At 37.1% G+C, this 71,072-nt stretch overlaps 5 protein-coding genes across 13 annotated transcripts; 4 read left to right on the top strand and 1 right to left on the bottom strand.

Moving 5' to 3' along the window:
- The first annotated feature begins 18,066 nt into the window (after positions 1-18,066).
- LOC110685987 (tRNA(adenine(34)) deaminase, chloroplastic-like) lies at positions 18,067-25,231 on the top strand. The gene is made up of 4 exons (XM_021862557.1): positions 18,067-22,301; positions 22,397-22,484; positions 23,974-24,101; positions 24,743-25,231. Exons 1-4 carry the CDS (start codon positions 18,436-18,438, stop codon positions 25,056-25,058), a joined length of 4,398 nt encoding a protein of 1,465 aa, XP_021718249.1. The 5' UTR covers positions 18,067-18,435; the 3' UTR covers positions 25,059-25,231.
- Positions 25,232-27,030: 1,799 nt separating this feature from the next.
- On the top strand, positions 27,031-33,628 carry LOC110685986 (hippocampus abundant transcript-like protein 1). The gene is made up of 14 exons (XM_021862556.1): positions 27,031-27,642; positions 29,989-30,100; positions 30,234-30,346; positions 30,432-30,554; positions 30,659-30,837; positions 30,961-31,036; positions 31,571-31,657; positions 31,839-31,919; positions 32,012-32,044; positions 32,229-32,282; positions 32,374-32,415; positions 32,838-32,916; positions 33,001-33,071; positions 33,197-33,628. Exons 1-14 carry the CDS (start codon positions 27,418-27,420, stop codon positions 33,296-33,298), a joined length of 1,377 nt encoding a protein of 458 aa, XP_021718248.1. The 5' UTR covers positions 27,031-27,417; the 3' UTR covers positions 33,299-33,628.
- Positions 33,629-34,776: 1,148 nt separating this feature from the next.
- LOC110685985 (organelle RRM domain-containing protein 1, chloroplastic-like) lies at positions 34,777-39,979 on the top strand. Its single transcript, XM_021862555.1, has 9 exons — positions 34,777-35,314; positions 35,457-35,554; positions 35,677-35,914; positions 35,998-36,095; positions 36,184-36,249; positions 37,058-37,132; positions 39,247-39,315; positions 39,427-39,533; positions 39,638-39,979. Exons 1-9 carry the CDS (start codon positions 34,872-34,874, stop codon positions 39,764-39,766), a joined length of 1,323 nt encoding a protein of 440 aa, XP_021718247.1. The 5' UTR covers positions 34,777-34,871; the 3' UTR covers positions 39,767-39,979.
- Positions 39,980-40,056: 77 nt separating this feature from the next.
- On the bottom strand, positions 40,057-54,810 carry LOC110685983 (F-box/FBD/LRR-repeat protein At1g13570-like). 9 transcript variants are annotated; one of them, XM_021862552.1, is made up of 8 exons: positions 53,275-54,807; positions 53,065-53,189; positions 48,724-48,882; positions 48,394-48,626; positions 45,396-45,520; positions 41,491-42,328; positions 41,184-41,342; positions 40,057-41,091 (listed from the first exon to the last, which is right to left on the bottom strand). In XM_021862552.1, the coding sequence occupies exons 6-8, from the start codon at positions 42,178-42,180 to the stop codon at positions 40,798-40,800; spliced, it is 1,143 nt and encodes a 380-aa protein (XP_021718244.1). In that variant the 5' UTR covers positions 42,181-42,328; positions 45,396-45,520; positions 48,394-48,626; positions 48,724-48,882; positions 53,065-53,189; positions 53,275-54,807; the 3' UTR covers positions 40,057-40,797. The 9 variants fall into 9 exon arrangements, with proteins under 9 accessions (XP_021718244.1, XP_021718238.1, XP_021718239.1 ...); XM_021862546.1 differs by lacking the exons at positions 41,491-42,328; positions 45,396-45,520; positions 48,394-48,626; positions 48,724-48,882 and adding exons at positions 49,064-49,944; positions 50,682-50,924 and having other exon boundaries at positions 53,275-53,710; positions 53,864-54,810; XM_021862547.1 differs by lacking the exons at positions 41,491-42,328; positions 45,396-45,520; positions 48,394-48,626; positions 48,724-48,882 and adding exons at positions 49,064-49,944; positions 50,682-50,924 and having other exon boundaries at positions 53,275-54,010; positions 54,648-54,810.
- Positions 54,811-62,286: 7,476 nt separating this feature from the next.
- Positions 62,287-66,422, top strand: LOC110685982 (riboflavin synthase-like). Its single transcript, XM_021862544.1, has 2 exons — positions 62,287-62,921; positions 65,775-66,422. Exons 1-2 carry the CDS (start codon positions 62,412-62,414, stop codon positions 66,090-66,092), a joined length of 828 nt encoding a protein of 275 aa, XP_021718236.1. The 5' UTR covers positions 62,287-62,411; the 3' UTR covers positions 66,093-66,422.
- Positions 66,423-71,072: the final 4,650 nt, after the last annotated feature.

The raw sequence follows: 71,072 nt of genomic DNA, 5'->3' as shown, positions 1-71,072 counted from the left end.
GCTTGATCCTCCCTTTTAATGAGGATTAATTAAGTATTTATAGTCTTGAGAAGCGTGCCACTCTCTAGGTTTAGGGTAAACCTAGGGCTGACCGGGCCTCTAGACAGGATTGGGCCTTGTTGGCCGGTTTTCCCATTTGGCATGGGTGGACACGTGGCGTGCCTCGATTGGTCCGTAGAGGACGTATCTGTGATTGACACGTGGCAGGCTCCTGTTGGCCTACGTGAAGGACACGTGGCGGAACCTGGTTGGTCCACTTGTCAAACGGTGATTGGTGGATAAAAATCCCCTAATCATTTGCCCCTCACAGGTGGCACGTGACTGGTCACGGGTCGCCTGTGACAGGTGTTGCACGGTGACAGGCGACGGCCTGCTACAGGTGTCACCTTGCAAATGGCCGAGAGATTTCCCGCCCAAATTTTGAATTTGGAAGCGACCCTTCGCCTTCTCACTTTGCCTATATAAGGAAGTGCTGACTTCGGTCATTTTCACATTTGAGAACTTTGCGAGAACATTCGGACCCCTGAACTTGCTCTGACATTTCGGACCTTTTCTGCCTACCGCCTGTTCTGACAAGCCGACTGCACCGGATTTCCAGAACTTCATCAACCGTCACTCGTTCAGGTAACTCAGTTCTCTTACTCTTAATTTTCTTTTTAATTTTTGAAATGGCACCACGGAAGCACACGACACGACCTAAGTTAGTGATCAGCCGGTCACCGGGGACGGCTGAATCTAGGACTAGGAGTGCCGCCTGCCCTTTTCTGGACCCATCTTTGCCCTTTATACAAAGTCCGACTGTATCTGTGTCTATGCAGAACGTGATGGCCAGAACAAAAAAGACTGCTATGATCTCAAACTCGGACGGCTCCTCCCAAAGGATGCTCATTAGTGAAACATCTGACCAGGCGCCAGATGTAGAAGTGAAACGAGGCGACTGCCAAGCCGACAGTTCTGAGAGAGGGGTCAAGGTGGTCCCTTCCCATTTGACCGTTGATATGTCTAATTTTCCTCCTTCTCCTTCTAAGGGAGAGGAGGCGGGCCCCTCTGGGAGAGGGGAGGAGTCGTCCTCTTCGGACTCGTCAGAGGACGAGTCCGAGTCCAGCTCTTCTGGCCACAGTTCTCCAGGCTCAGAAGAAAGAAACAGCCGCCTACAAGAGGCGAGGCTTTCTCATGCAGTTGAGAAGGGGGACAATTGGGCGGAGCCGTCCGCCTCTTACAGAGAGGAAAACGCCCCCTACTACTGCATGGAACCCCGGGGCCGGATCGCAACCATGCAAGACAAAGTGGAGAGCTTTATTGCTAACCACAGAATGGGCCCGGAATTTTTACTGTTCGTACCGGATCCAGAAGACACTGTCGTCTGGCCGGCTGGTACCAGCTATGATGACGGCTGCTTTGGCTGCTATGTGGCGGCCATCAAAGCTGGACTGCGCTTCCCATTACATCCGGCTGTTCAGCGGATTTTAGATGGGTATGATTTGGGGTTATGGCAGTTAGCCCCCAACTCTTGGGTAAACGTACTCGGCTATGTGGCCGGGTGCGAAATGTACGGGGTGGAGCCAAGCTTTGAGGCTTTCGCCCACATGAACTATCTCAGCCGGACCCCTAAGTCAGGAGGTACCGGCTGGTATCAATTAACAAGCCATAGGGGTTACCTCATGACGAGAGATAAGGCGAACAAATGGAAGGATTAGCGGAACACCTTCCTTATCATCGAGGGTTCAGACACGGAGCTGAACCAACGCTTTAACAAGTGGAATAGGGATCCGCCTCTTCTCGCAGGCGGCCGCAGCATGCCGCCTGTTCCCCCAAAGGCTAAAAAAGAGATCCTAGACAAAGGACTCTTCAAAGTAGAGACTAGGGTGAACTCTACTTCAGGGGTACGAGAGCAAGTACCCCTAAACTGCGTCCCGAGCTTCAAGTGGCTCTATGACGAGTACTTTTTGGCCGCCTGTGGCCTCAGCAGTCGGTGCTCTAGAGGTAGCCGGCCTGTCAAATACTCTGTTTTTTCACGCTTTGTTTACTTGGGATTTTACTAACTTTGCTGTTCATTTTTTGCAGCTGACGCCATGAGTAAAATAACAGCATCCAAGACTGCGGCGGCCATGTTGCGGGCCTCTCTCATGCAACAGTCTTGTGCCGACTCCCCCAACAAGGGGGCACCCTTGGTAGGCTTCGAAAACTCTTCTTCTTTTAGGAGTTGTCTTATGCATATACTAACTCTTTTTATTTTCAGTCGGGCACTCCAAGAGCTTCTTCCTCGCAACAGCCGGACCCCAAGGCCCGGAGGACGACTGTTGCAAGCTCTCCTGGGTCTTCCAGGAAAACAGTGGCGGCTGAGAAGCAGCCGGCCACTTCTTCTAAAACCCCGGCGGGGCCGCCTAGAAGTATGGACAATCACCTGTAAAAAACTTTCACACTTGCTTCCTTCTTGACTAGGTCTAACTTGCTTTTTTACGCTTGATGCAGCCGGCCCTCAGGGGCTTGACTTGGTTGAGGTAGCCAAGTCCATGATCAAAGTAGTTCCTCCATCTGAAAGGGAGGCGGTCAGGGGTGCCGGCACCCTTGACCTTGATGGGATTGCAGGGGTCCTTGCTGAGGTATACTTTTTTGAGTATTTGAATTCCAGGACGCCTGTTATCTTTTTTGTTTGGAAACTGACGCCTGTTTTCTTTTTGTACTTAGGCCCTGCTCTGAGTTAACAGCCTTCGCAAGCCGATTGATCGGAAAAACAAAGAGGTAAAGGCCGCAAAAGCTATGGCCGCCTCCAACTGTGATAAGGCAATGTTTCAAATTGCCCAAAATGAAGTACTGACCATTGATATTCTTTATTATCAGGCGCAGGCTACCGCCGCTGTTCGGGCTCGGTTAGAGGCGGCCCAGAAGAAGAATGACGAGCTGGAGGCGACCGTCACAAATCTTAAGGCCGAGCTGAAACCTCTTCGCCAAAAAATGCACTCTTACGAAGCCATGGAGAAATCTTTGGCCAACGTAAAAGAACGCCTGGTGAGCCAAGAGAAGAGTCTTACCCAAGAGCTCTCGGAAAAGGCCGAGCAAGAGAAGAAAGAGCTCGTCCGGGAGATGGTGGAAGACTCCGCTCAAATCCAGCGCATGACCTGGGGCCGCCTGTTCCCCAATGCCGACTTTGCCTCATGGGAAAGAACGTACCGCCAGTGTTCGGAAACATATAATCAAGAGATCCTGGCGGCTGCTGAAGAAGAGGCGTTGGGAGATACGTTGGAGGAGGAGGAAGAGCCGGTTGTGGCGCTTGTGCCACTTGGGGGTAAGGCATCAAAAGAGGGTGCAGCTGAAGCCGAGTCCAGCAAGAAGAGTGCTGACCAGGCGGCAGCTGCTAATACTGAACTGCCCCCTTCTTAAGCTTAAAGTATTTTTTCCACGGCCTGCGTGCCGTTTGCTTTGTATTTACCCGGCCAGGGGGCTGGGGCTTTGAATATTTTGCTGGTCTTTAATGACCGGCTTATTTTTAATCAAATTTTTGTTTTGATTCAAATTTGTCTAAGTATTCCATATCTAATATCCCATTGTTCACTAGACCGACTGGTCACGGGTCGCCTGTGACAGGTACAAATAGTAAGTACGCCGCCTATGCCTCGGACGACTGGTTGTCTGTTTCCAGGATAGACGATCAGTCGGCCATTTATTCAATCGGTATTCGAACTATTTATTCAATCGGTCTGACCAAGTAAATAGTATTACCTAGTCGCCAAGGAATTAAGTAGGATAACAAGCGGCGGGTACCGGTTGTTTCCCTTTATTGCCAATGTTGGCTTTTAACTCGTAATTTGTTAACCTAGCAAGAGTAGTGGTTGAGAGTCCCTGTTTGTTAAAAACAGGCGGACGACTCATACCTTTTAGGCTCCATACTAAGTTTGAGTGACTATTAAGTTAACATAGGAGTTACTTAGTCTTCGTCACACTCTAGATTGAATAGTAGAGGTACCAGGCGGCGGAGGCCGGCTGATCCTCTTGATTTGCCAATGTTTGTTGGCTATTAACTCAATAGGTTACCTAGTAGGAATAGGGGTTTGAGTGCCCTTGTTTGTTTAAAACAGGCGGACGACTCATACCTTTTAGGCTCCATACTAAGTTTGAGAGAGTGACTATGAGTTAACTTTGGAGTTACTCAGTCGCCGTCACTCCTGTTTGAGAAGTAGAGGTACCAGGCGGCGTAGGCCGGCTAGACCCCTTGATTCGCCAATGTTTGTTGGCTATTAACTCAATAGGTACCCCCTGCATTTATCCCAAGTAATACAGGCGGTCATCTGACTCAGATGTCAACTGCTACCACTGGTTTGGTTAGTGATAGAGTTATCCTTGTCTCAAAAACGGCTACGTGGTTGCCCTTGGGGACAATCGTATAGGTGCCGTGTAATTAGTTTATAGAACAATGTTCCACCCAAAAGGGAGCTGCTCTCTGCGACGAATTTCATCCGGAGGGATGTCGTCGGACGCCTGCTATGATGTTGGGACAGGTCGTATTAGTTTTGTAGATTTGATCAGGTGGCTTGGCGCCTGGTCTGATCATTCGGCCGGTGGCCTTGGTAAGTTCTTGGTGAACGTAGGTGCTAAGTAAAAGAAGGGTAGCCGCCTGTTAGGCACAGGGTCGGCCAGGCCCTAATCTTTTTAGCTAAGTATTGTGAGTAAAATACTCAATGGAGAGTAGCCGACTGTAAAGGAACAGACGGCATGCCCCTCTGAAGATAGAGTGAAAAACTCAATGGAGAGTAGCCGACTGTAAAGGTACAGACGGCATGCCCCTCTGAAGATAGAGTGAAAAAACTCAATGGAGAGTAGCCGACTGTAAAGGTACAGACGGCATGCCCCTCGTAATACAAAATTGAATAGTAAGTGCAAACTTTATTAAGTAGCTCTTTACTTTACATCATTCAGAAGAAATATTTTTTAAGGTTATCTACATTCCAAGTTCGAGGCAACGGTTGTCCGTCTGGTGTTTCCAGACGGTAGGTACCGTCCCTGACTTCCTCATAGATTCGGTAGGGTCCTTCCCAGTTGGGAGTTAGTTTTCCAGACTCATTAGCCCTACCAACTGCTTCCATTTTTCTAAGTACAAAGTCCCCTACTTTGAGTGGACGCCTGTGTACTTTTTTGTTGTATGATCTAGTCATTCTCAGGCGATAGATCTCATGGCGCAAAACAGCATTGCCCCTCTTTTCAGGAAGTGAGTCTAATGCCAGGCGCATGGCTTCCCAGTTTGCCTCTTCGTCATATAGCATTACTCGAAGAGTCGGCTCGTAGTGTTCTATTGGAAGAACAGCTTCCGCACCATAAGTTAGGAGGAATGGAGTTTCTCCAGTCGCCCCTTTTTCAGTCGTCCTAATGGCCCAGAGAACATGTGGTAGTTCATCCGCCCATAGGCCGCCTGCTCGTTCAATCTTTTTCTTGAGACCGTCTGAGATGATTTTATTAAAGGCTTCTACCTGGCCGTTTGCTTGTGGACGGCCGACAGATGCAAAGTAGTGTGCAATTCCTTGGTCTCCCAACCAGCTTTTGAGAACAGGCGTCTTAAATTGGGGACCATTATCAAAAACCATAGACATGGGAACCCCGAACCGAGTGATGACGTTTTTCCAAATGAATGAAATTACATCTTTCGTCTTGATTCCCTTTACAGCCTCCGCCTCTACCCATTTAGTGAAGTAGTCAACGGCAACAAGTATATACCTTCTGCCGCCTATAGCAGGCGTATATGGACCCAGAATGTCCATGCCCCACTTAGCAAACGGTAGTGGGCTGTGAATGGTAGTGAGGTCAGTAGCCGGACGGTGAATTAATTTGCCAAACCTTTGGCACTTGTTACATTTTTTCACCATCTCCATTGCATCTGCCTCCAAGGTAGGCCAAAAGTAGCCCTGCCGCCTTGCCCTTTGAGCAAGCATCCTACCACCTATATGAGAAGCACAGTAACCAGAGTGAAGATCATCTAGTATCTCTCGTCCCTTTTCAGGAGTAACACACTTTAAGAAGGGTTGAAGGTACCCCCTCTTGTGAAGTTCTCCCTTAATCATTTCAAAACAGGTGGCTCGTTTTTTCAGTGCTGCCGCCTGTTGAGGATCATCCGGCAGTGTACCGTTTGTCAGATATGCCCTGATTGAATCCATCCAGGTTGAGCTTCTGTCTAGGATTCCAATAGGGTTTTCCTCGATGCTTCTCTTCTCCATTACTTCCCAAAAAACAGTTCGAGGAGTATCGGAGGAGGCGGATGATGCTAATTTTGACAGTGCATCCGCCTGGTTGTTTTCTGATCTCGGCACTTGGATCAGATGGAAATCCTCAAGGGAGCCGACTGCTTGTCGGACCGCCTGTAAATACTTGATCATGGCCGGATGGGTTGCTTCGTATTCGCCATTGTACTGACTCACTATCAATTGTGAATCAGAACAGGCGTCTATTTTTCTTGCCCCTGCCGCCTTGCACATGCGGATCCCGGCTAGTAAAGCTTCATATTCTGCCTCATTGTTTGAAGCCTGAAAACTGAAGCGTAGAGCATACTCGAACCTGTCGCCCTCTGGAGATTGACATACGACGCCTGCTCCACAACCATTTGAAGTAGAGCTTCCGTCCACATATACCTTCCATACTTGGTCTGGAACCTGAGAGTCAGGAGGACGAGTCATCTCTACAATAAAGTCAGCAAAGGCTTGCCCCTTCACTGCTTTTCTAGGCTCGAAAGTAACTTCGAGGCTCTGTATTTCTATGGCCCATTTGATCATTCGTCCTGACGACTCCATGATGGTAAGAGGCCGCTTGATAGGTTGGTCTGTATACACGACGACTGCATGTGCCAAAAAGTAGGGCTTCAATTTTTTAACAGCCATGAAGAGTGCAAGACCAAATTTCTCCACTAGGGGATACCTCAACTCGGCATTTTTCAGTACGTGGCTGACAAAGTAAACCGGGTGCTGACAACCGTCCCTTTCAGCAAGGAGAACAGCGCTTAACGCATGATCAGAGACGGCAAGGTACATGTAGAGATCCTCTTTGGGCAAAGGGCTGACCAGCCTCGGCAAGGAATGCAAGTGAACTTTTAATTTCTGGAAGGCGGCCTCAGCATCCGGCCCCCATTCAAACCTTGCCTTTTTCTTAATTGCCTGGAAAAAGTATAGGCATTTGTCGCCTGATCGGCTTAGGAATCTCCCCAAGGCCGCCAGACAACCTGTTAACTTCTGAACCTCTCGGATGGTACGAGGCGACTGCATGTCAATGACCGCCTGCACCTTCTCAGGGTTCGCCTCTATTCCTCTCTGATTGATAAGGAATCCGAGAAATTTCCCAGACTCAACTCCAAATACACATTTCTTGGGATTGAGCATGACATGGTGCCGCCTGAGTGTGGCGAAAGTTTCTCGGAGGTCCGTCAGATGATCTTTCTGAAGTTTAGTCTTGACAATCATATCATCAATGTATGCCTCGACGTTTCTCCCAATCTGATCAAAGAACACAGTGTTTATCATTCGTTGGAAGGTAGCCGTGGCATTCTTAAGACCAAACGGCATGACCGTGTAACAGTATAACCCCTGATCAGTGACGAAGGCCGTCTTCTCCTGATCTTTCTTCCATAAGGGAATTTGATGGAAACCAGAATAGGCGTCCATAAAACTCATCAAGGCATGACCCGCTGTTGAGTCGACCAGGTTATCAATTTTAGGCAGAGGGTAACTGTCTTTGGGGCACGCCTTGTTTAAGTCTGTGTAGTCTACACACATTCGCCAGGTGCCATTCGGCTTTTTAACAAGCACCACATTTGCAACCCAGTCTGGGAAGTAACATTGCCGAATGAACCCTGCATCAAGTAATTTTTTAACTTCGGCGGCTGCCGCCTGACTTCTTTCTTCGCCATGGTTCCGCTTCTTTTGCCGTACCGGCTTCTTTTTCGGATCCACAGCGAGTTTATGTACTGCCAGATCAGGACTAATGCCTGGCATTTCATGGACTTCAAATGCAAAGATGTCCTTGTATTCTTTCAATAGGTTGTGAAAGTCGTCACCAAGGTTTCTCAGAGCAGTCGTCCCAATTTTGACTGTTCGGTCAGGACGTGAGTCGTCTAAGATCAGGTCCGCATGCTCACCAGCCGGCTGAGGGCGGAACTCATCCGGCCGCTCCTCTGCCAATGATTGCTATTTTCTTGCTTTTCTTGCGGACTCTGTCTGGGACGCCTTTCTCTTTTTGTCGCCTGTTTCTTGAACAGGCGCACTCTCCTTGACATTGTCAAGGTCTGTTTTTTCTCCACTTGACCCAGTGGCCATAACAGTGGGCTTGACATCCGAGAGATAGCACTCTCGGGCCATCCTCTGATCTCCCCTTAGGGAGCCGACTGTTCCATTATCCCTCTCAAACTTAAGCAGCATAAGAGACGGGATTATAACAGCCTTGGAATTATTCAGGGTTGGTCGACCCAGAATCATGTTGTAGGCCGAGAGTTCCTCTACTACTAGGAACCGGACTACCATGTGTCGTCCTTCCCCTTTTTCGCCCAGACGAATGGGTAAATCTACTCGTCCCAGTGGGTGGACGACTCCTCCTCCAAACCCTATTAAAGGGTGGGAGGCCGGATGTATGCAGTCCGTCTGATATTTCAGTTTTGACAGACATTTGCTGCTGATGAGATCTGAGGAGCTCCCGGTATCTATGAGGATTCGGCCAACTCTCTGGTTGGCCACTTTACATTCAATAACGAGAGGGTCGTCATGCGGCCCCCTTACCCCTCCTAGATCCTCTTCAGTGATGACAATCTCAGGAAATGTATATTTGGACGGCCGTTCTTGGTGAACGGAATTTACATCTAACCGCCTTATATTATCTTTGTTGCCCCTAATAGTGGGGCCGCCTCCTGAGAAGCCGCCTGCAATGGTGTAGACGACTGCATCATCTGTATCGGAGCTGTCGGCCTGTTGATTCTTTTTGGCCGACTGCTTTTTTGAGGAAGTGTTCCCCGTAGATTTCTTGACATAAGTGTCAAGATCACCTTGCTCAGCCAGGCGGTCTAGGTACCGCATGAGACTGATGCAATCATTGGTGTGATGACCAACGTCATCATGATAAGCACAGATTTTATCTTGGTTCCGGTTGTTTGCAGAACCCTTCATGGGGACCGGCTTCTCAATTGAGATCCGTCCCTTTATTTCTTTTAGGATAAACTGGTTATCCTTGTTAAACACATACTTTGGGGAGTATGGTTTGAATTCTTTTTTCTTTTTCTGGGCCGGCTGTTTAGAGGAATCAGCCGCCCAGACCTCTTTTCTTTTCTCATCTTTGTTAGACGACTGTTTCTGTCGTCCTTCTCTTTTGTCGAACCTTTTCCCATCCGACTGTTTTATTGTACACAGATCAGTCGCCTGTATATAGGCTTCTGCTTCAATCAAGGCCTCTTGAAGAGTCGCCACCCTTTTTCGAACTAAATCAAATTTGAAGGTAGACCCGTCTTTGAGACCTCTAAAAAAGTCAGTATAAGCTACCTCATCCGGTAACCCTTGAATCTGTATTCTCATCAGGTTGAACCGCCTGATGTAAGAATGAAGCCCCTCCTTTTCGCCCTGCTGAATTGTTCCCAAATCAAGGGTCGTTTTCTTTGCAGGGATGTTCATGGCGAAGTTGGAGGCAAATAAGTAAGCAAGCGTCCTGAAGCTGTTTACACAACCAGTCGGCAGGTTGCCGAACCATTGCTGTGCGATTCCCTTGAGAGTCGCTGGGAAACACTTGCACCAAGTGGGATCATCCAACCCTTGAAGGTACATCAGGTTGGTGAATGCCATCAGATGGTCTTCTGGGTTAGTAGTGCCGTCATAGGCGCCTACTAGTACATTTTTTACTTTGGCCGGCTGAGCGGCTTCAGTAATTTCCTTGGAGAAGGCCGACGGCTGTTCACCAAGTCTAAGCAACCGTAGCTGCCAGTCCATAGGTTGGACGTTTTTTGCTGCAGGTCCACCAAATGGAGGTGGCTGCATAAAATACTGTTGTTGCGGCACAAATGGTAAGTTTGGTACCGCCTGGGCACTATGAAAGCCGGACTGACGGGAGGTGCCGCCTGACTGACTCTCATGGTACGACTGAGTATGCCTCATCGAGGCATTTCGCAAACTGTCTTGAAAATTTGAAGTAGAAGCCGACTCTGACAATCGGTCACTCTTCTTCTGCTCTAGCAGTAGCCGAGCATCTGTGAACGTTTGCTTTGACCCGTCCGCCTGAATATGACGAACCGGTTTCCTATTTCCTGTAGGATAACGGAATTTTGTGAAATCAAGGGCAGGTGGCTCCCGCTTCCTAGATTTAGGATGAGGAGTCGCCTCTCGCCCTTGAACTGGCTTCCTCTTCTGTGAAGTGGAAGGCTTCTTGGCCGACTGCTCCTTGACTGAAGCAGGCGGCTTCTTGTTGATCAACTCTTGGATCTCTCCCTTGAAGTCCCTCATGAAGGTCATGAGTTCGTTCCTTGTGATGGGAGCAGACCCATCAGTCGGCTGTTGCCGAGCAGGCGGTGCGCCTGCTGGCTCGCTTCCTGTTTGAAGATGCTCCCGTTCCCTCCTTTCGGTATGACGGGTACGTCGGGCCCTTAGGGTCCCGTCTGGAGCTGTATGAGTTTCAACTTCAAATTCACTTTCAGTGTCATGGTCCGACTGAACTTGAGGGTCGTTTAGGGGACGCCTCTCTTCAGGAGTCGGTACAGACTTGGATGCCATCTCTGAAGTACTCTCCCCACAGACGGCGCCAAATGTTTCGGGGTTTTCTGATGTCCTGCGGGAGAGTTACAATTCCGAGACTGGAACCGGACGCCTGTACCTGCAAAATAACGGAGACTCCTGAGAGCTCCGCCTCCAACGATCAAGTTAGTACCTGATTAAGGAGTAATTAATACGGAAATTAAAGTAATCAGATCTCTCTAGGTGAGAGTGTTTAATGTAGGTAATCTGCTTTGCTAGCGAGATTAGCCGGTTATTAGTGTTCCGTAATGTTTCTGTTCTTCTCTGTTCTTCAGGTGAGATTAATTGCTTGATGTTTGCTCGATTGCTTGATCCTCCCTTTTAATGAGGATTAATTAAGTATTTATAGTCTTGAGAAGCGTGCCACTCTCTAGGTTTAGGGTAAACCTAGGGCTGACCGGGCCTCTAGACAGGATTGGGCCTTGTTGGTCGGTTTTCCCATTTGGCATGGGTGGACACGTGGCGTGCCTCGATTGGTCCGTAGAGGACGTATCTGTGATTGACACGTGGCAGGCTCCTGTTGGCCTACGTGAAGGACACGTGGCGGAACCTGGTTGGTCCACTTGTCAAACGGTGATTGGTGGATAAAAATCCCCTAATCAGTAGTACTCGTACTATTTTACATCATTTTATGTTTAGTCAGCATAGCTCTTGTCTACCCGAATTATGTCTTACTCCTTTTGTCCTTTTTTTTTTTGCACCATACAACTCATTATTCTCTCACATAAAGTGGGCTGATGAACTCATGGTGCAAAAAAAAAGGAGACATAGGGAGTATTTCAAAAACACCAATTGTAGACTCTAAACTACTCGTATAAAACTCTCATCTCTTACCTAAGAGTTACAATAGCACTTAAAATTTCTCTTTCCTTAAGAACCACCTAAGAAACCTCCAATATTAATGCTCTTAAAAGTCTCAATCTCCTTTCACAAAATTAATAATTATTAACTTTTTTTTTTTTTTTTAAATAACCCAATTGTTAACTTTTATTATTACTAATAGGATAATTTGTAAGTTACCACCCAAAAATGTACCTGTTTTACAAATAACCTCCCGTTTAATTTTTATTTTTATTTTACACTAGTAGAAAATAGGTAATGGGAAGCCACTAATTGGAAGCAGTTATTGGAATCCGCTTCCAATTCCATACAAAAACCTGGGAAATAAAAAAAAAAACACAAGAGGAGAATTGGAAGCGGTTTGGGTTGAACCTCTTCTAAAAATTAATTAGAAGCGGTTCAAACCGCTTCCTTTTATTAAAAAAAAAAAATCGGCTTTTAAACTTTCTTCTTTCCCTCGTCATTTAGTTCATTCCCTCCTTCATCAATTCGTTCCTGCTGCTTTCATTCCCTCCTTCAATTCGCTTCCTCTTTCACTTTCACACACCGTCACACAACAGCCCACAACTACCATTGTCGTGCTTCTAATACCCACCACAACAACAACCTTCAATTTGTTCATTGAGTGCTTGCCCCATTGTCGTGCTTCACGGTTTTGTGTTGTTAGGAATAGGGATTGTTGCTCCTGCTCCGACCACCACAACCACCATAGGGTGCTGCTGCAGCATCGTCGCCGCCTCCACCACAGTCGCCTTACGTTGTGCTGATGTGTCCCTCTGCGTGCTGCCCTTGCTGCCTCCTTTGTTGCGACCCTCTACGTGCTGCCTCTCTCACCTTCACACGCACCACCAGGCCACCACACCTCTCCCTCTCACCCCACATTCCTTCTTTTAGGGTGAGTTCATGCTTAATTTTACTTCATTATCTATATATTGTTAACAATTTCCCAAATTTTAGGGTTTCAAGTTTAGTTAATCAAATTTTATGTTAATTATTTTATTAATTATTTGTATACAAAATGTTAATTGTTACCTTAATTGTATAATGTTATAAGTTATTTGAATTTGAGTAGCTAAAAAGTGATGAATTAATGAATGGATTGTAAGTAAGCTTAGTTTGCTTGTAGGTAGTCCAATTAGCATTATATGAATGAATGAACTTGTGTTTTGTTAAATGTCAAACAAATGCAAATTATTGAATGCTTGCATCATCATTTGCCTAGATACCCGTTCGAGTCTTTCTCATTAGGAGGAAGTCTTGAATAGTCCCCGGTTGGGACTGTTCTTGGGCATGTAATCTCACTTAGGTAGTGAATGTATGTCTCTTTTTCGATTTTAAGGAATATCTCGGCTTAGCATTTTGTCACCATGTTCTCTGGGTGCATATGTAGGTAAGTAATTATCTACGTTGTGTACTTGGAGAACTGGGGCGAAATGGTGCCGGATTTTCCTTAAAATTGGAAAGTTGGCATACATTCACTAGTGAGATTAGACGTTCAAGGATGGGTTAGGTTGGAGTGATAAGGACCTTTTGGGAGCATTCATTTTGTACACTATATGCATGAACGATATAAATACATACTATGTACTTTGATTATATGTTGCATTTATACATTATTTATAATGTGTTGGTATGTATAAAGGCAATTTAAAACGTTGATGGATCGCGGTTGGATGTATGATAGACGTGATACGTTGGAATTCTTTAATGGGGTCCAAGAGTTTTGCGAGAGTGCTTCACAATATCAGATCAGAACGGGTGTGAATGACCTTTATTGTCCTTGTGTCAATTGTAATAATGTGACAATGGTCGACAGTGTTGATACAATAAGGGATCATGTGGTATGTCATGGGTTTAGGCCTCAATATCATGTGTGGGTTTGGCACGGTGAAAAGGGATCGTATAGGGAGAATGTTGTTGGGAATGATATGCACGATAACAGTGCCGAGATTCGTGCGGAAGATGAATATGGTATTGATGATGGTGGAGATGGGGATGATGATGGTGGAGAGGGGGATGAGATTGAGGACGGTGGTGGTGATCACTTGGATGAGATGATGCATAATGTTGAAGGTGAATTTGGTGACCGCTGTGATGTATTTGAGTCATTATCAGAGGCTGCCAAATAGCCTTTGTATCCTGGGTCCATAAAATACACCAAACTCTCAGCCGTCCTAACACTTTTTAACATTAAGTCAAAGTATAACCGGTGATTTTCAGTGAATTTCGGTGATATTAGTGCGTTTCGGTGTTGTGATACTCATGATAATGTTTGGTTTTTTGTTTTTTTTTTTGTCTCTAAAGTTTTGCAAGGTTCAAAAGGAAGGCCCGTTAACAAGGAAATCAATGAAGTTCGCGACTTGTGGGCTTTTTTTGTCACATTTGATGGCATCTAGAATCTCCGTATTAGCGGTTATATTGGTTTGTTAGCTTTACTTTTAATTATTAATTACATATTATTATCAACATTATTTTATTTAAGTATGTAATAGTATGTAATTAGAAATGATGGTGTAATTAAATATTGTTGTTCATTAAATATATTAATGGTGTTACATTATATATATATAATTATTTCGTGTTACATATATTATTGTATTATTTTGTAACTAATATTAATATTATTATTCATTAATAATATTAATTTTATTATTAATTAATAATAATAAATTTTTATCGATTAATAAAATTATTTTAATATTAATATTGAAATTATTGTGAAAGGTCACTAATGTCTAATATATAATATTATTATATTAATATTATTAGTAATTAATTAATAAAAAAAAACCCTACAATTGGAAGCGGTTTGGCGCCAAAACCGCTTCCAATTGTAGGTTTTGAAAAAAAAAAAAATAGGAATGGAAGCGGTTTGGTGCCAAACCGCTTCCAATTCTCCCCTAATTGGAAGCGGTTTGAACCGCTTCCAATTCTCACTGACAATGGCAAGCCCCCCAAACCGAAGCGGTTCAAAACCGCTTCCTAATAGGGGGTTTGAACCGCTTCTAAATTAGTTTATTCTACTAGTGTTACCACCCCTTAAATTAAATAACCGTTCAGATTACCACCCATTTTAAAATTCCGGTGAAGTTTCCTACATTAGGCCCCACTTTTCTTTTTTTATTTTTTTTTATTTCCTTCCTTTTTTTTTCTTTTATTCTCTCGATTTCCTTCTCACTCACCCCGATTTTTTCTCTCTCCATCTTCCTACCTTCTTCATTGAATCAAACAATACCCAGAAAACATTGAATCAAGAATTAAACATCTAATTCTTCATACCAAATTCATTAAAAAAATCTGGGTCAAAGGTAAAAAGATCTGAATCTAACAAAAAAGCACAAATCTGGGCATTTCGCCAACTTCAAAGCAACAACAACAAAAACACCAAATTAATCCAAATCAAATCAAGCAACAAATTAATCCCAACTTAGGGTTCTTAAAATCACCACGATTCAACATCCCCCCATCAAAAACAATAAAAAAAACAACCAAAAATCAATCAAACACCAACCAAAATCAAAATCAGACCTAAAAAACAAAAAGAGATTTGACCTTGCGATAAGTAGTACCATCTTCTTCAACAATCCAACCAGCTTCTCTACAAAGAGCTTTCAAAACCGGGGCATCGTTGCTTCCGTGCTCAAGAACCGTGGCATTATGCCTCATTAGGGACCCAGAAAGGGCCTCCACAACCTTCAGGTAAGTCCCACAAGGCGCCCCATCATATATGGGGCAATATCCGAAACCCGAACCCTCGCCAGAATAACATCCGGATGGAAGGAAGAAATGGGAATGGCATGGCCAGCGCGGTGGGAGGACGGAGGAGGGGGTGGAGGCAACGAGGTACGAGGAGATAGAGTTTGCGGCGGAGGTGGCTGACTATGGTGATGATGATGATGATTTTGTAGGTTGCTGGGTTTTACTACAATAATTCCGTACACAAAAACAAAAAAGAAAAAAAAAAAAACCTGGTGAAAATTACAAATGGGTTCAAAATTGAACCATCGAATAAACAAATTTCTGCAATTTTATGTGATTGTTTTGTAAAATAAGTATGTAATTGATTTGAATTATCTATTTTGAAGCATAAAATTGTTTGATTCAATGAAGAAGGTAGGAAAATGGAGAGAGAACAAATCGGGGTGAGAGAGAGGGAAATCGAGAGATAGAAGATAAAAAAGGAAGTAAATAGAGATAGAAGATAAAAAAGGAAGTAAATAAAAAAAAAAGTAGGGCCCACTGTTGGAAACTTCACCTGAATTTTGAAATGGGTGGTAATTTGAACGGTTATTTAATTTAAGGGGTGGTAAAATAAAAATAAAAATTAAACAAAAGGTTATTTTTAAAACAGGTACATTTTTGGGTGGTAATTTACAAATTATCCTTACTAATATTATTAATTTACCCCCACTTACCTACTCTAACAACAATACTCCTTTCATCCTTTGATATACTTGCTAGAATGCCAGGTTAATCATAAGAGAAATCTAATATATATAAATAAAGTAGGTATTTTTTAAGAGCATTCGGCGCGCCACATAAGCAAAAGTATATTTTCGACCAATTAAAAATTAGAATTCTATTTTATTTTGGAATTAAAAAATTCGTTTGCCACCTAACTAAAAGTGACGAATGAGATTTAAGAATTTTTTCCACGTAGGTAAAAACAACGAATATTGATTTATTAGGATTTAATTTATTTAAAAAACTAAAAATTATCTTTTAAAATAATCATCTTTAGATATAGGATTTATATACCTACCATTATAAGATAAATTTGGATAGTGTTTATGATAATAAATAAAAATTATTCCTTAATTATAATTAAATTAAAATTTGTGATATTTACCAATGTAAATTGACGCATCATGTGACACCAACAAAATTTCGTATCAATACAAAACCAAACAAAACAAATTTTGTGTCAGTTTTATCAGGTCATCAATGGCCGGTAATTCTTAGCCTCATTTTTTAAACCATGTTTAAATGTATATTTGTGATTATTGCTTAAATTGTGTTTATTTGGGATACTTAATGATTACATGTTTAGGTTTTGTTTACTGAATTTTGTTTTTACATGTAGGTTTAATTTAACTAGGGAATTATATTCGAGCAAAAATCTTTGGAATACCAAAGTACGAGTTTCTCGCCAAACGATCCTATTGGATGAGGAGGTATTATATCTTTATAAATCGTTTACATTTATTAAATCTTTTAATGAACCTTTTAGTTTTTATCAATTAATTTTATGATTGAAACAAATTTTTTGTGATTTAGGTAGCTTAATTAAGTCATAAATTTAACTTTATTTTTAATTACAGGGTGATTACGTTCATGCCTCAATTAAAGTCAAATTTGTTCTACAATTTTGTTCAAAATTGATTGAAGGAAAAGTTTACTCAATCAGATACTTTTCAGTCGTTACATATAAGAAGCAATATCGCACGCATTGTTAGCGACAACAAAATAATGATTCAATTTTCCAAAATACTATTGTTTGGGCGATTGGGGACGATGAAAAAATTCCAATGCATAGATTTAATTTTGTATAATTACAATTTTTAGATTAATTTCACAACAATTATTCACTTTCTGTTAAAAATATATTTTAATTTATTTTATAAGACTATAAAGATTAATTTTATAAAATTTTTATTTTTGCTAACATGTTCAATTTATCCACTTTTATTAGATGGAAGAGATATGGGTGTGAACATAGTTGGTGATCCTATCGAAATTTTTTTTAATACAATTTTTTTTACATCGAATTATTACATCTAATAACTATTATTTTTAATGTTCTTATCAAAATATTTATTAGGGAAATAAATTAAATAAAATTAATAAAAAAATATTCTTAACAAAGAATAGCAAAGTAATCAAAACTTTTATGAGTATGATCTAATTACAAAAATTATTTTTTTTATGAGATTTTATGTATATAAACCGTGGGATATTAGGATTTAAATTATCAAAAAAAATAAAAATGATCTTATGAAATTAATGGTTTTATATTAATAAGATGTTTTTTTTCAAAAAAAAAATTTAAAACTTATAACGCCAATAAAAAACTTTACCTTCTTTAAACATTTTATGTCTAAAAAATTGAAAAGACAGATAATTTGTTAAAGATCAAGAAATCACAAGAAATATACAAAATGATATATAGATTTGAGAGTTTAATTTCAAGTGTAAAAGCAAAGATTAATGATTTAGGATTTACATTATTTTTTTTAAAAAAATTATTATCTTTTCATATTAAAGATTTTATCCTAATATGTAATCAATGAAATATCGTATTTACAATATTTTTTTTTCTTTTGAAAGATGTCATATTATTGTCTTATAACTAACAATAACGAATAAAATACTAAACAACAATAAATTAAGTCGCATTATAAAGTACATTAAAAAATTATACTTTTGTAATTGGCAATATCATTTTAATTAAATTATTATTTGTTATTTTTTTTGTCTGAAATTAGTAAATTGTAAAATAAATCAAATAATTATAAAAAAAAAACTAAGAGTATATAGGAAAATATCGTTTCTTGAGATATATGTATGAAAAATCATGCATCACATCATCTAGTATCGAATTATTTAGTGCCGAGTGCCAAGTGCCAAAGTGTTACAAAAACAAAACATTAAATTAATAAATAAAAAAAATAAAATGTAGTGAAATTATCGTCATCATCGTCTCAAACCTTGAGAATCAAATCTCTTCAACACACCCACATGAATTCCATCTCAAATCCTCCATTAAAACTCTTCCTTCCTTTCTCTCTCCTCTCAAAGTAAGAATTCCCATCTCCTTTTATTTCTCCTCTTTCTATTTCAGCTTCAAGAATTGCTTTTTATGATGTATACAACATACAGTAGTAGCTCAATTATATCACTAAGAACTTATTCTGCTTTTAATGATTACTCCTATTGTTCAATTGAAAAATGCCCATCAATTTGTTGTTCTTGTTGTTGTTCATTTCCTGTTAATTCTTGTAAATTAGTTGTACCCACAAACCCTAGCATTTTATATGGGTTAAGGCAGTCCACCTTGATTCAATGCCCTCCTTCTAGGAGATTTATATTGGGTTCTAGTGATCGGTATTGTTGTCGGTCTTCGATTTACGACGTGGGGCGGTGTTGTTGCTTGGAATCTAGGTGTGTTAAGCAGGAGAGAGTGGGTGGACTTGGTAGGAAAAGTTGTAATGAGGAATGTTGTGTTAAAGAGAAGAGGGGTATTGATGTTGATAGGATTAGGGGTAGGATAGGTAGGCCTAAGCGCGATTTTAGAAGTAATGCACTTGGAGATGTTAAGGCTATGCTTAGTTTGTTGAGTGAGGAGGTTGTTGAGGGATGTGGGGTTGTTAGGGAGAAAAAAAGGAGCTCTCCTCGGGAAGTGAAAGCTGTGAGTAAGCCGAATGTTGAGAGGTTTAAGGCTAGAAAGCCGAATGCTGTGCTTGAGAAGTTAAAGGATAGAAAGCCGAATGTTGTAAATGAGAGGTTAAAGGATAGAAAGCAAAATGTGGATTCTGTGTATAGGGAGGGTGATTGGAAGAATTATAGACTGGAGTCGGGGGGTAGGGTTCAGGCTAGGGATGAGGGTAATAAAAGGGATGAAGAAAGGGAGAGTAGCTCTATAGATGAGGATGGAAGGTTGAGGAGAAGAGAATCTAGTTCATCCTATTATTCTCTTTCAGATTCAGGGGACTTTGGGAGTGATGTGGAAGTTGAGATAGAGCAAGATCAGTTTGTTGGAGAGTTGTCGACCAGCCAGAAGAGGGATTCTAGGAAAAGTGGGGGCGTTGTACTTAGTGAAGCTACCGAGCAAGACTGGGAGAGGTATAGAGATGAGAAAGCTCAGGATTTGCGAAGTAGTAAACGTGATGATTTCAAAGTTGGTAGCTCTATCCAGCAAGATTGGAGAAAGAAATCGGAGAAAAAGCTTACTGAAGATTCCGAGGAAAATGATTTTAGAAATTTCAGGCAGTCTAAGCTATCTCAGGCTCAACAAAGCAGTTCTATGATTGCCTCAAGTTCAAAAAAGCAATTAGAAGAACAGTCTACTTCAGGTGTAAAATCTTTTGGGCAGTCAAGCTCCCATATTCAAAACGACAATAGATCTAGTAGACACTCTAAGTCTAGTAGTAACAATGAATATTTGACACAAAAAAATAGAGAAAATGTTGAATCAAGTTCTACTACATGGAGAAGATCTAGCCAGGAAGATGATTTGAAGATGGTTGGTTCAGTTCAAGATACAGGATGTGAGTACTGCAAAACATCTGGTAGAAACACGGAAAATAGAAAGACACAATCAGACTTCCAAGGGCATGCTGAGTTGACAGGGGTGAGTGCTAAAGTGACTACAAGTGCAGAAAGTTTGTCTGAAAATAGACTAAGGGAGCACGATATGAGTTTAAGTTCATACCAAAGTTCAGTTGAGGAAAAGAGTAAGCAACATAACCAAATTCATGTGGTGGCTGGACAAACCAGTGCAGAGAGAAAATCCCAACATTATCGTGATATAATATCTACTGACGCTATACACGCTGAAAGCAGTTTAAGGGCAACACAGCAATCAGAAGCACAAATGCGTAATTTGGTGGAAAAGTCAAAAACTACTACAGAGAGCCAGTCTGAGACTAGACGTAGTAAAGAGGAAAAGAGTTCGATTTCACTCCAAACTTTGCATAAGGAGGAGAATAAGCAGCATGATGATATTTATTTGGGAACTAGTCAAGCGGATGCAAGGAGAAGGCTCCAACATTACACTGGTATCATGGATACTGATGCTAGTTATTCTCAAGGTACCTTTAGGTCACAGCAGCAATCAGAAATTCGAATGAAACATTTGGAGGAAAAGACAGCCTCACTTGTTGCAGCTGGGGAAGTAAAAAGGTTGCGTGAGGAATCAGATGGTAAAGTGAATAAGAATTGTAAATCCAGTATAGTGCCTCATGCTGAGATAGGGGATTCAGGAGTTCATTCTTCCAATTTGGAGGTCAACAGTCAGTCTGGTTCTGATAGGAGAGTATATAATGAGCAAACTTATTTAAAATCAAAGGTGAAATCAGTAGAGGAATTAGTAGAGAAACGCAAGCAGATTGACGAAACAATTGTTCAATCTACAGTTAGATCTGAGGTGCAGGGCCCTGCTACTGAACAATTTTCTGGAGAAGCTACTATAAGCCAACCCTCAGCACCTTTAATTTCTCAGACAGCTGTTCAACAATTTAGCGGGGAAGAAGTTAAAAGTGGACAGCTAGTGATGATATCTCCACCATACCAATCTGTGAGCAGCTCCCAGTTTCAAGAAGCATCAAGCAGCTCCGTGAGAAATGATATGGGAAAGACCAAGGAAGCTGGTTCTGGCAGTTCACTTAAACGCCCTCAATCAAGAACTTCATCATCCTATGGTGAAGTCTATGGTAGCCAGAGCATGTCTGGTGAGGAGTGTACTTATGGGGATGCGCTAGTTTCAGCTGCACTTATGCAGGAAACATCAACTCAGATTGTTGGTGAATTTGCTGAAAAGATGAGACTTGAAGCATCAAGTTCTGACACTAGGACTAAGAAGAAATTAGAAAAACTAGCTTTGAAGCATCAAGATAAAAAGCATATGCTGAAAGGATCAACTGAATTGGATATTGATAAGACAGGCTTACAGAAGCAAGGTTCAGAGCATCCATCTCAGGTTGCTAGTCCTGATCCTAAGAAGAAAAAGGCAAAGAAGCTAGATTCAAAGCGTTCATCGGCAGATTCTGAAACCAAGGGATCCTCAGATCAGATGTGGGATGTGAAGGATCACTTTGTTCATCAAGCCTCAGAAATGGAATTGTTAGAGGGTCCAGCTTCTGGAAGTGTTGCTGTTGTTAGGACAGGAAAGTCTTTGTGGAGCACTGTTGCTAATGTATGTAGACTTCGATGGGGTTCACATTCAGAAAAACAGAGGTCTCCTGGTGAAGGAAAGACCTCACCTAGTGGATCTGCTGGTGGCGAATCATGGTTCTCTGGAAATGAGGCAGATGAAGCAGATGACGATGACATTAAAGCAGAGCAGCTAGGCTTGCTGCAAGAGGCTACTTCTGGTCAATTATTGCTGGCGACCACTAGAAGTCAGAATGAGGAGGATGTAGCAGTGAACGTGGATGACAAATTGAGCAAAGTTGATGCAGGTGCTTCATCCTCTTCTAGTGTAGTACAGAGCAGTTCACTATCAGGAGATGCCTTTGTTAGTGAAAATATCAACTTGAATGTTCCCCGACTTATGTCACTATCCAGCCCTTCTATGGATCTATCGATACCTTCTGTCAGCCAGTTGAGAAGATCAAACACTTCTGAAGATATTGATGAACCTGAGAAAAATGAGGCTCCCATTAGTCCTACAGGGGAAAAAAGGGATTTTGCTGTTGATGTAGGGAAGACTGATGTTATTGCTTCTGAGGGAACTGATGTTATTGCTTCTGAGGTAACTGATGTTATTGCTTCTGAGGTAACTGATGATGAACTAAAAAGAAAGAAGCTTCAACGCAGCAAGGTAGTTTTGCAAAGGTATGATGAATGGGAAGATGCTTATAGACGTGAACGTGAGCAACGGAAAGTTGATGAAATTTTTATGAGGGAAGCGCTTTCAGAAGCAATGAAGGCTGCTGATGCTTGGGAAGTTCCAGTTGGTGCAGTACTGGTGCAAAACGGAAAAATCATTGCTCGTGGGTACAATCTGTAAGTATGCTTTGTAATTCCCAGAATAAGGATTCAAGACTATTTTCTCTGTTTCTGTTTTAAACTTTATTATCTAATTAATGTGCATGTTTCAGGGTAGAGGAATTGAGGGATTCCACTGCCCATGCTGAAATGCTTTGCATAAGGGAGGCCTCGAACATCCTTCGAACATGGCGGCTTTCGGTAAATTTCTTTTTACTGCAGAAATTTCAACTGCACTCTCTTTTTAGTAGACAGATATCTGTGTGAAATGTGCCAAAGAGAGGACCTATGGGCTTCAAGTCCATTTCAATTATTCATCTTCATATTGTTAAAAGTTCTGATTGTGCATAATTTTCTTTTTACCCACAATGGAAATATGAGGTAAGACATTGTGAGAAATGCTGACTTTTGGGTTGGATAGGTTTCTGGTGCATTCACTGTGCAAGTTCCTTCAGTTTGCTGATGTTTGGCTTGGGTAGCTTGTAAAGGTTTGGGATGGAAAATCTGCTCTGGATTCACTATTGTCCAGATGAAAGATCAAAATATATGATACTTAGGAAGTTAGCATATTCCCTTGAAACATATGGCCAGATTCTTTGCATATACTTACATATGTAGTTTAATGTTGTAACATGTCTTAAAACAAGCTGATGAAGTGGTGCAGGGATTTCTTAATCAATTGTTTAGCTTATGCATGTGTTTTCACCCTCCTCATTTTTCCATAATTCCATGTTTCATCTATCATAAGTATCCGATATCTGTATGTATCTTATGTGAATCTTCTGATTGTTTGTGCTTCTGCTTTGTAAGTCTTCTGACTTTTCTCTCTACTCCAACTGCTAGAACTATGTTACCTGAATGTGGACTTCATTAGTGTATGTTTATTTGTAAGGCAATGTCTATGTGCAGTAAAATTTGTAATGCAACGAATAACCACGGAAACATTAGAAATTTAAGTGGAATGTCTTGGACATTCTATGATTAGTATACAATGGGTAAATTATGTAGATACACCATAATGAAACTGCAATTTTTTGAGATTGCTCAAGGCCTGATCGCCGATGGTGTAATTGCTTTTACACAAGGTATCTTTGTGCTTACTTTAAGATTTTATATAATTTTTTGAGGATATAGTATGAATCTTGGGGTTCAGGCCATTCATAGACTCTAAATACATAGTAGGAGAAATTCCTATCTATGATAGTAAATATGATACTATTGCCATTCTTATTGTCATTATCACATGTACCCTCATGTTTTTTCTTTGTAATTTATCCATCCTCATCCTTTCGAACGTTTTTAAGGTGAATAAAATTACCATTAATTATGCTTGTCATGATATTACTGTTCCTTGTAACCAAAGCAACTTTGTTAGCATCTTTATTAATGGGCCAAGGTGGCTGGGACTTTCCAAAGCTATACAATATGGGAGTTGGAAACTGTTTATTTGTAAAAGTATTTCGTTGTGAGGACACCTTGTACTCTTGCCGTGATTTATTTTTCACAGTTAATTTTTTTTTTTCTCCGTAAAATAAAATAATGATGCTTGTCATGTGTATATGATTATCATCCCTATCTATCTTCTCTAATCGATTTCAACAGTGGAAAAATCAAAGTGTAACATTTACAATTGTTGGGACCTCTTTTGACTTTGTATGCCCTGAAATTATCTCCCTTTTTACCTCTTCAGGAAACCACTCTCTATGTAACGCTGGAACCATGTCCCATGTGTGCTGGAGCCATTCTTCAAGCCAGAATCAGTACCCTTGTTTGGGGTGCTCCTAATAAGCTTCTTGGAGCTGATGGCAGCTGGATAAGGTATAGATGAATTTAAACTATACATTCACTTGGATTACTTAATGTGAAACTTAGCTTTGGTGTTTCTTAACATAGCCATGAGGATTGCGAGTATGACTGGCTTATTATTTCGAATTATGTCGGCATAATGCTTCCATCAGCATGTTAGTGACCATTGTAACTTAATACGAAGTATGTGTTATTAGGTGTTAGCTGGCTAGCTGATTGCAAGTATATGACCCTCTTGTATATTTTTAGTTTTGACTTTCAGGTGAGATGCACCTTCCTTCCTCATCCCACCTGTGTTGTCAGTGCCCTTAACTTGTTGTTTCAGTCTCTGATTTAAGCAATCGGAATCTGTTTTCATACAGGCATTTCTTAACAATTTTTTGTACAAAAAAATAAACAGACTTTATCTCATGTTCCTGAGCAGCTGAGCCTCATAAAAAAAAAAAAAGACATTATCTCATGTTTATTTTTTTTTTTTGCCAACTTTTCTATTTTGAGGAGAGATTCTAAAAACTGTAAAATCTTGAAATTTCTCATACTCCGTATCATAGTATCTTGCTTTGTTCTATATGAATTTCTTAAAGCAGACATTACTTGTAAAATTAAATACAGAAACTTGTCCAAAGACTTACGTTTTGTGGGACGCATTGTAGGCTTTTTCCGGATCGCGTTGAAGGGGAACAACACTCAGAAGAGTCAGAGAAGCCAGCTGCTCCTGTACACCCTTTCCACCCAAAGATGGATATTCGAAGAGGGATACTGCAAGAAGAATGCGCTGACATAATGCAGCAATTCTTCCAACTCAAGAGGAGGAAGGCCAAAGCTAAGGCCAAGGAGAAGGATACATCATCATCCGATGAATCAGGCCAACCTTCTTGCTTTCCGAAACCACACCATCGAGCAAAATTGTTGCATAAGATGCATAATGTTTTCCATCCTTCAAAACAGCAGGCTGATCAATCTTCATGAAAGTAAACATGTGATGGTTTGTTTTATTAAAATGTACAGATCAATGATTTAAAATGTGTGAATTAGTTTCTAAATGTTCATAATTCTATTTCTTCAACTTCCACCTGTAAAGTCAAATTCTGGACAGTGATTTCAATTAATGCGCAGCCTCTTCCATGGATTTTTTTTTTATTTTTTTTTTCTTCTTCAGTTTCTGATATCTCTGTTTTCGAGTTTTCCAAAAAATTAAATAAGAAAATAAGGCACACTTTTAGACCAGTTTAACTCACTCCTCTCACATGACGGGTATGTTCTGTTCAAATGTTTGAAAACTAATACTGTAGTTTCTTCTTTTTGGACACTATCCACATAATATGCTCTTTTACCATCTCTGATGATTTAAACATCAGAAATAACATACTCCATGATTAAATGAGATCTTATTAGAAATGTGAATTTTATTAATATCCAAGTTTTGTAATATAGACTTATTGATAATTCAAGATATTAGTGATTGAAATTTAGTATTAACATGCGTGACTAAAAAAAGATCTAATAGGTAATAATCATTAAATTAATTATAATCAATTAGTATAATAAATTTTCATATGTGGCTTGTCACAACGTGTGGCCGGGGTTACTTATTTAGGGATTACGTATTCAGGGGTTACTCGGTCAGGGGTTATTCTATCGGTCAGGAATTACTTGTTAAGTGTTTTGGTGTGGCCAGCCAAATAGAAATTGCGCTAGATAAAAAGTTTCATATGTGGCTGACCACACCGTGTGACTGGAGTTACTTATTTATGGGTTACTTGGTCGGTCAGGGGTTACCTGTTAAGTGCTTTGGTGTGTGTCAGTCGGCTATACAAAAAATGCGTTAAAAAATAAAGTACATTTTTTTAATATGATAATTATTTTTAAAATAAAAAAAAATCCTCATTTGTTATGGTGTAGGAGTTTATAATCTCTCAAAGCGATGGCTAACTAATTAATATATAACTACGGTTGCAAACGATCCGGGTCGAGCTGAGTTTTAGTCTGTTCAAGCTAAGCTTGATAAGAATTATTTGTGTTCGAACTATCCCGAGCTTGAACGAGCTTTTAAAAATCTTGTTCGAACTGGGCTCATTAAGAATTCGGCTTGTTCGAGCTTTGTTCACGAACGTACTCGTTTACAATTTAAGTTTAAGTTTCAAGCTTGAACTGGTTTAAATCGAGCTTGATTAAATAAACGAGCCCTAATTTATCATTAAAAAAATGGTTTCTTACAAATTTTAACACATTTATATAATTTTATATAAGATGTTTATATTCTTTATATAGAAAAAGGTAATGATAGAGTTTTATATGCCTTTACATGATGAATAATTAGTACTTTTTACAAATATGTATGAATAAAAGATATATAAATTGTCCGAGTTCTAAATGGGCGTGAAAAACTTATAAATGGATTTAAACGAGCTGTTCATGAACATTACCGAGTCGAACATGATGTTGTTTGAGCTTTATTCATCTATTTGACGAGCTTAAAATTTTTGTTCAAGCTTGTTTGTTAGCTTAACAAACGAGTTTTGACCAAGCTTGTTCGCGAGTAGTTCACGAACGTATCAACTCATTTACACCCCTAATATAACCTAAAATAGTAGTAAGTTTAGAATGTATGTCAAAATCATGCATCAATCGATCTCAATAATGTTTATTTTACTTTAATATTATGGAGTACCTCTTTTAGTTCCCTTATGATCTTATCTCATGCTCCGAGAGCGCTTGACAGGTTTTTTACACATCTCAAAACATGTACGAGTATAAAATCTTACTTGGTATATACCCTGTACCAATTAATCTAAAACAGAGAGAATATCCCATTAAAAAACCTCGTAATAAAAAAAAAACATAATGAGAAGTGAGGATTATGTAGAATGTGAGGATGGAGAAACATGGATAACAAATTAAGAAGCAAGCAAGGTGGGGCACAAGAAGTATAGTCCTAATCACACGACTAACACGCGCCAGCGTATGTTACACAGTAACACACCCCCTTCCTTCACGCTCCCATTTTTTAATCCCTTTCTACGACTAATATATTGCCACATCTTTTTTTTTCTTTCACTCTATCCCAAATTAATCGCCCACCAAAAATAAAAAATAAAAATAATTCATTCATTCAATCAATTCAATTAATTACATCTCTTTTTGTGTTCCCAGATTATTGTTTTTGTCCTTTTATTTGTACTCCTCACTTCAAAGCTATTTCATCAATCTCACCATCATTATTATTATCTCTACATACCTTCTCTTGTTCTTTTTTGTTTGATACATATAATTATAATCATCATATATAAAATAGGAATTGATATAGGTGAGTTCAAGATTAATTTCGATGTCAAAGACGATGACGACAACAACGACGGCGACGATGACGACGGAGTTTCGGAAGGGAATGAGAGAGATAAGGCCATTGATGAACTTACTATTGCCGTTATGTGTACATTGGATTGCGGAGGAAATGACGGTTTCTGTTTTGGTTGATGTTACTACTCGTGCTCTTTGTCCTCAACAAACTACTTGTTCTGAAGCTATTTATCTTAACGGCGTTCAACAAACTGTAATTTTTCTTCCTTTCCTTTTTTATTATTACTCCCTCCGTCTAAGTTTATAATTTTTGTTTGTGTTCTTTCACCGTATTTAAGAAATGGTAGGAGAAAGTAGACGAACTGACAAAATTCAAGCGCGATTTAGGAATGAATAAAGTTAAAAAAATAAGGGTATAATGATCCTTACATACTATAAAAACAGAAATAAAAATAACAATTTGAGTCTTCAAAAAATGATAACAGGAATTATAACGTGGAATACAGGGAGGATCTTTTTCTCTTTTGGTTTTCTATTAATGAAAAAGTAAAATTGGTTTAACAAACAAACTTTTAGATAAAACCGGTGAATAATAAATGTTGACATTAGGAGTAAAGTTACTTGAAATGATAAAAAGTACGGAGTAGTAATTTAATTTGATCCTTGATTTGTTTAAGAAATTTTAAATTTAAAAGTGTTTTTTTACAACAAATAGAATAATTTGTTTTTTTTTTTTTCTTTTTTCCAGATAAGCTGACGTTAGTGTAGAAAAGTCTAAAACCATCCTCGTGAAAAAAGTATCTTTGATGATTAATTAATACTAGTAAATTATTGTTTAGTGTACATTACTGTATATTTTTTGTACAAGTTGTGCTAACTAATAATTGATATTTTGATGCCATAATATTTAAAATAGAGAGAAAAAACTTTGTAAAGGCAATTGTGAAGGTTCATGAAATATTTTATTTTTTTGGCTTTTAGTCACTAATTTTATTGGTTTAATTCGTTAAGTTGGTCTTTCTAGGGGAATTAATTGGTATATACTGTACTTTATATTTTTTAAAAAATTTAAATTTAAAGAATTTTTTTTTTTGAACAATAAAGAATGTTTATTTTTTATTAAAAAAAAAAAAGTTGCTTGTACGTAAACAAATAAAGGGTAAAAGAAAAGAAAAAGGCGGGCAGTTGGCTGTTAGAGAGGGACACGATACACTTTGAGGATGGACTCTTCTTTGCAAGTTTATTTGATAATTGACAAATTATTGTTTGTCCTTTTCTCTTACAATTTCTCAATTTAAATAGTCTATTCTAGTTTTAAGTACTCGATATTAATGTATGTGACACCAATTAGCTTATTTGGTTATACCTTAGAAAGAAATTTAAGATATGTAAATGATCTTATTTACATCATTGGCTTTTTAAGATATGTAAATGATCTTATTTACATCATTGGCTTTTGTAAAAGAGAAATCCGTTAGATATTGGTTAATTTTGTTTGTAAAGCTTTTTCTTTTCAACCCGTCTTGTGTGACTGGCCCCATCATGTGCCCATTTATAAAAAAAAAAAAAAAACAAAGTAACCCCTACAACACTATCAAGTAACCCCTGTAATACTGATCGAGTAATCTCTATAACACTAAACGAGTAACCCTATAACACTGACGAAGTAATCCCTTTAATATTGATGAAGTAACCCCTATTACACTAACGAAGTAACCCTGTAATCTCTATGCACGCGCTTGAGCTAAAACTTTATCACAATGAAACAATTTAAATTTGTTTTTTATGTAACTTGATTTAAGGTGTTTTTTTTTTTATTTTTTTTTTATTATGGTTGTAACATATTGTCATGGTCTTGTTTGTATTGGTGTAAATATTTCTGGAACTTGTCATTATCATAGGAGATAAAGTCGATTATGACATGTTATCTTGAACCATCATGGTAATTAATGTTATGGGCTCCCCAATGATAGAGAAAATTAATTACATACTCCCTAGGAAATAAAGGAAAAGCAACAGCCAATGGGTAAGAAACAAATTTATGCAATAAAACAACAAAAATAGTCATTGTCTCACCACAAAAATGCAGATATCTTTATACACTAATCAAAATATAAAAAATACAAAATAAAATAAAAAGTTTTTTTTGGTGATTAATATTTCTGTAAATGCAATTCTGTATGATTTAAAAACTTGCATTAAACTACATTTTCAGTAATTTGGAAAAAAATGTTGAAGAACTCTTTCCTCTAGGAATAGACACTGTAACGAAAAAGTTTTGATGCTTAGCTCTCAAATAAATGACATAGATGGTGTGATAATAGATTGGTTTTTCGTTTGATTATGGATTGCACTGAAATCAATAAAATAAAAATTTGTTATATCTGGTTGTTGAATAAAAAAAAAAAGTTTACAAGAATGTTTTTCTATACTAATACTTGATGGCATCTGAATGGATTATGAATTTTGATGTAATACTTTTTGGATGCCTTTCTTGTTAGTGGTGTTCATTGGACACTAGTGTATGTTTTGTTCATTATATGTAGATATAATTTTGCCTTGTTTATAAGTTTCTAATGCAAGTATTTGAAACATGTAGGTTGTTGGAATATTTAAGATGGTGTTACTTCCACTCTTGGGGCAGCTTGCTGATGAGTATGGGCGGAAACCGTTGCTCCTTATTACTCTATCAACCACAATTATTCCCTTCAGTATGTTATAAACACTCTTTCTAGTAAAACTCGAGGAAATTTTTTCTACTCATTAAGTAGGGAACATTAACCATTAACCTTCAGTATGTTATAACCGAATAGTTTTAATATTCATTCTTCTAATTTCTTGCAGCCTTACTTGCCATTAACCAATCCAGAGAATTTGTATATGCTTATTATGTTCTTCGAACAATCTCCTACATTATAAGCCAGGGGAGTATCTTCTGCATTGCTGTAGCCTATGCTGTAAGAACGGTTTTTCAACTCATCATTTGGAAACAATATATACGAAGTATTGTTACTAAAACTATAAAGTTATGTCCTTTCATAGGCAGATGTGATTGAGGATTCCAAAAGAGCTGCGGCATTTAGTTGGATCACAGGTTTATTTTCAGCATCACATGTACTAGGGAATGTGCTGGCTCGATTTCTCCCTGAAAAATACATTTTTGAGGCAGTTTCCTACCTTAAGCTATTCATTTTAGCTTTGTCAGTTGTTATTATAGGATTTTTTAAATTAATATGATATAACTCACCATGTTTTCTTGCTTTTCCCAGGTTTCAATTGCTCTCTTGATCTTTTGCCCTGTTTATATGGTGTTCTTTTTACCGGAAACTGTTAAACAAAGACAAAGACAAAGGCAGGATCCACAGTCATCATTATTATGCAAGTTCCTGACATTCCCAAAGCAGCGATTCAATTCTATGAAATATGCTGCAAGTGTAGTTGTTAGCAGGTTGAGTCATTTTACACCCATTTGCTTGTTTCACAGTTTCTTAATGATTATCAGCACTGATTATATTTTTTTAATTATATCAGTACCATGCTAACTTAATTGATGATATTTCCTTTGCTGCAGTCCAACACTTCGGGGAATTTCTCTAGTCTCTTTCTTTTACGAACTGGGAATGTCTGGCATTAGCAGTGTTTTATTGGTAAGGTTTCTGACAATAATATTGTTTCGCACCTAAATCTGATATCAATTATTAGGAATTACTCAGACTGCTCTACTTTGCCTTGAATTTTTTTTTGGCATGTCTAAGATATTTATTCACTTGGGTTTCATACATGATAATCTATCACATTTGTCAAAACCTTCATAGCTGTTTGTTACAATTGATTTACATAAAACTGAAGCTTTCACAAGTCATATAAAAATGGTCGGTGTATATATAACAAAATGTCATTCTTCTTGACCCTGATGTGACTTTGTTGCTGACATATCAGCAAGGCATTTTTCCTAAATGTAACTTTTTTTTTTTTCCAATTTGGTGTAAATCTGGATGGTTCAAACTAAAGACTCATGGAATTATATAATTCACGTGTCTGTCTCATCATGCTTGACATATTGTGTTACATCTGATTTCAATCTTTCAAACATGAGTAAAAGGCATCTTGTGTATGTGATAAGGAGTTAAGGACTTAGTTAACGGGCTATGAAGTTTGATATATCTATGATTTTCTTGCAGTACTACCTGAAGGCAGCTTTTGGTTTTAATAAAAATCAATTTTCTGAGATATTGATGGTTGTTGGAGCTGGTTCAATTGTTTCTCAGGTATGTCTTGTACAGCAGATTAAGATCAAATATTGGTAATTATGAATTTATGATTATATATAACAGTCACACTGAACAAACACAGATCAACAAACTTATATGAGCTGCTAATGCCAGAAACTAATACGCTGAACAGCTTCTCTACTTTCTTGATTATCTTCTAATTTGTGGTCTGTCTTAGATATTGGTGCTTCCTCTTATCAATCCATTGGTTGGAGAAAGAGTGATATTATGCGCAGCATTACTTGCATCAATAGCTTATGTAAGTGATGAATCAAGTTCTATTTGTCTAACTAATTGTAAAATCTGAATACACTAATTAACTTTTACTCCGTATTGAAATATCTTTTGCAGGCATTGTTCTATGGTTTTGCTTGGGCGGCTTGGGTAAGCACATCTAAAACTTTTTAGGTTCAAATTACTAAAGCCAAGTCAATGAACATGCACTTTTATTCTGTTGCGAGATCATTAGTATACAAGTGATTGACTGATTGTAGCTGGCAACATTAGATTTACCCTGAGGATATTCATAACCTTCTACCTGCGCTAATATTCTTTGGCTGCATTGCAGGTACCATACTTGAGTGCTTCATTCGGAGTTATATATGTGCTTGTGAAACCTTCTGTGAGTACTTGAAACCAATGCCTTTACTAGTCCAACGCTACATACTGTTTACATCTGTCTAATATTATTCCATGGCCTACTAATTTTGCAGACTTATGCTATTATTTCAAAAGGATCAAGTTCTAATAATCAGGTTAGCATATGCTTCTCTTCTCCAAGTTTTCCCACGATTTCCAAATTATGATTTATGTTCATTGGCGAAGGAAGATCCTTTCAAATCGGTCATACTAAAGGCTATGTTTGTTGACCAAATTTCTACCTAGTTCAAAAAAGATGAATTCAGATCAGGTTAGCTTAAAATTATTAGATCAAAACTAAAATCATTGAACCTACAATGTCACAACACAGATAATATCAGTTCAGTTTTAGATCAGATAGAGGTTATTAAAGTTCTCAGGTGCACTGAGAGGCCAGATCACTGTCTTTTCGGGCCAACAAGATAGCATTCATGTCATATACTTCTGATCACACTGATAATCATAATTTTTTTTTTTTCCTTAAGGAAGTCATGGATATATTTCTCTGTTTATTCAAAATGTTAGTTTATGATTGCAGGGTAAAGCTCAAGGTTTTGTTGCTGGTGTTCAATCCATTGCAAGTTTATTATCACCACTTGTTATGAGCCCACTAACCTGTAAGTCATTTATCATATATGTCAAACATATGAGCTTCACTTTAAGTAGAAATGTTTCTGACATCTCCACCATTCTCCTTGCAGCATGGTTCTTGTCTGAAGATGCTCCGTTTAACTGCAAAGGTTTTAGTATAATATGTTCATCACTATCCATGGTACACACCCTCCTTTTCCCTTCTTGCTTATTTTCTCCTCATCGATTTTCTTTCATCAATTCTCCCAACTGGCAACTGTCACCTGAAACTCTGTTATATTGCTTACATGTACTTGTATATTACAGATGGTTGCTCTGGTGATCGCCTTGGGATCAAGATTTGAATCACAGTCTGAGCTTGAGCAAAAGGATGACTTAGAAAACATTGAATCGCCGCTTCTATCTTGAGGCTTCGTAATTCTTAGTTTTAGGAATCCCTATTATGCATATATAATTATTGTACAAGTTTGAGGTTGTTTTTATGAGAGTGTAGAATCTGTAGATATATGCATTGAGTTGCAAAATTGCATGCAATGTCATTTAAGATTTGTATTAGGTCACGTTTTAGTTTAATTTCTAATGTAAGCAAAAATGTAGGTATTAGAGAATTAATTAGCTTAAGTATTCCATGGAAAAAATTAATCGAGGAATAACTTTGGCGAGAATATATTCCATACGATTTTCTTGTACATTCTTTCATTTTTGTTTGTCTCTTTCACAAAGTATCTCATTGTTTCATGAAGTTCTTCCCAAATTCTATTTTAGGCTGTTTCATGAAATTCTTCCTACTTATACTGTTTTAGGCTGTTTCATGAAATTCTTCCTACTTAATACTTTATTCCGTTTTTGTTAAATCAATACTCCGTACTATTCTATATTGTATTAGTGTTACCCTAACTTAGTCCACTTTTTAGATCATCTTTCTTATTACATATTCGCTCCCTTTATAGAGTAATCACATCTACCAACTTGTATTACTTTATTTATTTTTCTTAATATGGATAGTGAATAGCTAGTGTATTCTATTTTAACTTGTTTAATTTCAAATATACTCTAATCTCTACTACTACCTTGTACAATTGTACTATGTACTATATTTTTTTTAAATGGTAAGATACGAGGGAATTCCCTCCTATCACTGGAGGAAGGGATGAGGAATCGAACCCCTGTCACACAGGGAGAAAATGGAGGGACTAACCATCCCTTCACCCCTCATTCCTCTTGTACGATGTAATCTATGGTTTATGAGAATTTGAGGCTGGTGTTGGGCATACTATAACATTATAATATGCTACACAAATGGTATAGTATTTCTAAATACGTTTTTCCAATATGAAATGTCCATATCACCTCTTACATAATTTGTGCGGGATATGATTTTTGGCACCCCTCCACGTGAGAAGAGATTTGAAAATTGTGCTCTCGACGGGTGTCAAAATCAATTTTTAGTATGCCTTAATTCATAGTTCTAAACTAAGTTTGTCCTTTGTTTAAGGATAGGTTCATTGAAATTAGTACGTTTACTCTTAAGATTACAAAATTTAACCTAATTTATTGAAAGAAATAAAGTGAGAAATTTTGTTACATGTAAATAAAATACAAGATCTTAATGAATTTGCATGTAGTGATCCATCAACCATCGTTGTAACATAATGTCACGATTCGGGATTATTGGCACCGGATCGTGTGGCGCGCTCTTGACTTTTGACGGCAAGGGCGCAAGCCTTGTGCGAAAACGAAGCTTGTGAGTACAAAGCAATACAAGCGGGCAACTATATCTCAAGAGCGCTCATGTCTTTTGGCGACAAAGTGTGGGTGGTGGGACTGCCGATAATTCAGAGCTGGCACAAGTGGGTTCGAACTCTAGACTTTAATTTGAATTATTAATTTGAATTATACGAAGTAAAAGAGATAAAGGTTCAAGTATCAATGAAGAACTAAACAGAGTAACAGACTACTGCCCAAATTACTCAAGAGAGCCATGGAACATCTTCATTCATCCCTTACAACCATCAATTTAAGTACCACTTCATTTCCATCTCAAAAACTCCATTATCATCAAAAACCACCATTTTCACCCTCAAAAATCTCATACCCTTTGAATTCTTTCTTCTCTTCAAATTCATTCAAACTCAAAAAAGAAAACTCCTTTCAAGTTTCACTATCATTTACCCAACAAAATTCCGATGATTTGTACAACAATTCTCTGTTACTTCTTCCTAATTTTTCATTTCCCAAGCTACCATTTTCAAGAATTACAACTGCTGCTTCAACTTCAACACCACCACCCTTAAATTCAACTGCCCCAAATTCAAGTGAAAATGTTCACTGGATGGTAATAATGGATAAACCTCCAAATGGGTTTCAATCAAAAGCTGAAATCATCAATTATTATGTCAGTATTTTGGAAAAAGCTCTAGGAAGGTAGGTTTTTGGGTTTTAAATGCATTTCCTAGTTTCGGAATTCATGACAAAATCACGTGCACAATTGGTGTTGTTTTTTGTTTATCTTATTGATGTTTATTTATTTAATGCTTAATGGTTAGGGGTTGGTGAATTTTTTCAGTGAGAAGGATGCACAAAGTTGCATATATGATGCTTCCTGTGATACAAATTTTGGTTTCTGCTGTATTGTAGATGAAGAAATCTCTCGATTTATTGCTGGTGAGCGTTCAATTTTCTTTAATACCCTTTGATTCTGTATGTTATAGTAGTGATTGCTGTAAAGTTTTTGTGTTTAATTGAATTTTACAGCTTCTATTTTAATATTTGCATGTATTGTAAAGGTTTGCCTGGAGTGCTATCTGTTATTCCTGACCCTGATATAAATTCTGTTAAGAAGGATTATAGTGCTCGAAATTTTCGAGATGTTTCTGTGTCGAATTTACACAATCAGACCTCATTGTTGTTCCCCAAGGGTTCGAAAAACTGGCTTGTACGTGTCAAAAAACCGTCTAGTAGAGTCTTATCCAAGGCACAGGCAGTTGATTCTTATGTTAACATATTAACCAGAGTCTTGGGAAAGTAAGTGTTGGCCTGTTGAATTCACATGCTTCTTTGTAAGTTTTTGAAATGGTTAGTTGAGTAACTAATTTGTTCAATGACAGCGAGAAGGATGCGCAAATGTGTCTATATCATGTATCATGGCAGTCTAATTTTGGGTTTTGCTGTAAACTCGATGATGAATCTGCGCAAGAGCTAGCTAGTATGTAAATTTTTGGTCTTTGGCCATTAATTCATCATTTGGCATCGGGTTCTTTACTGTAGACCTTTTTTTTTTTTTTTTGGTGCAGCTGTGCCTGGAGTTATTTCTGTTCGGCCAGATGAGCATTTTGAGTCCGAAAATAAAGACTATGGAGGTTTGTCTACTATCTTTATGTGATTGATTTCCAGCTATGTATTTTTTGGTACAAAATATGATCCAACTTTCGTTTTCTTTATCTACCAATCCAATAGTTTTTTTACTTTTAAGATGTCTCGTCTTTATAGCAATCAGGCAGTTTTTTCATAATTTGTTATGAGCAGTGTATTGGAGAAAATTCACTTTTGTATTGAGCTACTTTCAACATTTTCATTTGTTCTCTAAGCAGATAATATAAAACTTGTTTCATAATGCACTGATAATTCAAATTGTTCCTATTTATTCAAAATTTATAGGGCACTAGACTAGCTAGATGGATGTATTATCAGTGTGGGCATAAATTTGTTTTGCTTGTCAATTGACAGCATGGATTATATGTTCATTGGCACACAGCTCTTTCTGTAGGATCTGCTATGTTAAACTTATGCATGCTTGCGTGAAATTAATCTCAGAGAAAATATTTGCCTACTGTTATCCACTTGCAGTATAATAGGATTCTCTTAAAATTACAACGTAAATAAGTAAAATAACAGTATGTGGTATCTCCTTATCTGTGGTCATAACAGTATGGATACAGTGTTCTCTTCATCCGTGTTCTCATTTTGAATATCCAGTTGATTAAATCACAAACAATTCATCTTTTTTATTAGTGAATGTGTTACTGTCAAAGTAAAAAAATTACATGTGATACATACGAGTATGTGGTGTCTTCATTCTTATATGTGCTCTTCAAAGTTTGGTATATTACTACTTATAAGAATTTAAATATTCCCTCTAGCTTCTGATTGCGAAGACATGGACTGCAGGTGACAGATTGGCATCCAATGCTTCTGATTCTACAAAAGAAGCAGAGATGAGCAAAACCAAGCTTTTCATAACAGGTAGTTATTTTCCTTTCTTATGTGTAAATGCAATATTTATGATCTTTGGTACTGCATACTGATGTTTGCTTAGCTGTTATTCCTTGGAGTTATTGCTTTTCCATTGACTCTTAGATTGACAACGGCGTTACTATTACATACCTCACTATCATATTAAGAAAGGATAATCAGGAACTTAATGCACCTTGAAATATGCTACAAACACCTGCCGATTAAAATAACAGAATCATGTGTGTCAAAATCCAATTTTGGTGGGATTTGGAGAAAGTTTATAGGCTACAGTTATTCATTTACAATTATGTGGAATTTCACTGTCAAATTATTGATTGAAAATACATTACTGACATGTTCTTCTAAGAGAGAGAAATTACAATGAGACATTTGAGTTAGATAAATATGAAGCCAAGCTGTAGTTTTGTCAATTATGAATCCCTTAAGATTTGGGGATATGCAAGTTACATAAGAAAAATAGTGAAATACACTTTTGGTTACAGCTACAGATCCTTAAGAGTGGTATATTCTTCCTTATATGCTGTTGACAGTAAGCTACATCCTCAATTAGGGAAGCAGCCATATAGCAGAATGAAAAAGCTTCAGATAGAAACGTATAATTTTTCATGCATGTGAATGCGATAATTCTTGTTATGCCCAACTCTCAGCTTAATCTAGTCACAGTTTCACCTGGAACTAACACTGTAATAATTTGTACGTAGTATATTTTCACTGGGGCAGCTGTGGGGCTTTCTCCTAATATCTCCAAACCAAACAAGTATAATTTCTCTATCTCACTATCAATGAGAGTAGCTACACTCACCATATGATATATGTTGTGTCAGTCTAACTCCATCACTTTTAGTATAGTTGATCATCTAAAGTTTCATCCCCATCTCCAATACCGCTCAGGCTTGTAAGTCTAGCCTTGAGTATACTCTTTCTTTTTTTTTTTTTTTTTTTTGAGGCAGACTTGAGTTTACGCCACTACTATGTGTTACATAGAGTCATCCACATGGCATTTATTCAACAGGATTTGCCCTTAGTTTAAGAGTTTTTTTTTTTTATTGTAGAGAACTTTTGAGGAGTACCTTGTTAAAAGCTATTCATAATGGATGCGGTATACAATATCTATATCATTTCACTTTAATTTTGCATGATTGACTTAGAGAATCTGAGATCCAGCATCTATCTCTATCTTAAATTGGAAGCTAGAGAAAATTCCCTACTATCTTTGAATACACATAACAAATACTTCTGTTTGGCTGTACTTGAAGTCCTTTGACTTCAAAGTATATCTCCAAATTTCTAATTTATTGGTCAAACCCTCTTCATGTGTTGTATGCACCAAAACTTTCATCTGTAAAAGCATAAACCAAGGTCCAAAAACAGTAGGAAGATTCTGTCAATTTTCAATGTTAGTCTGCTTATAGTTGGTAACTGGCTTGAATCAACATAATTTGCATAGAGATTCCTCTAAAAGACTATTTCGTTACCCAGCTATTAAAAAACAAAACTGTGGTATATGAATATATACCAAGTCTTGGAGGTCAAAATTTATGTAGCTTCATCTCTTATGTAATGAACTTACAGAGTTAAGTTCTATTGTTCAAAATCTTTCTGCTTTTTCTCTTTTTCCCTTTCCGTTTATATATTATCAAGCATTTGGAGCTAGGTTTTATTTTGCAGGTGGAGCATAAAGATGCTCTAATTCGATGATAATTGTTTCCTTTTCCCCTTCTCTCTTTCCCTCTGTCTGGACTCTGGAATCAATATTTACATCATATGCTATGTTATATTTGGATATTAAGAAAAATCTGTCACCTTAACTACATAAAATTATGTCATATGCTTAATTATGCGAGGTTGGACTAATGTGACTACAAAGAGTAGTTTATGAAAAAGTTAATGTGAAGATGGGTTGGCAAACTAAGTTCTAACTACCATTCTGAAAGACACGACTCCTTATTCGTATGCCTGCTTGTCTTAACCAGAAAGTATCTTATATTTGTCTGGTTCAAGAAATGATGTTTATAGCTTCAATTAACTGTCTGCGTTGATATACCTAGCTCAAAGCGCTTGTCATATATCTATCAAATAAGGTTTTGATTTTTCCCTTGCAGGTTTGTCTTTCTACACATCTGAAAAGACACTACGTGCGGCCTTTGAACCCTTTGGTGAACTCATAGAAGGTAGGTTGGTCTTTTATATGATTGGACAACTTAAAATTTCTTTTATTTATCTATAATTTCTATGTTGAGCTGCTGAGCTGACTGCTAAATGCCTGCAAACATTCTGTGCAGTTAAGGTAATCATGGATAAGATCTCGAAGAGGTCAAAAGGGTATGCATTTGTTGAGTATACCACTGAAGTTGCTGCTACAACAGCGCTCCAAGAAATGAATGGCAAAGTACGCTTAAGGGAATCATCATTGATGTGTTAAAATTATATATTCGTCTTTTTAATGTTTGGAGCTTCAAAATTATAGCCTCACTTTTTTCTGATACATTGTAGATTATCAATGGCTGGATGATAGTAGTTGATAGAGCAAAGATGAAGCCACGACGCTCCAGAGCATTGCCATCACAAGACAAAAAAGGGACGCAGAGGATGGCTCATCAAAATTCACAGTCCTACAGCTAAAGATTAAATTTCATTACATGTTCAAGAAAAGCTTATCAATGGCCATTTTTCTAATCGCAACACTTCCTTAAATGCAAATATCATATACGAAACTCTACCTAAAAATTGGTCAAGTCCAAACATTGTTATAAAAGCGATCTTATGCTGGACCAAATAAAAATCTGTAAAATAATTTCATTTTCTCAATAAATAGAAAGCAAAGAATACTCTACATTGCTAGGTGAAATTTAGGGGAATTTTGAGTTGCATTCTGCAATGAATGAACTGAGGGAAGCCAAGCTGCAACAACTGGGAAACTTAAATGACATCCGCATTCACTTAACTCACACACCCGTATGACGATCTCATAGGAGACGGACTAAGAAACTTTAACCATATTTTATGATTTCTATAAAAGAAAATACATTACTCCGTATTACGTAAATCCTTGCTCGATTTATTTCAACGTGCTTTGTTAAAATTATCAACTATTCATAAATTAACTTTATATAAACGAAGAGACCATGGAAAAAGCTCATAGAACAAAAAAAGAATTAGGAATACTCTCCACCCAAGAACTCGGACGCTTGCCAACAGCCCTAAAATTGAAAGAAATGGCTATAGAAATCAAGATATACTGAAATAACTAAAATTGAAAACAAATGGCTATAGAAATCAAGAAATAATGAAATTACAAAAAATAAACACACTTTCTTAAGTCTTGTTTTTACTGAATTTTTTTTTCCAAAAAGAGATAACTGAAAGTAATGAGAACTAAATGAAGTTCACCAAACACTGAAATTATTGGAAAAAAAGAGTTTACCAAATAGCAGCAAAAGCAACAGCTCATAAACATGAGCTGATTTCCTTTCTGATACTGATGCGATGGAGATCTAAAGCACGAGAACAGACATTCCTGAAAGGCTCATTCAATGGTTAAAGACCTGAGGTTGGGGAGTGAGCGCACAACGAAGTTCACAGTACATCCCACACCAGACTCAGAAGGGAATCTCACTGCAATTGAATTAGGCACATGAAAGGAGAATCACCCTTTACATTATATGATGACCACAAGTATACATTACTTCAGCACGAGGACAAACATTCTCAAACCGCTTGAGCATCCTGGAAACCTGGGTCTTTTTCATATCAGGCCATCCGGCAATGCTTAAAGACCTGAGGTTTGGGGAGTGAGCGCAAAGAAATTCAATGAAGTTCACGGTACATCCCATGCCAGTTTCATACGGACATGTCACTGCAATAGAATCGAGTGCAGGAAAGGAGACTAGTCCTTTATTTTCCTTTAAGAATTGCGTGATTAGCCTTAGACCTTTGGCTGCATCAATCTGGAGCATAGAAGATGAAAAATTACATCAGATATACTAATAAAAGAAACTAGTACTGTAATAGGATGGAATTGAAGAGGAAAGTGACTTACGACAAATTGGAACTTTTTGATGTTTGGACAGGATCTTAGCAGAGAAAGACAAACCCTGAACGCTCCAATATTCTCACAGTTTACATCAGAAAGGGACAAAAACGATAGAGTATTGTTCCTCCACGGGAAATTTTCAAATGCACTATCAGCAGCCAAGATCTAAGCAGGGAAAAAAAAAAATCATAATCAGCAGCCAAGAGCTAATAAAGGACCCGTTAAAGTAGACTTAAGAACCAACACATACTATAAAAAGTGAACACCTTTTATACTTCAAAATAATTCAATAAGAGAACGAACATAGAAATACCTCGATAAAAGCTCCACATAAAACCAAATTTTGCAGGACAACCAGTCTAGAAAAGCAATGAATAACACTCCGCCAGTTGTAATTCATAACTCGACGTATAGGATTATCCAATATACAAACAGAATTCAAATGTGCAGGATCTCCAATAAAAATGTCCTCCATTCCTATATCTATTTGTAACTCAAACAGTCTTGGAGAATAAATTTTCAAATGCATTAACTCACTTATTTCCAACACCACCAATTTCTCCAGGAGAGGGCAAGCAAGAATTAAGTGGTGAAGATCATCATCACTAATTGAAACGGTTCTGAGAGAGAGTTCATGAAGAAAGCTAAATCTTCTAAAAGAAGATGGAATCTTTAAGGCACACATTTGCAGGTTCAAACTCTGAAGCTTCTTGAACAAAAAAAGATATGAAGGTACCACAAACATATTATAGTCAAGCTCTTCAAGTGACATTATCTCGACATCTTGTCTAGAAAGATTTAGTATCCACTGATATAAATCAGGATAATGTGCACTACAATGTGTTTTCAAGACAAATGTCTTGATTGCACCATCGTGGTTAAGCAAATATCTGTTGACAATATTTGCAACCTTATCCCATCGAAGATATATAATACTAAACACAGTAGGAAGATAATCAGCATCAAGGACAAATTTGGATAAGGAAAGCCATTTGTAACACATGTTCTGACAGCATCCTTTAGTGACAACTTCCCTAGAATAATGTCTAGGACTTCCCACGGAAGACTACTTATCCTATCCACATTCACCTCAGACATATTCTCTTCCCCTAAACCCAATAGATAACTCGCGTCTTCCATGTTCTTGCTCACTGTATACATTAATTCAGGCAACAAAAATTAGTCAATCTTCTATATTAGTCAGCAATATATAATCAAAACTCTCTTTTTATAATCACAGGAAAATGAATTACTAAACTGAAAAGATGATTCAATACTACAAATTGATTTTTTGTAAAGACTCTAAATGAGAAGGTGAAGCATAGAAAAGGAAATAGTCTGATCACAAAGGCGATTATGATGTTAAGCAATAGTTCCTATTTAGATAAAGAAAGTAAAAGGACAATTTTTAGGAGCCTATTAAATTCATTCCGAGATTTATTTACGTTCAGTAATGATGCAGAACCTTTGGGACCAGATTACTCTAATATGACTTCTGTCAATTTAAAGAGGCAAGTTACCAGGATGACAGAGCTACACAGATTATGCAAACCAACAAGTAATTATAACATAGTAATAAACACAAAAGCCAACATATTTACATGGAAACCAAGAACCAGGAGAAAATCACTACAATGTTGCACTAGGACATTGATGATGAGTAGATGGTGATTACATAGCTCACAGAACTTTTCAATTTCTCAAGAGTGATTATCAATGGTCTATGACTTTCTTCTCTTCTCTCACTTAAACTAGAATCAGAAATAACATCCTATAAAGCCTAGGTCTACAGGACTTTAATCAGGTAATGACTGCTAACCCTAGCTGACAAGGAAGTGAGATCATAAAGACGCAACCTGCAGGGCCCCTCAGAGCAGCCCACATGGGACTCGGCGCACAAGCAGCATGGGGATACATGCCACCATTTAGCACTGAGGTGTCAAGCTCCATACTTTTCTTTGCTTTCTGGCCTTGACGCATGACAGTGCCATGCGACTCATGTTCCCCACAAAATACACCCATGAGCCTTCTTTTGGCCACAAACATTCCCTTTGACCTTCCTAGATCCTAAACCACTGGCTCCATTTTTCCGCGGCCAACAGAAATGGCACATAAATTCTTCTTAACAGCAATCTCGATCTTGTGGAGTATTTTTAATACTTATTAAAGCTAATATCATGTTTAACCCTATTTGAAGAGCTCATACTGGAATTTTAGATTGTATAACAAGAGCATCTGTTGACAGTCAACAGTGATCGTCTATAAAGAGATTAACATGGTGCAAGAAAACCCAACACTTATCCTATCTTTCACAAAATTATAGAATCTAGATGTAAAAAAGATGCAAAATCTAACTTAGAAATCAGAACATGCATATCTGTAATACACATTACATTTGCCTACATATTTGCAAATAAACAGCATAATGCGGTAGATTATTACTAAGAACCTTTCTTTAGAATAAGATCTGAGGTCAAAATAACTTCAAGTGTTCATATCTCATAATCATAACCAGAGAAATAAAAAAAAGATTCAGCAAATTAAATAATCAGAATTCAAGTCACAGGGAAACACTCAAAAAAGGAGAAAGCTTTGAAAATAGGACAATATTAGTCAGATACCAACCTTTGTGTTGATGTAACAAACTGTTAAATTCAGGCCAAATCCCAATTCAAAACTATAACACGCACACTACCACCACCAACAACAACAATAACAACACCACCAAAAAACAACAAAAATAAAGGAAAATATTTTAACTAGTTAAAAACAGGCAATATATATAAAATAAAATAAAATAAAATAAATAAATAAAAATCGATGACTTCTTGAGCATCATTTATACGTCTTATTAGGTGGTAGAAAATAAAATGCATCAACACATACATAAATAAGTAATCATACAAGAGTCCACAGTAAATATGTAAATTCAACAAGAGAAAGAGAATTATATCATGAAAGAGATACCAAGTTACAGTCTTTGTTAATACTATCACCACCAGCGTCAAGTATGCCTATGCCCGAGAGGGATGAATGTTTACAGGTTAATCTTCATTTAGAAGTATGCTAAAGAGAGATGAAAAATTATAGGCTAATTTAATAGTTATGCCAGAGAAGTATGAAAGCTTACAGGCTAATTTGTGTCAAAAAGTGTGCTAGAGAGAGAGAGATGAAAATTTGTAGACTAATCACTAGAGATTACAAGAGAGGTTTTCATGAGACTGTGACCACATAATATTATAATAAAATAACCAGATTTGGGAAATAATCAGAGTAGCATCTTTATAAGAAGGGAAATATAATCCCATTTCCTTTTCAAAAGATTTTCTAGGATAACACATGCCATTAAGCATTCTGCCCAATAATATAATCACCAAAGTAAAATAATTAGATGAAAACGGTATATAATTTTGTTTGTATTTGACACAAATGCTTTATTGGACCACTCACTTTTGAGTCCTAAACTGGAGCCATAGACTGTACTTCATGCTCATATTGGGAGGGAAATGATGAATAAAGAGAGTAAAAAGTACTCCCTCCGTCCCATAACTATGTCACGTTGGACTTTTCTTCACTAGTCATATATTAACTTTGACCATAGTTTATTAATAACATATTTAAAATATAAATTTAAACATTAGCATTTAACATAATATGTTTAAATAGGTATTTTATAAAGTTTCATAATATCAACTTTTTTACATTTTTTTTTACTCATACAATCATTCTTAATTTTGTCATGTGCTGACTTAATTCACTAAATTCCCAGGCATGCGGTCCACTATTCCACAACACCAATTAGTATCCTAATCAGGACTCCCCTTAAATTTACTAGTCATGTGCGATTTTGTTAGATTCGCCTAGAAATATACTTTCATAATATCAACTTTTTTATTTTTCATTTTTACTACAACACAACGTAAGATATTTGCTCCTTTGGTTTCTAAATAATTAACACATTTGACTTTAACTTTGACCATCTTTTTTTTACTATTATATAAAACAAAATGTTAATAAGTTGTTGGATTTATTATTAAAGTGTATATAACTGAAATATCAAGTTTTTATTAATATTTTATTTTAGTTGATAGGAAAAATGCCATGTTGGCTACCTGAATGGTGTAAATCTATCACAGGGTTACTAGTAGATTAAGAGTGGACCGCGAATCATCATAAAAAAAACAACAAAAAAGCAGCAAGAACAGGGTAAGTAAATACCATTCCAGTGATTGGAAATGTGCAGTTATTGTCAATTTAACTTCTGAACGAGCAAAGAAGCATCAGTCAAGCAATCTTTTGTCCAAAATCTCCTGGAAATATCCATTTCTACCTAAACAGCAAACCTAAAACATTGCACATCAATAGTTAGAGGCATTGGACAGTCAAGCCAATATTATTACATAATAAATGTGTAATAAGAAAAACTTACAGCACAAAGAATGCTTCCAATTTTTGGAAGCTTAAAAGAAGATAGAAAAAACTCATGGTGCCTTTGAAATGCCAAATTTATCCCAGTAAATTATTCTTTAAACTTTAAAATTCAATAATCAGCTACAGCATTATTTAGTACAAAAATTAACAGCAAACATATGGATCCTTAGGACAACACAATTGACAATTAGCAACAAAAGGAAATTAAAGAGAACAAAGTCGAATTAAAAGATATTTAATAGAGCCTATAGCCGCTTCAGTCCCTTGATTAGATAAGAGCCACTTAAGTATCAGTTTTCTGTAGTATATATCAAACACTGATTCAAATTTCAAACAAAAGACATGATAAACATTGGAAAAATATGAGTTGTAAGCTAGGGCTCCCTTCTTAAAAGGTCATTGATTACCACTACGATTGTTCTATTAAGTTGGTTTAACTTTCCATTGCAATCCGGTCTTTACTGTTTAATTAAACCTCTCTTGCCCATTCACGACAACGCTTTTTTTTTTTTTTTTGATTTTTCTATGTAGCCCAATTGCAACAATATCTTTCCTATTTTTTCTTACACAAAATCCACTTACGACAGTTTCTTTCCTACCACTCTCTCTTCCATTTTTCTGAAACATGCCCCACTTGTTACACTATCTCTCCTACATTGCTTGGTTTCTGTTGTTACAGATACCCCTAAAACTTTAAGATTGGAGGTAGTACACATTATAAGAAAAATACTAGCATGTATTCTAGTATTCGCAATCAAGACCATCATCATATATAGCTTATGTTATGATATCTATTCGCAAGTACAATAATGCAAAGCCTAAGTTCTGCCTCAAACAATAATCATGAGCAAACAAAGAAAAGGCTTATACAATCGTTCTTCATTTACACAAAAGAATCGCCTCGTAAAAACAAAATCCAAGCAAACAATAATGCTTAAATGTGGTCTAGAATCTAGTAAGATAAGAAAAACCACTACAATTATTCTCCAATTCAAGGAAATTAGTAGCAATAACTACATTCTAATCACACTCATTACACAATTCTTATTAATAGCTGAAACAATAACTCATCATATATATATAGAGAGAGAGAGATTCAAAGAAACAACAAGAAAAGGAAAGAGAGAAAAAAAAAATATTACTCTAATCTACAAACAAAACCCATGTCAAAGTCAAGTAATAATACAAAAAATTAAATCTATAATAATTTGAAAACCCAATTGCAATAAAAGGGAATACAATCATAGAATAATAACAGTGATTTCTAATTTCAGTGGAGATAAACAGAAATAACCTAAAGTTACTAATTTTATCAAGTATATAAAAGATTGTAATGAAGAACAAACACAGAAATGCTACCATTTAAACTGATAACCGGCGTAGTATGTAACCGGAGAATAGCTTGCCTCTGTGAGCAGTGACAATAAGTGAAGGTGAACATAAGCACAACAGCAGAAAAGCACCTACCTTTCCATGGCAACAGCCTAATGTCCCGTTTTGTTATTTGTTACTTCCTCCGTTTTTTTAATTGCATCACTTTAGTTTTCACATACTCCTAAACAATTTTTAGAATAGAGAGAGGTAGAGAGAGAGAGAGAGAGAGAGAGAGAGAGAGAGAGAGAGAGAGAGAGAGAGAGAGAGAGAGAGAGAGAGAGGGCTCATGTGATAAAAGAGATATAGAGAAAAATTATTATATAAAAGGAAAGTGATGCAAATAAAAAACAAAAGTCTCACAACTCTCACAAGATACCATTGATTTATGTAAGAGTATGGAAATATACACCGTATATGGAAAAACATATTTGTGAGAAGTTCTACATTATTTTATCAAGCAAAACATCTATACTTTACATCGCATATAAGGTCGTTTGGGAAAGACAATTTAACAATTTGTTGTAGCTGTAAAGATTATCTGATCCATTTGACTGTATTCAACAAATTAATTTTTTTTGCGATCAGCATGATTTTTCGCTAATGAAACAATTTCACAGCAATTTCAAAAAAAAAAAAAAAGACATCCTCTCTAGAAGAGGTGTCTTTCGAAGAAGAAAAGATACTCCTAAAGGAAAAATTAAGTCACCTGTGAATCGTGATGCAGTCAGACAAATTAGAGAATTTTGACCATATTTGAGAGTTTTGTAAAAAAAATAAAAAAATACATATGATTTATCTAAATGGCTTAGATTAAACTATCAATTTTTCATAATTTTCATTAATATAAACTACGAGACTATGAAAAAGCTATTGAGTAGAACAAAAAAGAGTTAGGAATACTCTCCACTCAAGAACTCAGCCCCTTGACAACAACCATAAACTTGAAAAAGAAATGGATATACAAGAAGAAATCACAAATACTTAGATTACTGAAATTTAAAACATTTAATTCAGTCTTGTTTTTACTAAAAAATACAAAAAGGAATAACTAATAAAAGTTCACCCAGATGCAAGTTATTGAAAATCAGACTTTTTCTTACTACCAAGCAGCAGCAAAAGAAACAGCTTATAAACATGAGCTAGTATCCTTTCCGATACTGATACGATGGAGATCCCAGAATGGTCAAATCCCTATCACAGGTGCATAGAACTAAAGCGCAAGAACAGACTTCCAGAAAGACTCCTTTAATGCTTAAGGATGGGGAGTGAGTGCAAAATGAAGTTCACAATAGTACAATACACCAGAGTCAGAAGGAAATGTCACTGCAATAGAATAGGGCACATGAAAGGAGAATTGCCCTTACACTCTATTATAACCACTAGTAAATTTAATTAAAGCACAAGGACAAACCTTCTTGAACCGCTTGAGCATTTTGGAAACCTAGGCCTTTTTCATCACAGGCCATCCTACAATGCGTAAAGACCTGAGGTTTGGGGAGTGAGCGCAAAGATATTCAATGAAGTTCACATTACATCCCATGCCAGTAGAAAAAGGACACATCACTGCAATAGAATCAAGTGCAGGAAAGGAGACTCGTCCTTTATATTCCTTTAAGAATTTTTTGATCAGCCTCGGACCTTCGGCTGGACCAAAATGGAGCATTGAAGATGAAAAGTTACACCAGATATACCTCCAAAGATACTAGTAATAGGATGGAAATTGAAAAGGAAAGTGACTTACTAAAAATTTTAACTTTTTAATGTTTGGGCAGGATCTTAGCAGAGGAAGACAAACCCTGAACGTTCCAAGATTCTTACAGTTTAGACAGGTAAGGCATAGACGCGATAGAGTATTGTTACTCCACGGGAAATTTTCAAATGCACAATCAGCAGCCAAGATCTAAGAAAAAAAAAATTTAAATGCATAATCAGCAGCCAAGAGCTAAGAAATGATCTGTTAGAGTAGAGAGAGAAAAGACAACTAGTCACCTACACTACACATACTATAAAAAGTGAACACCTTTTATACATCAACAAAACTCAGTAAGTGAACGAAATTCAATACATCAACATAAAATTACCTCGATAAAAGATCCACATAAATCCAATTTTCGCAGGACAACCATACTAGAAAAGCAACGAATAACACTCCGCCAGTTGTAATTAATAATTTGAGGCACAGAATACTCAATTATATGAACTGAAACCAAACGTGTTGGATTGCCAATAACAACGTCCTCCATTCCCAAGTCTATTTGTAACTCAAACAGTCTTGGAGAATTGATGTTCAAATGCTTTAACTCATTTATACGAAACAAAGCTAATTTCTCGAGGAGAGGGCAGGCAAGAATCAAGTGGTGAAGATCATCATCACTAATTGAAACGTTTCTGAGAGAGAGTTCACGAAGAAAGCTAAATCTTCTAAAAGAAGATGGAATCTTTATGGCACAAATTTCGAGATTCAAACTCTGTAGCTGCTTGAACAAAAAAAGATACGAAGGCACCACAAAGAATAGATAGCCAACCTCTTCAAGTGACATAATCTCGACATCTAGTTTGGAAAGATATTGTATCCACTGATATAACTCAGGATAATGAGCACTACAGTATGTTCTCAAGACAAATGTCCTGATTTCACCATCGTGGTGAAGGCGATGGTGAAAGTGATGGTGAAGCAAATATCTGTTGATGATATTCGAAACAACAACCCATTGAAGAATTTTAAAACGAAACATACCAGCAATAGAACGAGAATCAAGGAAAAATTTGGATAAGGAAAGCCATTTATATCGCCATTCCGTAGCCAAAACACTTGTTCTGATAGCATCCTTTAGTGACAATTTCCCAAGAATAATGTCTAGGACATTCCACGGAAGACTACTTATCCTATCCACAGTCACCTCAGACATATTCTGTTCCCCTAAACCTGATTGATAACTCACGCCTTCCATGTTCTTGCTCACTGAATTCATTAATTTAGGCAACAAAAAATTAGTCAGTGTTCTATATTAGTTAGCAATCTATAATCATAATACTGTTTCAATAATCACAGGATAATGAATAAGTAAATCAAAAAGATGAATCAATGCTACAAATTGAATTTTTGTAAAAACTCTACATGAGAAGGTGAATCATAGAAAAGGAAATAGTTTGATCACAAAGAAATACTCGGAGTATGCTGTTAAATAATAGTTTCCAAGTAATTAAATAAGGGAAAGGACAATCTTTAGGAACCTATTGAATTCATTCCAAGAAATTCATATTCAATAATGATGCAGAACCTTTAGGACTAGAGAACTTTAATATGACTTCTGTCAATCTAAAGAGGAAGGTTACCAGGATGTCAGTGCTACACTGATTATGCAAACCAACAAGCAAAATAACACAGAAATAACAAAAAAAGCCAACAGATTTAGATGGAAACCAAGAACCAGGAGAAAATTACAACAATGTTACACTAGGACTTTGATGATGAGTACCTGGTGATTACAAAGCTCACAGAACTTTTATTATCTCTCAAGAGTGATTATCTATGGTCTATGGATTTCTCCTCTTCTCTCACTTAAACTAGATCGGAAATAACATCCTATAAAGCTTAGATCTACCGGACTTTAATCAGGTAAGAGGTAACGACTACTAGATTAGCACACTTAATGGGAGAAACCCTGACTGACAAGGAAGTGAGATCAAAGACGCAACCTGCATGGCCCCTAAGAACAGCCCACATGGTACTCGCCTACTCGGTGTACAAGTAGCATAGAGATGCATGGCACCAATTGACACAGAGGTGTCAAGCTCCAAACTACTCTCCTTTTCTTTCGGCCTTGATGCATGACAGTGCCACTCATGTCCCTACAAAATACACCCATGAGTGTTCTTTTGACCACAAATATTCCCTTGATCTTCCTACTCGGCTACTCCTGAACCCCTGGCTCCACAGTCCTGCACCCAACAGAAATGGGACAGAAATTCTCCTTAACAGCAATCTAGATCTCGAGGAAAACTTAATTAGAGCTAATATCATATTTTAACCCTATTTGAAGAGCTCAGCCTGGAAGTTTAAATTGTAAAAGAAGAGCATCTGTTGACGGTCAACAGTGATTGCTTAATTACTTAAGAGACTAACATGACACATGAAAACCCAAAACATATCCTATTGTTCACAAAATTATAGAATCCAGATGTAAAAAGAAGCAAAATCTAACTTAGAAATCCGAACATGCATATCTGTGATACACGTTACATGTGCCTACAGTATTTGCAAATAAGAAGCATAACAAGGTAGATTATTACAAAAAATATTTCTTTAGTATAAGATCTGAGTCCAAAATAACTTAAATGTTCGTATCTCATAATCATAACCAGAGAAATAAAAATAGATTCAGCAAATTAAATAATCAGAATCCAAGTCACAAAGAAAAAAGAGGAAAGCTTTAAAAAAGGACAATATTAGTCAGATTAACAACCTTTGTGTTCATGTAACAAAATGTTTAAATCAGACCAAACCCCAATTCAAAACTATAACACAGAAAAAAGATAATTTTGAACATTTTAACTAGTGAAAGAAAGATTATAGACTAACAACAGGTACTATCAGAAGAAGAAGAAAAAAATTGATGACTTTCTGAGCATCATTATTTTACGTTTTATTAGGTGTAAATAAAAAAAAAAAAAAAAATGCACCAACACATACATAAATAACAATTCATACAAGAATCCACAATCAAATATGTTAAGAAAAAAAAAAAAATCAACAAGAGTAAGGGAATTATATCATGATAAAGATATACCAAGTGACAGTCTTTGTCAGTACTATCACGACCAAAAACTGCGTCAAGTATGCCCGAGAGAGATGAATGTTAAAAAGGTTATTCTTCAATGATAAGTATGCTTAACAGAGATGAAAGTTTATAGGCTAATTTGTGTCGATAATTATGCCAGAGAAGGATGAAAGTTTACAAGCTAATTTGTGTCAAGAACTATGCTAGAGTGAGATGAAAATTTATAGGCTAATCAATAGACATTATAAGAGATGTTTTAATGAAATTGTGTCCACATAATAAAATTATAAAAAATAATCAGATTAGGAAAAAAATCATACCTTCATGAGGAAATAATCTCATTTCCTTTTTTAAAGATTTTCCAAGATACACATGCCTTAAACATTCCCCACCCAAAAAAAAAAGATAAATAAATAATCACTAAAGTAAATGAATTAGATGAATATCGGTATATTATGTTGTTATTATTTAGACACAAAAGCTTCATTGGATCACTTACTTTCGAGTCCTAAAGTGGAGTTATAAACTGCTTTCCATGCTCAAATTAAAAAGGAAGTGAATAATGAAGAGGGTAGAGAATAAGATAAAAATTAAAAATGCTCCACCTAGAAGGCAAACATTTCAGACAGTTATCATTGGAGAATTTCTCAGATAGGGTTTCTGTCTGTAGTCTAAATTGTAATTTGGTATAGATTCTCCCATTTTATCAGTTCGACACTTGACAAGAATTAAATTTTGAATTTCTGATTGTATTATGTTTGTCATTCTGTTCACCACGAAAGGAAAAGTAAATCTCCTGTTCACTCAGTGTCAGAACATGTCATGCCGAAATGATGACACGTCGACGCAATACTCGGGTAAATGTTAAAATGAATATGGGAAACTCTTGCTATAAACTACTATAAGGAAGATGTTATAAGAAAAAGATAGAATGAATTGGGGTAAATCTCGCTATGAGCTATAAAAAAAAAAACTGTATATTCCAAAAGGTTAGAATAAAAACACGGATAGTACAATCCCATCCTCTCCCTAACAGAAAATTATCAATTGTATTAGACAGTGTGGCAATAATGGCATGCATTATAAACCATGCCATCTATATTTTGGCTTGTAAGATGGTGGCTACCTGACTGGTGTAAACCTATCATAGGGTTTCCCTATAGATTGAGAGTGGACCTTAGCACCCGAATTAACAATTAACTATAATAAATGATTGATTAGGTACAGAGGCATCACATAATGATATATGATGATTTAAGAAAAAAAAAAAAAACAGTAGCAAGAACAGGATAAGTAAATACCATTCCAATGATTGAAAATGTGCAGCCATTGTCAATTTAACTTCTGGACAAGTAAAGAAGCAACAGTCAGGCAATCTCCCATCCAAAATCTGCTGGAAACATCCATTTCTACCTAAACAGCACACCTAAAACATTGCAAATCAGTAGTTAAAGGCATTTGACATTCATGCCACTGTATTACATGATAAATGTGTAATAAGAAAAACTCACCAAAACAAACAAAGATTGGAGAATCAATGTGTTAGCCCAGGGCTCCCCTCTTCAAAGGTCATATAATAACTTGCTTCAGGAAGCCCGTTCACGGTAATGCTTTTTTTCTACATACCCTTACAACAGTATCTTTCCTATTCTTACACAAACTCCACTTACAGCAGTCTCTTTCCTAATACCCTTACTTCCATTTTTTTCTGAAACATGCCCCAGTTGCTACAACACTCCTTGGTTCCTGTTGTTACAGTAACCCCTAACAACTTAAAGGATTGGAGGTAGTATAATTACTTGCATGTATTTACAATCAAGAGCATCATCATATATAGCTTGTGTTATGGACAAATATCTATCTTCAAGTATGAGCCTTTGTCTCTCACAAGTAAATAATATCGTGCTTCTTGGGTGAGTAAGTCCAATAATTGAATAGATTCTCCGTCTTTCAATTTCAAAAAAAAAAAAAAAAAACACCATCAAATTACAAAGACTATTGTCTCAACTCACCAATGATCTCTGGGAAACCAAAACACAACAAAAAAAAAAAAACTCTATAAAAATTGCCAAACCCGAGATTATTGGCCATTAAACTCACTTTTCATAGTACGGATCCAAAAACAGCTGTAGCTTTAAGGAGTGCCAGTGCTATGTGAAGTACCAAATTCATAAAGTGAAATACGTAGTATCTAAATTTTTGCACCAAACCAGATCTTCAAGCAACAACAATGCAAAGTCTAAAGTTCTGCCTCAAACAAAAATGAGCAATGAAAGGTTAAAAAAAAAAACTACAAGTGACTGATAATGCAAAGTCTACAGTCTGCCTCAAACAAAAATCATGAGCAAACAAAGAAAAGGCTGAGATAATCATCTTCATTTACACCAACGAATCGCCTTGTAAACACCAAATCCAGACAAACAACAATGCTCAAATGTGGTCTGGAATCTAGTAATAAGATAAGAAAAGCCACTATATTTATTCTCCAATTCAAGGAAATTCGTAGCAATATATTACATATTAGTTACATTCACTCATTACATAATTCTTACTAATAGCTAAAACCCATCATCAATAACTCATCATAATATCATATACTCCGTACTATATAGAAATTCAAGGAAACAACAAGAATAGAAAAGAAAAAAACCATATAACTTTACTTTACAAACAAAACCCATGTCAAATTTAAGAAATTACACAAAAAATTAAATCTATAACAATTTCAAAAACCCAATTGCAAGAAAAAAAGGGAGAAAAAATTCAAAAAATGTAACAGTAATTTTTAAACTCAGTCAAGATGAACAAAAAAAATCCCTAAAGTTGCTAATTTTTTCAAGAAATACAAAAGAGTATAATGGAGAAGAGAGAGATAGAAAGCTACCGTTGATATAGAGAAGCGGCGTAGTATGTCACCGAAGAATAGCTTGGCTCGGTGAACGGTGACAATAAGTGAGCACAGCAGCAGAACAACACCCACCTCTTCCATTACAATTTACAACAGCCTTTTTTTTTTTTTTTTTTTTTTAGAATTAATTTATTTTACGGTTTTTTCCTGAAATGTCACTGAGTAATTGCAAAATTCACCAAATGCCATCCGACTTTTCAAAATTCACCAAATGCCTTTTTTTTTTTTTAGAATTAATTTATTTTCGTTAGTTGACCGTCAATGTCCGTTAGTTGACCGTTAGATGTCCCCACCACTTGCCACGTGTCACCTTCTGATTGGTCTGTTTTTTAAAAAAAATATTAATTAAAAAAATAACAAAAATAAAAATTAAAAACTTTTAAAAATAGTAAAAAAAAAAATTATAAATTACAAAAAAATTAAAAAAAAAAAAAGAAATTAAGAGGTGGCAGCCACCACCTCCTCCCTGACTGCCCACCCCAAAACCCTAGCCACCACAACCCCTGCCGCCGGGGCTAGCACCGGAAGGCGCGCTGGCCTCTGGCGACCCCTCCCCTTCCTCTCCCCTACCCCGTCGCGACCCCCTAACCCGCAAAACCCCACCCCTCTTCCTCCACCACCCCGAAACCCCACCCCCTTCTTTTCCGTCTCCGATTTCCGGCACCCCAAAACCCCACCTTCCTTCTTTTCCCTCTCCGATTTCCGGCACCTCAAAACCCATCCCCTTCCCCAACAACTTCGTGATTGGTGCGAGATTGGTGGAGGAGTTTGTGGCCATTGATGCGAATGGTGCGAGATTGGTGGAGGAGATCTCGGCGGCGGTTTTTAGGGTCAAGGCTGGTTATGTGGGTGGTTTTGGGGGTCGGTGGTGGATCAGGTGAGGTGCTAAAGGGCCGGCCGGCCGATTTTTGTTGGTTACGAAGGTGGCCGGCCATCTTCCGGCAATATAAGGGAAGGGGCAGGGTTTCGGGGTGGTGGCTGGGGTGGTTCAATGGTTTCTGTTTTTTTTTTTTATTTTTTTTTTTTTTGGTTTTTTTTTGTTTTTTAATTTTTTTTTTTAAAAACGGACCAATAAAAAAGTGATACGTGGCAAATGGTGGGGTCCACTAACGGTGAACTAACAGTTGTCAGTCATTAATGGCACTCGGTGAATTTTGTTAAAACTCGGTGGCATTTGGTGAATTTTGAAAAGTCGAATGACATTTGGTGAATTTTGCAATTGCTTAGTGGCATTTCATGAAATAACCGTTTATTTTATGGAAGATTGAAAGTCATAAAAATGGAGTAAAAACGTAAAAAATACTTGGAGATTCGTGTGGCCAGAGTTACTAGGTAAGGGGTTACTCGAGTTACTCCTGACCGAGTAACCCCTCAAGTAATCCTTGGCCGAGTTACTCCTGATCGAGCCCATCAAGTAACCCCTGATCGAACGCATCGAGTAACCCCTGACCGAACCCCTCAAGTAACTCCTAACTGAGTAACTCGAGTAATCCCTGACCGAGTAACCCCGACCACATTGTGTGGCCAGCCACATATAAAAATTTGTGAAATATACCTTCTCCATTTTTATTTACTCGACTAACATTTCTAAAATGAAAATGTCATATTACCCGACCCATATTATATTTGGTAAACTTTCGCTAAACAAATTCGCTAAAATACCGTCGTAAGTGCATGTAGGGACTACTTTTAAGGATAATAATGTAAATCATGTGCACCAAATGCAATTTACCTCTCCTATCCTTAAATATTGTGAAACGCTAAACATCGCCCACAAATTACCATATAAAGCCCACAAATATGTTATGATTTGACCATTATGCCCTTTTGCTAAAATTGAGATAATCTCGGTGTAAAAAATGTGGAGCCGTATTGGCTCGTCGGGGGAGACCGGATGGCAGGCCGGAGATGCGGGGGACGCCGGAGGTACGTCGTCGTCGACGGAAAACGAGGTAAGTGACCGCTGAAATTCACGGTTTACCGTCGTAGTGGCTACGGCGCCTAGGGTGGACGCCCAAACCGTAGCCTAGACGTCCAAGCCGGACGCCAGAACCACCAGAGTGGCGTCCAGGCTAGACGCCCAGACCACCAGAGTGGCGTCCAGCCCAGACGCCCAGACCACCAGACTGGCGTCCTGGGCAGACGCCACTCCACTGGGTGAGGCGGCCCTGCCAGGCGCCAGTCCAGTGGGTGTGGCAGCCCTGGCAGACGCCACCTTTAATAATTAAATTTTATTTTTTCCTTTTTGATTTTGTTGTTGTTTTTTATTTAATTTTTTTGTGAAAATAAAAAATCGAAAATGATTTTTTAAAAAAATTCGAAATGGGTTTTTTGTAAATTAAATTTGAAAATTCGAAATAGGTTTTTTTAAAATTAAATTTGAAAATTCGAAATGGTATATTTTTAAATTTAGTTTGAAAATTCGAATTGGGTTTTTATAAAAATTAAGTTTGATTATATATAATTATGTTTTTTTTTGTGTTAATTATGTGGAAATATAGAAATTAAATGTATTATCCGTTAAATGTATTTATTGTAATATATAATTGATGCAGGAATATGGTGGAGACGGAAATGATTACAGTGAGATATTTGGACATGATGGTCCATTCGAAGAAGCTCAACAGGCGATTGATTGGGCAAAACAGGTTGCAATTGCAGCTGGATTTTGCTTGGTAGTAGCAACTCATAAATCTCAACGGGATGGTAGAATGGATCGCATTTTGAGATGTGACCGTTATCGCAAAAGAGAAGAAAGAGATTTTCGTACAACCACTCGGTTTGACACAAAGCGGAAAGGTTGTGGGTGTGAGTTCAGAGTAAAGGTTCGACAACTACGGAGTCGTGACGGTTGGGAAGTGATAGGTTACTCTAAATGGGGGTATCACAACCATGAGATGATAGTATATGAAGAGGGTCATCGACAACTGAGCGGCTTAAGTCCTGCTGCGAAACTAGTTGTGAAAGAAATGAGTGATGCTCAAGTGAAGCCTGCTAAAATATTAGCATCTGTGTTAGAGAAATTTCCAGAAGACCATCCAAACCGAAGACACATCTACAACGTCAGACAGCAACTCAGGTTTGAACGGTCAGAGGGAAGGAACCCTATACAGCAGCTGCTACACCAGGCACAATCACGTGGTTACCTGTTCTGGTTTGATTCTGATGAAGATACAACGGAGGTGACTCATCTTTTCCTTGTGCATCCTGATTGTGCTGATATGATCAAGTCTTGGCCATTTGTGATTTTGATCGACTCAACGTACAAGACAAACAAGTACAAGTTCCCTCTGGTTGAGATGGTTGGGATGGCTCCAACGAACCAGAACTTTCTGATTGGTCATGCAATCATCAGGGATGAGACGGCTCCAAGTTATTATTGGGTTTTGGAGAAGCTGAGAAACTACATCGGGCCTAATGTTCATCCAGCAGCCATCGTCAGCGACTGTGAGGGAGGTCTCTTTGCCCCCATAGCAGAGCTGTTTCCCGAATCGAACCACTTATTGTGCACATGGCACATCAACAACTGCGTGAAAGTGAAAGCCTACAACCTTTTCAACAAGAATTTGGAAATGGCAGAGAGATTGGTGAATGGTAAGTGGCGGAAGATCCTACAGGCTACCACAGAGGAAGCGTATGAGCGAGCATTGGCTAACTTCAGGGATTCGTACCAGTGGTGTCCGGCACTGGTGGACTATGTGATGCATCAATGGGTCCCTCATAGGGAAAAGTTTGTCAAATATTGGACAAACCAGGTACTTCATTTTGGGAACACTACAACATGTAGAGTTGAGAGCGCTCATAGAGCTACCAAGGACTGGATTGATTCATCGACCGCTGCTTTGGATACACTGTTCGCTAGACTGAACAAGTCAATTGAAACTCAGAAGAACGACATCAGGAACTCTCTAGAGGACTCCAGACGACGACATGGTACGATGTATAGCCATTTTATATTTAAGATTCTCCATGGTCGTGTGTCGCACTACTGCTTGGGGTTGATTCTCACTGAGCTGAACAGGGTGAGGGACTTGGCTGACGAAGTGTATACTCGGTGTGGGTGTACTATTTCAGTAACTCATGGATTACCTTGCGCATGCACCATTCATCGCGTTATTACAGAAGAAAGGGCGTCGTTACATGTTGATCAGGTCCATTCATTCTGGAGGACGCTTGTTATTGGTGAGCATGCAGACAATCAAACGGCCGACCGTGAACAGGAAGAGTTGGAGCAGTTCCGTTCGATGTACGACCGAGTGTCCTCCAGCCATCCTTCTATTATTCGTGACGCTACTCATGTGCTTCATGACATGTTCCACCCGTCTAACTTAGATTATGAGGAACCCGAAGGAGTTGACCGTCCTCGAGGTCGACAGCGGCGGAACAGGAGTGCGTTTGAGTATATCCGTGGTCATGGTCGTGGTCGTTCTCGTGGTCGGACATCGTCATCTAGTCGTAGTCAATCTTCATCGTCTGTGAATATGCCCCTGAGAACTGGTACGTTTTGGTTGTTTTAATTGCACATAGTTTTAAAGTGTTACTCCTGTCTTCTTAACTGTCTATAATTAATTATTTGGTGAATAGGAAGAAACGATGTTGATTAGTTTCCGTACAAGGAAAGGATACCTGCGATCATCATGTCGTACGTGGAAGGGTGGAATGATGTAATCGGAGATGGTAACTGCGGATTCCGGGTCGTGGCTGATGTTTTTCAAATGGGCGAAGACAACTACGGTTTGGTGCATGAGTTGATGTACAGCGAAATTGCCTCTAACCGAAATGTTTATCGTCATGTGTACCAGGATGACTTGGATGGCGCTCTCCGACGTATCCGGTGGGGAGGTGGACCTTGCGGCGAAAATCATTATTTTGACGCGCCCCTAGATCTGTTTGCCGTGCGTAGAAAAACATAAGCACTCAGCTGTGCGTCGGGCGTCCTACGTGCACTCGGGTACAAACACCGCTGCAACACAGATGCGATCTTCACACCTCCGTGTTCCCAAACACCTAGCGCCTCGGTGTACAGTGCAGCCCTGTCCACCGCCAACAACTCCGCCAGCGAATCTGCCTGATCCGCATCAGCCACAGCACAAAGTCGTTTACCCTCAACACGAATCCCCAGAATGGCCTCGACGTCATGTAACATGATCGTCATCTCACCGAACGGAAGGTGAAAAGAGTTTGTATCCGGCTGCCATCGCTCAATGAAAGCCGTGATCAGCGTATTGTCAATCTTATCGTGCATGGTGGCAGGAACGTGCTTCACCCCAGTGCCCTCCAGTCGCTCGAACATCTCGCTCTCCGCCGGCCAGGCCTCAGCCCATGTACGCAAAAAACTACAAGTCTTTTCCCGGGTATGACATTTCAACAACCCCGTAACTGAAGGCCTCTCCTGGTCCTCCCAAATACGGGCAGCTATGTGTCCTAGAAAGCTAGGAATCACACTCCCGTCAACAGGCCCACCGGGCACCTCACTCCTAACAACCCAAGAATCATTACCCGCCCTCGACCGTTTCCTGCTTGCCCCAGAGACAGTGGACGCAGATGATGTGCCAGATCTACTAACAAACCTACCACCCCTACCCTTACGCACCTCCACCATATGCGTCTCGTACATGTCATCAACCCTCTGACTGAATGGACCGTAATCATCATACGGTCCACTGCCATCGTCCACATCCTCATCCTCATCTGCGCCCTCCTCCTGCTCCTCCTCCTGGTCACCCTCCTCAGCATCATCATCGTCATCGTCATCCTCATCCCGACGGTGGATCCGTTCTCTACGAACTGAGGCCGAAATACCACGGGATCTGACATGCCTATGCCCCGACCTCTCCACTGAATAACTTCTACTAAGAAGCTCTATATTCTTCCCCCCACCATGACGACCCTACACAAAATTTTAAAATATATAAACATACAAAAATTTATACGATAAATAATCATCATCGCAAATCAAATACACTAAAAACAAACAAATAATAGTAAACAAAATATAAACGTAGAAAAAATACAACGAAATTGAAAAAATTTATAAAAATAAACAACAAAATATAAAAACAATTCAAAATTATATTACAAAAAAAAAAAAAAAAAATTTAAAAACAATTTTTTAAAAAAATTAAAAAAAAAAAAAAAAAAAAAATGGGGGGGGCGCCCTGGCTGGACGCCCAGCCGGCGGTGGTGGCGCCAGATGCAGACGCCGCCACCAGTTGGCTGGCGTTTGGGCTGGACGCCACAGCCACGGCTGCGGCGCTTAGACTAAACGCCACAACCGTGGCGGTGGCGTCCAGCCCAGGCGCCAGCCAACTGGTGGCGGCGTCTGCATCTGGCGCCACCACCGCCGGCTGGGCGTCCAGCCAGGGCGCCCCACCGCGTTCACGGCGGTTTTCCCCTTTTTTTTTTAAACAAAATATACCTTTCCACCTTGGGACATCCTTCCCTCCGCCGCCGCCGCCACTTCCTTGCCTTGCCGCCTCGATATTGCCGTTATTTTGAATTTTTTTTTTTTAGAGAGGTTGAAAGAAGATGAGCAATGAGAGTGTGAGTGATGAGAGTGTGAGTGTTTTTTTTTAAGGTCAAGGGCAATTTTGGGAAACCAAGTGAATTTTGTGGGCTTTATGTAGTAATTTGTGGGCGATGTTTAACAAATCCCTAAATATTCTCCAAATATTATGGGTTAAGTAAATAGAAACGAAGGAGATAGTAAATAAAACCAACGTTTTGTATTAGAACGATTTCCATAGATATTGCTTAATTGTTAATTAATTTCTGATTTGCGTTGGTTTAAAAATTTATCCCTCCATATTGTCCACGTAGAATTCTGTAATCACAAGTAAAAAAATTTAAGTAGTAAAGCTGTTAACTGTGATTGCGGTTTTATAAGTAAAACCACTAATGATGATCTTGGTTTATTTTATAAACAACCATCAATTTCAACAATTCTTTTAATTAAATAATTCCACACTTATAATCTTCTTTCCACTTCATTCACCCTATTAAACTACTACAACGACAAAGAAAAAAAAAACAGAGCAGCAAGTCTCATCACCCTAAGCAGCGATCACCACCAGAGCAACGTTTCACGGTGACATTCTTACAGCGAGGAATTAACTCGTCGTGCTACGGGCCCTGAGGCCAGATGTCTTCTCGATTACATTTAGATACGCTACCGTTGTTTGCGGTTTTAAAAATATAGCACCGCTATTACTATTAGTGATTCTTTGTTGAACCTAGAAAAAACAAAATTGTTCCTACCAATTATACGTGGATAATATGGTGGGAATAGGTTTTTAAGCCGACGGTAATAGAGAATTAATTTACAATTAAACCATTTATAGGGAAATTGTTCACTGGTAAAACCCAACTCTAAATTCTCACTTTACTTTACCTTTATACCTTATCAAACAGAAAAACACAAATCCCAATATTTTCGAGAAAATACAAATTTATCACCTTGATAAACCTAAATTCTTTATCACGATAACAAATTTGTAAATTAAAAGCACTATTTAAGGAAGAATCGCTAATAATGTTAGCGATTTTATCTTAAATAGTGTTTTTTTTGCATTATTCATGATATGTAGAACTGCTAACACTATTGGAGGTTCTGCTATACACCGTGCCCAAAAAAAATCACTTTTTCAGCTCCGAACAATTATTAGCATCGATTAATCACCAGATTCGCTCTATCCCCCTTTCATTTTTTATTCAAGTGCTATTTTCATTCATTCATCAAACATGGCAATTGAAGTGCCACTCTCATTGATCTCTTCCAAACTCTCCCAACCAAAGATCTCAATCTGCAACTTCCACAATCTCCCCTCAAATGGGCAACTCAAATTCAACTCAGATTTCAAACACCCAATTCCTAAACTCTTCACCAAAAACCCCAAACCCCACCAAACCCTTAAACCCCAATCTCACAAAAATCAAATCAATTGCATGTTTACTGGCATTGTTGAAGAAATGGGCAAAGTTAAGCAACTGGGGTACGGCGTTAATGGAGGATTTGACCTTAAAATTGGAGCTAAAACCGTTCTTGAAGATGTCAAACTTGGTGATAGCATTGCAGTTAATGGGACATGCCTTACTGTGACTGAATTCAATGCTGAATTGTCGGAATTTACTGTTGGGTTAGCACCTGAGACGCTTAGGAAGACATCGTTGGTCGAGCTCGAACCCGGGTCTGTTGTTAATTTGGAGAGAGCTCTCCTGCCTTCTACTCGTATGGGTGGCCATTTTGTTCAAGTCAGTTTTCTTTCCTTTTCTATTCTAACATCTTTCCTGGTTAAATGCCCTGTGAATTTATAAATTTTTGTGATATAGGGATTGCAATTTTGATTTTAGTTCATTGGAAGGTGAAGAAAAAAAATTATATGGTGATTGTTTTGACATGTTGAAAGTATTCAAGGTTTATTGTTGACACTTTGTTTATATATCTTGGTTTCATTTTCAGGTTTAGTGGTTAGATTTGGGTCAGATAACATGAATGTTGGGTGGTGTGAAACTGTGATAATAGGCACTCCATTTCTATTTATTTATTTATTTATTTTTATTATTATTATTGCAAGGGAGGTAAGAATGTAAGATGCTTATTTGCCCAATCTAGCGATCCTAGTTTGGTTTATTGTTTGGTTCGTTTGAGCAAATTGTTTAGATTAGATCCATTTGACTCTAACTTAAATACCGGACTATGTGAATCCAACATAGCAAAATCATATCAAGAAATGTCACCTTGCTCCTTTGAAAAACCATTTATTCACCTTGTTGTATTTTAGCTCTTGAAACAAGAAATGTCACCAGAATAAGCTCCAAGCTTAGCAACTTAGTGTTAAATTACTACTATAACCAACCGCTAATACAACTATACAAGAGCACCCAATAACAAAAAGGTACCAAATCTACCTAAAGAAAATGCATGATATAGCTTGAAAGTAAGTTTCTGTTTGGAAGTCTGAGCGAACTTTGTATCCCTTATCTGCATCTGCATCCTCCTTTCCTCCTTTGGAGAAGATTCAATCTCTAATCTGGAACATATTGAATAGCTCCTTGATCACCAACTCCTGACTTCCTCATCGCCATCTACCAAGAAACTTAAAGAGAGTTTCAAGATACTCTTTGTCTTAACAGCTTGCTTGGATAGAAGGGATTGGAGGGAAAGTAAAAGGCGTAGTATCCCTTATGAGTGAAATGGGAATGAGGGAAATGGAGGTAATTGCTTTCCTTCGGTCATTAAAAATTGGAATGGTTTGGAAGGAAAATCGGACTTAAGAGATATCTTTCCTCCACTGCCTTATTCTTTTTCCTCCCATTGATTAATCAAATCATGATTCACTCAATTCAAAATTAGGGTGCTTTGAGATAATTATCATAAAATTAACAAAAACAAAGAAAGATCAAGCCATGGTAATTGGCCAAATCATGTTGGCGGCATTGATCACGACAAAGGCACTATGTAAACTCAATGTGATTACATCGAGCTTCCCTTCTAGGCTAAAATCTTGTAGGACATCTTGCAAGGAGAGCCCTTTATACTTGTTCTTGTGCTTTAATGACCCCAACACAATAGATTACAAAGGCTACAAAGTATTCTGGTATCCACTTGCTTGACCTCAGGATCAAACTATACCACTAATTACCAAGAAGTAAATTATGTACACCAAAGGGGTAATAGTAGAAAGCAGCAAAACATTAGAAGGCACCCAAACAAAATTGACCAAAGCTCACTTATTAACCTCCACATTAGTGTCTAGATGTACATGTTGACTGACCAAAGCTCACTTCCTTCACATTAGTATCTAGATGTACACGTTGACTGACCAAAGCTCACTCATTAACCTCTGCATTAGTGCCTACATCTACACGTCGCAGCAAGGTATAGGATAAGTCATTATAGTTGATTTCAAGTCATCAGCCAAGGTTTGTGAACAGCTTATATCTTCCACTCCAACCAGTGTAAAAGATGTATAAGATGGAAAAGATGTTCAATCAATCAATCAAAGCCTTAATCCCATAAGTGAAGTCGGCTACATGAACCAAATTTGATTATTCCATGTGGTCATCCACAAAAATCTTCCTCTTCCATCCCCTACGATCCAATGCTTCATCCTCATGCAAATCCATATACTTCATATCCTTCCTAACCCGCTACCAACCCAAGTCTGGATAAAGGAGGTGGGTTTTGGTAGGCCAGTGACAATCAGCGTTAAACTTTGTCACATCCCATGACATGAGCCAAACTGATAAGATGGAAAAGATGCTCCCTTTAAATCTTTGATTAATAAAAGAAGAAATTAAATAGCATGTAAAAGATGTATAAGAACGTGATTTATATCACCACTTTTAGCTTAGGGTAACTTTGTCTCCAACATCGCTTACTTCCTCCTCTTTGTTGTGTTCTTTTAGCTCCCTTTTTTGCTAATCAATCATCCATGGTCATCACTCTCTTGTTAGGGCAATTGGTTTGGTAATCTTGGCACTTGAAACATTTCACAACCTCCGTCCCTTGGATTTTAGATTCTCCCCGGATCTTAGATAGCTTAGATTTATATTGCTCTTGCTTCCCTTACTTTGATCCACCCGGTTATTGGAAAAGAAGTAATTTTTCACTCTTGTTCAAAGCAGCTGATTTGATTGTTACAGAGTAATTGTCATTCTTATTTTGCCTAAATGAAGGATAAAACATGGCTAATAAAGCACAAATTGTTTGTTTTGCATAATTCTGAATATGTGTTGAGAATAATTTGAACAAAGAGAGTAATGTCTTAAGAATGTGTTATGTTTACTCTTGAATCTGCTGCCTGCAAATCCCAGACATCCTTGATAAATTGCATTTCCTCGAGGAACACTATACCATTTACAGAGTATTTGTTTATTAGTGGTTCATTTTTCACTCTGCAAGTCTGCATGACTGCATGTACTTGCTGAGTATGTAAATACTTGTAATACTCTTAATTAAGATTTCTTTTTCTTTTTCTTTTTTTTTTTTTTTAAATAATTTGGGTTCTAACTCTGAAGTTGAGTATAGCTTAACTAATGCTTCATTGTTGGCAATTTGATTCTTTTTCTTTTTTTTTTTTTTTTTCCTAATTTCAAATGTAGGGACATGTTGATGGGACGGGAGAAATTGTATCGCTTGATCCAGAGAATGATTCTTTGTGGGTAAGGGTAAAGACTAGTCCAGATTTATTGAAGTATATTGTTCCTAAAGGGTTTATAACAGTTGATGGTACAAGTTTGACAGTGGTGAATGTGTTTGATGATGAACTATGCTTCAACTTCATGTTGGTTTCTTACACTCAGCAAAATGTAGTGATACCATTGAAAAAAGTTGGCCAGAAAGTGAATCTGGAGGTGGATATACTGGGGAAATATGTGGAGAGACTCCTCAGCAGTGGGTTTCTTGAGTCTTTCAAATGACCTTAAGCATGGTGTATTATTCATCTTATGTTCCTATTCATCCACTTTATCCATTGCTGCATTTCGATCCCGAGAGTGACTGAAGTGGTCGATGTGGAAGCACTCGTCTTATCTATACTACTATTTTAAAATAGGAAGTTTAAAGGACACTTGTCCTCTTCTTGCTTTACTGAATTTTTTTTTTTCAATTGAAATGTTAAAAATAAAATGATCAACTTTCATTTGTGTCTCTTGGTAGAGAAAAATTTTAATGTGGAAATGACACGGAGCCACGTAGGACAGTTTCAAGCGATGTTTTGTTTTATTAATAGTTAATAGATTTATTATTAACTTTGTTTTTGTTTGTATTTATTTATTTTTTATTATTATTGTTTTGGCTAGATTTTGAATTAGAACTTTAAAACAATATTTTATTTGAACTTTTCTAATTATGTTTTTAATTTCGTTATTAGCTTCATCTTTTGTGTATGGTTACTATAGTAATAATTTAAGAAGAGTTTTATATGATTAGTTTTGTACAAATAATTTTATTCATCTTTGCATTATCACAGTGTTTCTTGATATTAACTAATTAAGACATCATTAATAATAGGAAAAATTCATGGGAATAATCCTACTTTGGGCCATTCGTTTTTAATAATCCCATCTTGGGATTATTTTTTAATACCACCTTTACCCCCATTCTTTTTTAATGGTTCCGGGTGACCAGTAACCGCTTGAAGAGGTAATTTTTTTTTTTAAGTTTATTTTACACGTGTCACCACGTAATTGGTCAATAAAATAAGTTTTAATTTTAATTTTGTTTTAAGAAATGATAATTAGCAAATAACATTAATTAATTATTTTTAATATTTTTCTCATGAAAAAAAAAATTAAAAATTAATACCACTACCAGCTACCTCCCTGCCTCACCGTCGTCCCAGCCCCCAGCATCGTCGCGCCCTAACCGTCGTCCTCAAGACCTCAAGAGCGTGCTATGCGGTTATATGACTGGCACCATGTTCACTTTCTTCCTCCAATTTCTCCAAATCTAGAACTCCTATTTTTCCAAATTTCAAAGTCCCTAAATAATTAAAAAAAAAAAAAAAAAAAAAAAAAAAACACCCAAAATAAAAACTTATATCTAGGGAAAAAAGCTCTAATTCCAACAATGGCCGCATCAACAGCAAGAGATGAGAGCATATACGTACATGACGAAACTCGCCAAACATTACGAATTAAATAGGGTCACCCATCCTAATTTTTAAATTCCTCCAATTTGATGAACTGGCCACAAATTACACAACAATGGAATAGTATAATTGGTCGAAATCAATTGCAAAAACAAAAATTGCAATTAATCAAATTACCTTCCTTGATTTATATTCAATTGAGAGAGAATTATCTGATGAGAGATAAGAAGATGAGAAAGAGGGCTGGTGGTAGTGGGCAGCCGTGGAGGGTGGTTGGGTTGGTGGGATTTTTTTTTTTTTTTTTTTTTTTTAATTTTATGAAACAAGTAGTTTCTTAATTAATTAAGTATAATTTTTTATTTTTTTCTTTTAATTTGTTTTATATTTTAGGCCAATTAGATTGCGACACGTGTCATGTAACTTGCTATAGCAGGTTAAATGACTGGTTGAGACCATTAAAAAAGAATTGAGGGTAAAGGTAGGATTATTAAAAAATAATACAAAGGTGTGATTATTAAAAGCGAACGGCCCAAAGGTGGGATTATTCCCATGAATTTTTCCTTAATAATAATAAAATTTTGATCAAAAGTATTAGTGATTTTTTAATGTTTTGTTTGAAGAAGAATATAGGAAATTTTGTCTAACAACTAACATATAAATGACTACTTTTGAGAACAACTACCTATTAAATTTTTATTTTTTTTTGAAAAATAATACCACAAAAACACAAAAATTTTAAGTAGCATTACCACTTTTGGTTTTCCAGCAAGAACCTCCGGTTGGTGGGGTTTACTTATAGGTAAATTATCTTTAATTTCGCATTGTAGATGATTTAATTTCTCAGTTGAATATTAAAATTAGGGTTTATGTTAAAAAATTAAATTTAGGGTTTTATGAAATTGGGGGATTTGGTGTAATTGAATTGTACTACCCAATTAGGGTTAATGTAGAGACAATTTTATGGGTTTTTAGAGGAAGTCTGTGCGATGCACGGTTTATTTGTTTTGTATTTTTTGAAAACAATTTTTTTTTTTTTTTATTTTATGTATGTGATATTTGTTAGTAGTATTTTATTCTTTATACGTACTGTATTATTTATTATTTTCATTTTAAACTAAATTAAATTGAGAATTTTCTCCCTATATATTTAGATAAAATTTCTAATATCAAAAGATAATATTTAATTTTAATCAATTTAAACTTTAAAATCTCATTCGCCAATTTTGCTTATGTGACATTTGGATTAATTAATTTTAGAAAATATTATAAATCTCTTATTTGATTGGCTATAACTAAAATTTATAATCTTACAGGGCGCATTAAATTTTTTTTATCCTACGTGGATCTCTAAAAATTCGGGAAAAAACTCCCCTTTATATATATATTAGTTTTGTGCCTGGGCGATTGGATGGTTGATAAAAGTTGAGGATAAACTTTTTGGATTGAATGTTAAATACGATCATATAATCTCTTTTGATAATGAAGGATATTTAGACATACTGAATTGAAATATATTTTATTAAACTAAAATTATTTTTACTGAACTAAAAGTATTTTTACCAAAACAAAAATTATTTTTCATGATTAAAATTTATTTTCACTAATTCTCTACTATATTTGTAAATAAGTTAAATATATTATAAATGGATCTTATTTTAAAGAACTTTTTAAAACGAATTTTATGATGGAAATAGTACTGAATTATAAGATATTTATTAATTAAAAGTTATGATTAATTTTGTATATATGAAATATTAGAAATATATCGATAGTAAAACTCTATACAAATTTTTTATCTTTAAAAATCTATCCAAACTTCGCTTACTTTTATGCCCGGGCGATACCCGAATTGTTGATAAAATTTTAGAATAACATTTTTGGCTCAAATGTTAAATACGATCATATAACATATGGTATCATATCTCTTATTTATATAATAATGTACTTTTTGTAGTTTGTTTGTAAATAGATATCTATGTTATTCTTACCAAACTAAAATTATTATTTTTTATTAATACTTATTTTTTTTGGTTTTCTATTATTGTTATGAAAAAATTAAATATATTATAAATGGATCTTATTTTAAAGAGTTATAGGATATTTATTAAAAGTTATAATTGGTTTTGTATATATGGAATATTAGAAATATATCGATAATAAAACTCTATACAGCATTTTTATCATAAAAATTTATCCAAAATTCGCTTACTTGGTATTATATGTGTCACAATAATATCTATTTGTCGCCTCTGGAATACCAAGTGTCACTGCCTCGTGGCCTGACTGCGAGACTGGCTTCATTTATTAGTGATATGATATTAGATTGGGTCTACTTAACCGGAGATTCTTGTCGGAAAAGCAAAAGTGGTAGTGTTACTTAAACTTTTTGTGTTTTTGTGGTAGTTTTTTCAAATAAAAGTTTTAATATGTAGTTGTTTTTGAAAGTAGTCATTTAAACGGTAGTTGTTGACAAAATTTACAAGAATATATTGCATTTCATTTTACTAATAAAATGCAATTTATATTTATACATGTTCTGATTTAAACAAAAATCTAAGAACAATTCAAATACGGAGTATACGACATTACAATCCTTTAATTCAGAAAGTATATATAGCCAAAAATTAAGCTGTGTATTGCGCAGGCTAAATACTAGTCGATATTAAAAAAAAAAAAAATAGTGACGATCCTTCCCATAAAGATTTTAGATTTGTTGTTTTAAGTGGGTACATGATGTTCATGTTGTCTTTAAAACTTTAAAAGGTTACACAGGTAACCCATTTCATAAGTGGGTTTGGTTTGGGTCAAAGATATTCAACCCATTTAATAAATGGGTTAGGTTTGGGTTACGAGTTTATCAACCCGTTTAATATCAACACGGCCCTTTGACAGCCCTGTTAACATATATTTATAAAAAATATCAACGAAAATTGCATGTATTTTAGACTAATATTGCACGATATTAAAAAATGTTGATACTCCCTCCGTTTTTTTTCAAGTGTTACACTTTTCTTTTGCAACATTTTTTTAAAAATGTTGCACTTACTTTTTTGACAATTACTCCTTTTATATATTTATTTAACTAATTGGGTAGAGCTTTGCAGTTTACACCCCAAAAAACTAATTGGGTAGAGCTCTTTTTAATCGTTCGTGTTCGTCATAAATGACCCTAATAGTTTATACTTTAATTATGGTTAGGCCTTTGTTGGCTAGTTGTTCCCCGAACTTTTGTTTTGGTATAGATTCTATAGGATCTAGGGGTGGTTTAGCGGTTTTTGCTTGGACTAGCACCCCCGTTGCTTGTCTTTTGACTACTCAAAATGTCATTTTGTGTAAAATACTTGATGATAGTGGAATGGAAAAATTTGTAGCTTTTGTGTATGGTGCTCCGTGTTTGGATGACCGTCCTTTGGTTAGGCATACTCTTACTAATATTTTACGTAGTTATCCGAAGTGTTTACTCTTGAGTGATTTTAATCAAGTAGAGGTTTTATCGGATAAATTGGGTGGAAGTCCTCTTATTAGAGGGCTTGATCTTTTCCTTGATTGGAGATTAGAAATGATGTTGTTGATGTTCCTTTATTGGGTCCAAAATTTACTTGGACAAATATGCGGCAAGGTGATGATTTAATAATGGAAAGATTGGATATGGGTTATGTCACTTCGGGTTGGTTGGAGCACTTTTTGGATGGCCGGATTTTTCATGAGCCAATCTTAGTCTCTGACCATGCGGCTATTGTGTATGACTTGAACCTACTGCAAGTTCGGTCAAATCGTCCGTACCAACTGGAACAATGGTGTCTTAATT

The sequence above is a fragment of the Chenopodium quinoa genome, unplaced genomic scaffold, assembly GCF_001683475.1.
Source record: "Chenopodium quinoa cultivar QQ74 unplaced genomic scaffold, ASM168347v1, whole genome shotgun sequence".
Taxonomy (NCBI): domain Eukaryota; kingdom Viridiplantae; phylum Streptophyta; class Magnoliopsida; order Caryophyllales; family Amaranthaceae; genus Chenopodium; species Chenopodium quinoa.
This window is presented reverse-complemented; position numbering and strand designations above follow the sequence as displayed.

Excerpts from the sequence above, each read along its gene's own strand:
- LOC110685987 (XM_021862557.1), top strand. The coding sequence starts at position 18,436 with ATGATGTATACAACATACAGTAGTAGCTCAATTATATCACTAAGAACT. Across the intron at positions 22,302-22,396 it reads ATTGCTCGTGGGTACAATCT|GGTAGAGGAATTGAGGGATT; the intron begins GTAAGTATGCTT and ends TGCATGTTTCAG. Across the intron at positions 22,485-23,973 it reads TTCGAACATGGCGGCTTTCG|GAAACCACTCTCTATGTAAC; the intron begins GTAAATTTCTTT and ends TTACCTCTTCAG.
- LOC110685986 (XM_021862556.1), top strand. The coding sequence starts at position 27,418 with ATGTCAAAGACGATGACGACAACAACGACGGCGACGATGACGACGGAG. Across the intron at positions 30,555-30,658 it reads CTGAAAAATACATTTTTGAG|GTTTCAATTGCTCTCTTGAT; the intron begins GCAGTTTCCTAC and ends TGCTTTTCCCAG. Across the intron at positions 32,416-32,837 it reads GATCAAGTTCTAATAATCAG|GGTAAAGCTCAAGGTTTTGT; the intron begins GTTAGCATATGC and ends TTATGATTGCAG.
- LOC110685985 (XM_021862555.1), top strand. The coding sequence starts at position 34,872 with ATGGAACATCTTCATTCATCCCTTACAACCATCAATTTAAGTACCACT. Across the intron at positions 35,555-35,676 it reads AATCTCTCGATTTATTGCTG|GTTTGCCTGGAGTGCTATCT; the intron begins GTGAGCGTTCAA and ends TGTATTGTAAAG. Across the intron at positions 35,915-35,997 it reads TTAACCAGAGTCTTGGGAAA|CGAGAAGGATGCGCAAATGT; the intron begins GTAAGTGTTGGC and ends GTTCAATGACAG.
- LOC110685983 (XM_021862545.1), bottom strand. The coding sequence starts at position 50,709 with ATGTGGGCTGTTCTTAGGGGCCATGCAG. Across the intron at positions 49,945-50,681 it reads TGTTCTTAGGGGCCATGCAG|TGAGCAAGAACATGGAAGGC; the intron begins GTTGCGTCTTTG and ends TAATGAATTCAG. Across the intron at positions 41,092-41,183 it reads TCAAAAAGTTCCAATTTGTC|ATTGATGCAGCCAAAGGTCT; the intron begins GTAAGTCACTTT and ends TCTATGCTCCAG.
- LOC110685982 (XM_021862544.1), top strand. The coding sequence starts at position 62,412 with ATGGCAATTGAAGTGCCACTCTCATTGATCTCTTCCAAACTCTCCCAA. Across the intron at positions 62,922-65,774 it reads TGGGTGGCCATTTTGTTCAA|GGACATGTTGATGGGACGGG; the intron begins GTCAGTTTTCTT and ends TTTCAAATGTAG.